This window comes from Macadamia integrifolia, chromosome 10 (assembly GCF_013358625.1).
Source record: "Macadamia integrifolia cultivar HAES 741 chromosome 10, SCU_Mint_v3, whole genome shotgun sequence".
NCBI classification, from domain to species: domain Eukaryota; kingdom Viridiplantae; phylum Streptophyta; class Magnoliopsida; order Proteales; family Proteaceae; genus Macadamia; species Macadamia integrifolia.
Window position 1 is genome coordinate 22877957 of NC_056566.1, and position 72089 is coordinate 22950045.

Here is a 72089-nt window from a genome sequence, read left to right on the forward strand (position 1 = left end):
CGGGTAACAATTTGGTTTGATGGTGCAGCAGAGGCAGCAGCAGCACCATAGCTGGATTTGGTTTTGACAATAGAATTTGAAGAAGTGGACTCCTTAGGGGGAGCCATCCTAATAAGGTTAATTTGGGGAGTCTGGCCCTGTAAGAATTCACGGGTAAGAAAGTCAGGGACAGAATTGGATTCTCCTTTAATATATTCTATTTGAAATTCAAAAATTGATAATAAAGCTTGCCATCTGGCGAAAATTTGTTTTGATGCAAGATTTGAAACATCATTTTGTAAAACATATTTAGCTGCGCTACAATCAACACGAACTAAAAATGGCTTATTTAATAATGTATTTTGAAATTTTTGTATGCAGAGGACAATCGATAAAATTTCTTTTTTGATAGTACTGTAATTCTTTTGAGCAGAATTCCAGATACCAGAAGTAAATTGGACTAATTGTTCTTTGTCATTATCAGAAAGTCTTTGTTTAAGAATTCCTCCGTATCCGATATCTGAGGCGTCGGTTTCGACAATTTTAAATGCCTCAGGATTAGGAATAAATAAGCAGGGGATTTCTTTAACAAGTCTTTTGATAGATTGAACAGCAGTTGTTTGGGTTTGAGACCAGGGAATTGGTTTCTTTTTAAGCCGAAGATAAAGAGGTTCGGCAATCTTACTGATTTGGGGAAGAAAATCACGAATGTAATTTAGACTTCCTAAAAATCTTTGTAATTGAGTTTTATCAAGGATTTGGTCAGGGAACTTTTCACCAAAGGTGATGGCACGATCGATAGGGGTAAGGGTACTTTTCTCGATCAAGTGGCCAAGGAACCTTACTTTGGTAAGGAAAAATTCCATTTTCCTTTTAGATAAAACAAGACCATTTGATTTAATGATTTGATAAAATGTTCTTAGGTGTTTGAAATGCTGTTCAACAGAATTTGAGAAAACCAGGACATCATCAATATAAACAATAGTAAATTGTCCATAGGGATTGAATATGTCGTTCATGATTTTCTGAAATTCACTGGGAGCATTTTTGAGGCCGAATGGCATGACGTTCCATTCATATAGGCCAAAGGGAGTTGTGAAGGCGGTTTTATAACGATCCTTATCTTGGATTTGGATCTGCCAGAAACCAGACTTCATATCAAATTTGGAAAAGATTTTTGCTTGATAAATTCTTTGTAAAAGGTCCTTTTGATTTGGGATTGGATATCTGATCCATTGAAGGGCATCGTTTAAGGGTTTGTAATTAACTACTAATCGAGGAGTACCTCTTTCTATTTCAGCAGCCTTATTGACATAGAAGGCTGTGCAACTCCAAGGGGAGGTACTAGGTCGGATGAGTTTTTTGGCTAAGAGATCATTAATCTCTTCTTTGCAAGTCTCAAGGAGAGTTTGATTCATTTGAGCTGAGCGTGCTTTAGTGGGGATTTGGAGGTCTGAGAACCCAGTAGCATAGGGTAAGGAAACCATATGCTGCTTACGGTGCCAAAAGGCATCAGGAACATCTGAACAAAGATTAGATTCAAATTTTGACTTAATTTGATTAATTTGTTGGATGGTCTTGGGATTTTTAAGATGATCAGAGATTCTTTCATGCAGAAGCTCTGATTTGAGAAAATTTAATTGTTTAATTTTCCTAACACTTTGGTCATTAGAGTTTTGGGCTTGTAAGAATGGGAAGACAATTTTTTGTCCTTGGAATTTTGTAGAAATCCCATCTTGGGTTATTTTGAATGGTTTGATTTTTTCTAAAAATGGTTGGCCAAGGATTATGGTTTGGTCAAGGTCTTTTGCTAGGATGAAAGTTTGAGGAAGGCAGAGGCCTTGGTTGCAGACATGGGTGTTTGAAAGTTTGTATTGGACATTCAACCCAGATCCATTAGCCGTGTTAAGGCGTTGGGTAGTTCTTTCATAGAACTGGGTTGGAATGGCACCTTCGTTGATGCAATTGGCATTTGCACCAGAATCAACTAAGGCAATAGCAGTAAATTTGAATGAGGCATTAATAACTAAGGTTATGCGTATGTACCAATTTTGACAGGTTATGGTAGCCACAAAACCAGGGGTTGTTGGATCAGGTTCAATAGGTTCTTGATTTGCAAAAGGATTTATTAATGGTTCATTGTTTGAAGTCGAGGCTTGTTGGTTTTGTTGTCTGTTTAAGAGGGATATTTGTTGTTTAATTTGTTTTATTTCATACTGCAAAGATGCAGTGGTGGTCTCAAGAGTTTTGATACGACCCGAATGGTCAGGGATAATTGGTTTTGATATTTTATCGAATTTTTGCATAATTTGATGAAGGTTATAAGGCTGAGGAGAATTTTAGGTAGAAACATTGTTTCTGAGGTGCTCAAGGCAGGCCTTCTTTTGTTCTGAGTCTGCTAAGCTGTCTATGTAATCAAAAATATTTGAATTTGGTGATGCACGAAGCATCCGGATGGATTTGGGAACACAGTCTTCACAACTAAGACCAATAATACAAGAATCACAGTTACATGCTTGAAAATTCTCATTATTGGAAGAACTGGAAGAATTATGTTCAGAGGCTTGAATTTGATTAAGTTTGTGATTTTCATCTTCAGATGAGGAGGAAGAAGTTTCTTGGAAAAGAGTAAGAATTTGAGTTTTATCTTGTTCAGAGATTTGCAAAGAATTAATTTTATTTGAAACTCTACAAAATTTTGCAATGTGTCCAGGCTTACCACATTTGAAACATCCTTGTGTGGTTTTATCTGGATTTTGATTCTTAAAATTTTTAGGTGCCTTGAAAGGCTTTCTATAATTATTAAATTTTTGCTTTGAAGGAGTTTTATGGTAAAACTCAGGGGTTGTGAATGGTCTGTGAGACACATATTTTTTGGATTTATGGAAATTCTTATAAAATTTGCGAGTAGATTTATGTTTATGTTTTGATGGAGGTCTGAGAGGTGGAAACCCGAATTGTTCGCAGAATCCTCCTAACTCACGTTTATAAAATTTGTTTTCTTTATGAATTTGTTTCTTAAGTCTAATATCAGTACAGAGAGCAAGGCCCTCTTCATGGATTAGACTAATGATTTGGCCATAGGACATCTGGTCATAGGGAATGATCCCATCATTTTCCTTCCTAAGGCGTTGTTTGATTTTTTCAGAGAACAAGGTTGGTAATCCTGTGAGGAATTTTTCTTTCCAACAGGGGAGGTTTGCATCAGGTCTGGTTAAGACTTTGGTTAAGAAAGTATCTTTGTACCATTTGAAATCATGTAATTTCTTACATCTAAGATTTGATAATTGTTCAGCTGTTCTATCTTTGAGACGAGAAGGGTTTCCTAAAAAGTAATTTGCAATACTGAAAATAAGGGTATTAACAGCATCCTCTATAGGAATACCTTCACCATCAAGAAGGGGAACACCATCAGGTGTAATTTGAACAGCCATTAGAATTTCTGTTTTTTGGACATCGGTCAGGACATAATCCCACCAACCTTTGAGTTGGCCTGTGAAGCCAGAAACAAGCAAGGTGGCAACAGCACTATCAGGTGTATTCTTGATACGATGTGCGTTGCTAACCATGGTCATTTCTTGGAGCTTGTTCATGAGATTATGTTCAGACAGACCATCTATGTTCCATTCATAGATGATTCCACTTTGGTAAGAAGCCTGAGGAGCAGTTCCTCTAGCTTCAATTTGTAGGTCTGGGAAGACCGGGTGTTGGTTTAAACTTTGACCAATTTGATTAATTTTTGGGAAGTCGTCTTCTTCAGAACTTGAAGAAGTTTCTGAAGAGCAACCTATGATATTGAGGATACCTCTATTGTTTGATTCAGCTGAAGGTTCATTTGAGGGCTGATTTTGGACAGGTGTTTGGGGGTCACTTAAATGTGCTTCAGCAGCATTAAGAATGGTTAAACGTTGATTTATTTGATCTAAAACAAAAGATTTGTTAAGAGCAAGTTGTTGTTTTTGAGGGATATTATATGGTTTGAATAAAGAAACAGAAGCTGGAACCGGAGCCGGTGTCAAAGATGAAGAGGCTACAGGTTTAGGTTGGACAAGGTTTTCAACTCTTGAAAGTTGATTACCTATGGTTTGAAGACTTAAATTTGTAAAGTTTAATTGTTCAATTTGTCTTCGGTTTGGGTCTTCTTTGTCAGCAATTTTGAACGGAGAAGCTATTATCTCATTATTTTTATAGTTGTGTTTGATGCTTTCTATCGGAGGATGAATAGCATTAGTGGTTTGTCCTTCATAAAGGGTCCAGGCTTTATGAGAGGTGGTTTGAGTACATACCTGATTATGCCAGGGATAGTAAACATTATTATCCTGGGCATAGATATCAAAATATGTAAAGAAGAAAACATTTGTTTTAAGATTTGTCATAAAATTATACCAATTTGTTCGGATTTGAGCTTGTTGTTCAAGATTAAAGGTTCTTAAGAACCATTCACGTTTTTCTTTATTTTTTAGAGACTCAAAATCTGTTCGAAGTAAAGGTTTGTCAATTTGATAATTTGTTTCTACTTGAATTATGTAAAGTCCACCATTTTTGGGATCTTTAGGAGGAGGAGGTGGTTCAACCTCAGATTGAGTAGGAGACCTTTGATCATGGGTTTCAGAAGGGGTTGTTTCAGGAACAAAAGAGGTGGCTTCGTATGTTCCATGGATAATATTTTGATTATTTTGAACTCCAACAAGGTTAGGGAAAGGTGGAGTTGTCCTAGTTTGAGAAACCCATTGGTTTAAGGAAGAAGTCGATGCCTCAGAGCATGATCTTCTGGAGCTTTGGTAAATCGGAGGGGTAGTTTGTCTGTTAAACCTAATGGCAACTAATCCGTCTGAATCTTGAGATATAGAACGGATACTAGTGTTTGAAACTTGAGGGGGAATAGCAGTCGTTTGCAGCTGCCATTCTTCAGGGAAAGAAATATCTTCCCAACGACAAAGTTTGGGGTAGACAATTTGACCCTGAATACAATCAGTTTCAAGGTAAAGGGTTTGGCCTTTTGAAGATGTTCTTTTGGCTCGAGGTTGGACAGATTTCATGGCTTTGTATTTTATGCGATGGATAATGGAAATTGGAATGGTTCCATGCATTAGTTTGTAACCATGAGTTTTAAGGTTAAGTTTGAGTGAATGTAAAATATTTGGGTCTTCAAGGGCTATGGACATGTTAGGATAAACATTGAAATGGATAGGTCCATAACAAAGACTGGTTTCAATGGCTCCCAGAAGGGAATCATTGAATTCAAGGAACCTTTGGTCACGAAGGGCTAACAACATGGAGGTGTTGAGTCCTTCTCGGTGAAGGGGTTTGATGGCCACTTGGACTAAGCCAATATGGACATAATTATATTTGCGGTCTTTGTATAAATCTTGTAGGGTAAGTGGATCAAAAAGTTGGATTTCTTGAGTTTGTGGGGTAAAATTTATAGTTTGTTCTACGGTCTTGACTGTTTCGAGTCCGAACCAGTCTCGATCATAGAGATCATTTCTTGAAATTTTTGGCATATCCCAACTTCGAAGTCGTCGGTTAATTCTTGAGGTTTGTTCATCATAATCAAGCACATTAGAACTTGTGCTTGCCTCACCTACCGATCTCATCGACATGGAGCGGGGTAAACGATTCATAATTTGAGAATCCTTAGTCTTGGGGTAATCACCTAGATCTAAGTTTTAAGATGGTATTTCCAACATGACTTGGGCACAAACGTGGTCTTACACTCTTCTGCCACTCCTCCCAAGAATCCAAAGGCATATACCGCGTCGAAAAACTTAAAAGAAAATAATTACACAAAAGAAAAGAAATCTGCAAAGAAATAAACCGAATCCACCACCACCGTGGCTTTGATACCAGAAATCTGCAAAGAAATAAACCGAATCCATATGCATATATAAATTTATGCATATGACATTAATTGTCAAGATGAAAATTTAATCAAAAATAAAAATGATCGGATTAGAATTTCTTGCATTCCCATCAGGCCATTCAACCGGTGAAAACTCAATTGCAAAGTCATGTAGATTTGGAAGGTTAGAAGTGCTTTTCAGCCACAATAATAACTGCGGACCTCAATCAAGAACTAAGGAAAGAAGATTGAGTATGTACGGACAAATCTCCGTTGTTATCACCAAGTTAACACTATTCATGCTTTTTTCCCCACTATGTGTCGATGCCTTAGTGGCTTCTTCCTACAGTGGGATCGCCTTTCAAATTGGAAAAAATCGACTGACGGAGACAGTCGAAGGTGAGTGCGGCCGTGCTGCCTGTTGGGATGTCGTATTACAATACCATTAAGAGAGAGAGAGAGAGAGAGAGATGGGGTGGTTTTCTCAAAATGGTGGGAAGAAAGGGAGATACAAATAGTGAAATAGCACAGGATTTATTTTGAAGAGTCAACAAAGAACGTACGGAAAGCCGATTCCAACATACAAAAAATCTTCTACAGTGTGAGGATTCAACTGTTGAAGTGTATATTAAGGCCTTAAGTCTTAAGCATCATTCGATAATGTTTTTGTTGTTTTTATGTCATATTTTCGAAAATAAAAATAGATTTTTTGGTATTTGATAAATTTTTTTTTTAAAATATTTTTTATAGACATAATATCATTAAAAAACCTAATAATATCATCGAATGCCCAAAAGGGAGAAAGGGTTTAATTGTCTCTTTTTAGGTTTAGATTTATCAGGTACAATAACCTTTTTTTTCTCTCAAAATTCGTTTCTAGAAACGACGAAATAAACCAGACTTGTTCCATCAAAGTCGTTTATGGAATTATAAATAGGCATAAATTTTGATTTATATTTCTAAAAACGGATGAAAAATCATGAAATGAAACAACTTTATCAAATGCTTTTAAGGTTGTTTCTCTGTTTCAGGGAACAAGAAAACGTAGAAACGGCATAAATGAAATGTTATCAAACAATGCCTTAGTTGTTCAATTTTCACTGTCACTCACCGCTCCTTTTCGAGGATTTGAACCCAATTATCATACGTTAGCATCTCTCTATGTTTACCTTTTTTCCTCTCACAATAGAAACAAATTTGTTATTTCATAGGAGAGGAGAGAGATAGACTGATGGACATAGGGAGATGCTAGAATACACTAAGAAGTCTATTGACTTTCTTTCTCTCATACATATTTTTTTTATAAAAACACATACACATTAAGGTTGGGAGGTCTTGAGAGTAAACCAGATCCTTTCAAGTGACTGAAGAGGTCCAAAGATAGGAGAGAGGAGAGCAGGGGAACTCGTAGTTCCTTAGATTTCTCACATTGGGGCTCTACAATCCTTTAAGAGGATAGATGCTCTCCTTTTGAGGAGGGCCTAAAGCATTTTTAAGCCTTTGTCTCGAAAATCCCATTTGTGATTCTGAAGTATTAGGTAAAAACTATATACAAACCCATGCATGATCCACACTAGCTAAGTGGTCATGCACAATTATAATTGATATGTTAAATGCTATTGTAATTAATAACATGACAGGGGAGATTCAGGATCTTCTTTTTTCTTGCTTTAAGTGCTCAAAAGGCTAAAGTGTTAGCAAGAGTGGATTTTGGAGCAAGGGCCTAAAGTGCCAAACTGAAAACTACCCTCAGTACTCAAAAGTAGCTCTAGATGTGTGTGTGTGTGTGTGTGAGAGAGAGAGAGAGAGAGATGTTCATAGATTTTATGCATGATTAAGCTGAAGATATAAGTTGGAGAACAGTTAGTGAAACATTTATTGTGATACCTTACTTTTAAAACCTGGTTTACTTACACGGTTGACCCGGTTTAACAATGCAGGACCCGAACCAGAGAGGGTTAAGGCGGATTCCCTATGGACCATGATGGCGAGGGTGACTTTGAACACAGGTTGGCTAGACAAGTCCGAGTCAGTGCCAGAAGAGACAGGTGTACCCAAGCCGTGTACATGCACGTATCATAAGGCCATGTACGGGTAATACTGAAATGTATCCGTATCCTAAAGTGTATACGTATTATATATCTCGTACTAAGAGAGATACATGCCGATAGTCGAATTTCATCAAAATCTCAATTGTTTGGCTAAGTTCGACCAACAGGTGGGCGGTCACAGGCAAGTGTGTGACCCACCCATGTGGCTACTAGATATTCTCTAGTATAAATAGTACTTATTGTGTCTTTTCTTTTTTCTCATTTAATGCATTAAAGAGTTGGTGAGAAGAGTAAAGAAGAGAGAGAAAAGAAATAAAGAAAAAGATAACGAAGAAGAAGAAAGGGAAAGAAATGGAGGAAGAAATGATTTTAAGCGACGCCGAGGTTTGATCTTTTCATTTTGGCACCAAAAAAATGATCCTCAACACGAGACCTACAATTTGAGGTGAGCGAAAGCTATACTTCTTAAACTTTCACCATACCCCAAGTGAAACCCTTGATTTGGGTAGAGTTCTTTGAGATCTTGTAAATCCCACTTGAGATAATGAATCTAAAGTTTGATAGATGGTTTATGTGTTGATTTTGAAGTTTAAAGAAGTGTTTACAAGATTTGAGAAGCATTGGTGATTTCTTGAGTTAAGAGGTGATTTTGGGGTTTTGAAAAAGTTATTGAGCAAAGAAAGTAAAATTGCTTTTCAATCATTAAATCTAACATAGATCTAGGTTAGAATCATCTTATAAGACCTTAGATCTGTGAAAAATGTGATTGGAACAGCCCCATTTGATTTTTCCGAGGTTGTGGAACGTTTCAAAGAAGGAAACAAATTTCTGCCCCCACAGGTGGGCGAAGACCGACGGGTGAAGCCACCCGCCTGAGGGCGCCCACCTGAGGGGGCAGCACCTCAGTTCCCACAGGCGGGTGAACCAGCTCACCTGAGGGGGTCCACTGATTGAATCGACGGGCTATCCGACCCGCCTGTGAAGACTGGTGGGCGAAAACAGGTGGGCTGTCTGGCCCACCTGTTGGCCCCCCAGTCAGATTTTTGAGCCCGAATGGGCCCAAAACGGACGGATAACCCTCTTTTATGATTTTAAACATGATTTAAATATCAAACCTCGTTAGTTTTGAACCCAAGGTGGTGAAATGCTAACCCCATTTGCTTATGATAGGCTCCACTAGAATTTACGTTTCTCACGCAGAATCTCACCCATACCGAGCGTGAACATTTGTACCCAACAAGTAAGTGGGGAGAGGACATTTGAATTTATTTTCAAGCTTGTTTTTGCATCATTAGATTGTATCTAGACTAGCCATGTCATCATGCAAATTATGTGCAGATTAGTCATCCTCGTATGCCATTCGCACACATTGCTTGTGCATTCTAAACAAATGATTTATGATATGTGTGTTGTGCTTTACATTGTCAAATGCTAAATGATTGATGTGCTTATGTGATGAATGGTTGGATAACTGTGCATGATGCATTATTAGATTATACGCCATAGTCGGTTTGGAAACGAGTGCATTGGTGGCCCGTGGTATGGGACGCAGTGGCACTATACAATCGTACTTTGTCATATAGAAGCATACGGTTTAGGATTATCATTCCCCGTGCTACGACCCTTCCCAACAGGGGTTGAGATGTTGGATTATCACTTAGGGGGAAGCAGTGATTGCGGTTGTCGGGTCACTGTGGCAGTTAGACATACACCGGGTTGGACCCCTTGGGTCCCTATCTGACACAATGCTCACTGGCACTCCATGCAAGCGCACTATGTTATCCCTATAAAGTTGTGCTAACTTGGCCATAGAGAATTTGGTCTTTATGGGAATGAAATAAGCAGTCTTAATAAGTTGATCCACTATCACCCAAATCGCATCCATCCCCTTAGGTGTGCGTGGTAGTCCGGTGATAAAGTCCATCGTAATCCTATCCCACTTCTAGTCTGGTATTGGGAGTGACTGAAGAGTATCATAAAGTCGATGCCTCTCAGCTTTTACTTTTTGGCATATAAGGTAAGTCGCCACATATAGGGCTATTGTGGTTTTCATGCTTGGCCACCAGTAGTTTTGTATGAGGTCCTTATACATCTTTGTACTTCCTGGGTGGAGTGAGTACTCAGAGCTATGTGCTTTCTGCACTTTGTCTTGTATCTTCAAATCATCGAGCACACACAACCTACCTCGAAACAATAATGCCCCGTAGCTGGCTAAAATGAAGTCAGGGTTATTCATTGTTTGCTCTTGAATCTTAATTCTGATCCGTTGCAACTCAGGATCCAAAGGTTGTTTCATTATCGCCTCTTGCCTAATAAACGGGTGCACCTGTAGAGCTGGCAGGGATACAGTTAACCATTTAATGTTTTTTAGTTGATGTTCAAGCTCTAAAGTTGCTCCTTCATATAAGAGGGTTTCATCCATTAGCATCGCTTCTTGTACGAGTGGTGGGCTGACTGCTAAGTATGAGAGTGACACAGTCTGTACGTTCTGACTCAATGCCTCTGCCACTACATTAGCCTTGCCAGGATGATACTGAATGTCACAGTCATAATCCTTCATGAGCTTGAGCCATCTCCTCTGCCTCATATTCAAATCTCTTTGGGTGAAAAAGTACTTAAGGCTTTTGTGATCACTGTATATCTCGCACTTCTCTCCATACAAATAATGTCTCCAAATCTTTAGAGCAAAAATGATTGCAGCTAGTTTCAAGTCATGAGTGGGGTAGTTCTTCTCATATTCCTTTAGTTGTCAGGATGCATATGTTATCACCTTACCGCATTACATGAGAACACAACCCAACCTGACCTTAGAAGCATCAGTGTAGGCTGTCATTCCACCTGTGTCTTCAGGGATGGTCAACATAGGGGCTGACACCAACCTTTTCTTCAATTCCTGAAACTCTTCTCACATTCCTCTGTCGATTCAAATTTTACCCTCTTTTTGGTTAACTTAGTCATTGGTGCTGAGATCAGAGTAAAATTCTCAATGAAGTGCAGGTAGTACCCAGCTAAACCCAAAAAACTTCTAATTTTTGTAACGTTCTTGGGGTTTTCACACTCTACTACTGCTTTCACCTTGTCGGGATCCACCTCGATTCCATCCTTAGACATTATGTGTCCAAGGAATCCAACTTGCTTAAGCCAAAATTCACACTTATTGTATTTGACAAACAATTGTTGTTCTCTCAGCCACTATAATACCATCTTCAGGTGTTGAGTATGCTCCTCTTCCATCTTAGAGTAGATCAAGATGTCATCAATAAAAATAATTACCCATTTATCCAGGACATCGTGAAATACTCAATTCATTAAATCCATGAATGTAGCCGGTGCATTGATTAATCAAAAAGATAACACTAGGAACTCATAGTGACCATACCGAGTCTTGAAAGCTATCTTGGGTATGTCACCGCTCTTTATCTTGAGCTGATAATAGCCTGATCTAAGGTTTATATTTGAAAATACATTTGCACCTTATAGTTGGTCAAACAAATCATCAATGTGTGGTAATGGATACCGGTTCTTAATGGTTAGCTTATTCAATTCCTGATAATCGATGCACATACGCAAGCTGCCATCCTTCTTCTTGACAAACAATACAGGGGCATCCCAAGGTGAAACACTTGGGCGAATAAACCCTATCTTCAATAATTCTTGCAACTGCATCTGTAACTCCCTCAATTCGGTTAGTGCCATCCTGTATGGAGCTTTTGACATTGGAGCTGCTCCAGGAATCAAGTCTATAGCAAATTCTAATTCTCTATCAAGCGGTAGATGCATCAGATCATCTGGAAAGACGTCAGAAAATTCTTTGACCACCTCTACCTCTTCTAGAGGTGTAACCTTTACATCAACATCAAGTACCAATGCTAAGTAACATAACCATCCACTTTCCAACAACTTTACTGCTTGAAGAGCAAGATGAGGACCTTTCTAGCCCATTTTATTTTATCTGCTTGGTATACCAGTTCTTTTCCTTCATCATTTGTCATCCTAATTAATTTTTCGACACACATCACATTTGCTCGATGGGCCGAGAACCAATCCATGCCCAGTATAACATCAAAATTCTGCATGTTGAATTTGATGAGTTGTGCATTCAATTTCTTTCCACTGATTTTCATTGGGCACGACCCATACACCTCTTTCAACTGTGTAATTTTGTCTGTAGGCATACTAAAAATCATCTTATGATCTAGTGTCTTGGGCGACATACCAAGTTTCTCAGCAAATCTTTTAGATATGAACGAATGTGTAGCTCCTGAATCAAACAAGACATAGGCTGGTATACCCGATATAGGTAGAACACATAGTGCAACAATGCATATAAGTATAGCAGGTCATCAAAATTCAGCATAAGAAAAATCTTAAATTAAAATGTACCTGCTACCACTTCCGTACTGGCTTCAGTTTCCTCAGTTGATAAGGCATATATTCTTCCTTGCGGTTGATTCTCCTGAGTTAAGGGAGGTATGTACACCGAGGGCTGACTGGATGGTAAGGCTGGTCTGACCCGACAGTCTTTGGCATAAAGCCCATAAGAGTGGCAATTAAAGCAACGGGTTTGTGACATCGAAACTGGGGCAGGGTCCCTTTGTACTTGACCTGATGTAGATGGGGGAATGGGTGGCCTTGTGACCGTAGGCACCGTACTAGTGTTTGGGCGAAAAGATGTAGAGCCCGGACCACCAGCTGGTCGAGGAAGGTAGCCAAATGGCCTATAGGGCTGTCTATATGTAGGTCCAGAACTATACGACCCACGATATACCTTGGATGAGTTGCCCATGTCCGGAAATGGATTTGTCCTCTTCCACAATCCAGGTGTGAGGGATTGTTCTCCCTTTTGCTTGTCTTCCATGGTTTTGGCTTTTTCCACAATCTGACCATAATCTATCAAATCTAAGACCTCGAGCACTGACCCAATAGATGCCTTTAATCCCTTCAGAAACCTTACAGCCTTTTCTTTAGCTGACCTCATATCCCTAGGGGTAAAATGGAACAAGCTTTCAAACTGCTGCTGATACTCAAGGATAGTCTTATTCCCTTGAGTTAAGGCCATGGATTTCGTCTCTTTACGATCTCTGAAGCTACGAGGGTAATGGTTTGCTAAAAACAGCTCCTTGAACTGCTCCTATGTGGGTTCCAGATGTGCGACAAACAATATGGGCTTAGAGGCTTGCCACCAAGAGTTGGCTTCATTCTTGAGTTGCAGCCCTGCACAAATAAGCTTATGTGCCTCAGTGCACTCAACTACCTCAAATATCTTTTTCAGCTCTTGGATCCACTGGTCCGGCTCTAGAGGGTCACTCCCCACCTTAGAGAATACAGGTGGCAAGTTCCTCTTGAAAGATTCCACTATCCTTGTATTATTTATCGACGGGTAATTGGGTGCGTATACCGGATAGTAAGGGTACGGAGGGGGCACCATATATGGAGGAGTGCTGAGTGGCAAGATTAGAGGTATACTTCCGGCTTGTGGTCCCAAACCAGACCCTACAGGTGGGTCTTGTGGAGTAATTATCCGAGGATGTTGACCGAGTTGAGGAAGGTCAAATTGTTGCTGTATAGTAGCCATAAATGCCTGCTGCTGCTGGAGCATTTGTTGCTGGAAGGCTTGTTGTGACTATTGAACTATGGTCACAACATCACTCAGAGTGATGACAGGTGGAGGATCCGGAAGTGTGGTCAAAGGTGGGTCCCTTTGAGCCACACCCTGGTCAAGGGTTTCTTGAGGTTGTGGAAGTGGGGTTTGCCCCACAGAGCGGGACCTTCGAGGATTTGGTGGTCGACCAATAGGAAGAGGACCACGTGAGGTTCTTCGAGCATTGCTACCAGATCTAGTGCGTACCATCGTGTCCTTGCACCTGGATCATACCGTACACAAAACATTGGTTAAGTACCTTAGAATTTACATAAGCACATAATCATATGCCAAAACATGGGGTATTGTACTGTATGATGTCTTACATCCAGCCACAGCTTAGTCCCGAGAGTATTGTGCTAGCTAGGGGTGTCAACCGATCAGGCTGGTCCGATTTCAATCGGACTTAATCGGGCTTGAAGACTTTCAAAGGCTATACCATGTTTGCCCATTTAACTAATCGGGCTTATTTATTGAGGGTATGGTGCACTTTATATTCGGTCGGTCGACCTTGGGCTATAATTGGGTTACCTTAATCGGACTTTAGTCGGGCCTTAACCGGGCTACGGACATGTTTAATGTTAAACGGACTTTAACCGATTTTTAAACGGGCCCTCTTTAAAATGTGCTCTTATATTCCGGCTCCACTCATGCAAGCCCAAAAAAATGACAATAAATCAATAAATGATACCAAATATAACCATTATTTAAAATGTGAACATGTCTTTACTTTTTACTTTTTATTCTTTAATTTGGGGGGTAAAATAGGTATTCTACAATCATTAAAGGGTCGGGCCAAGTCGGTGCACAATAGGCCGATCTCGGTCGGGCGTTATTCAGTCGATCTCGGTCGGGCACCCGACGGTCCAAGTAGCAAAATTGAGACCGACCATTTATAAATGGGCCGGGCTCAAGCCCGACACATTTAATAAATGGTCTGGGCAGGGCAGGTCTATAAACGATCGGTCCCGGTCGGTTTAGTCAGGTTGGGCCATGAATTGACACCCCTAGTGCTAGCGCTTCAACAAGTAGTATGGTGGTCCCACTCGATTTTTTTTTATTATTATCATTATTATATATTTTTTATTTCATTTTATTTTATTTTATTTTATTTTTTCTCCCAACCGGTGGGCGGCCACCGAAGGGCGACCACCGGCTGGCAGCTCAGGTCAGGCCCGCCGATCCAACCCAAGGCGGACAATAAAGGGGCCTTTAAGCCTCTTTCAAACCTCATTTCTCCCATCTTCTACCTTGGCTCAACTCAAGGTGATTTTGGAGGGTTACTTGGTGCATCCACTCGCTATTTCACTCAACGATTCCACGGATTTTGGAAGATCCAAGTGCCTTTCACTCTCAAGTAAGTCTCTTCTCCATTTCTTTTATTGGAACATATATTTTGAGTGTTGAATCCATTTATACTTCCCAAAACTTGATTTTTTTTCATGTTTCTTTCCATAGAATAATCATTCCATGAGAATATGATGCTTCCTTTGTGACTCATTCATAGTTTTGGGCTTTACTACCCAATCTATGAGAGAAAATCCCAAACCGTGTCCTAATTTCTCCAATTTGGGGTTTTCTTCTATCTCTACCCTTTTCTCCCCAACTAACAACTCAAATGGGATTTCTTATCCTTGATTTGCACTTACATTGTTGGAAAGATCATGGAAACTTGTATATGCTTGCAATTCCATCTATTTTTTATGAAAATCCATCTCTTTTCCATGAAAATCCATCTCTTTTGTGTTAGGTTTTTTGAAAAAAAAAATTTCTGGGGTTTCTATGATTCTCTTCACTTCATTCCATACTTGTAAACAACTTTGAATCACTTACCATTAATTGTTGGTGCGATGATATTTGACTTACACTTTGAATCCATACTTGTGAACAACTTTAAATCTCTCTCATTCCTTGCACCTCAATGTCACAATAGAAATTTTTTGCATATTCTTGGTTGTATAATGATTGGTATTACTATCATTGACATGTAAGCTTCAAGTTCTACACTTTTAAGGGATTTTCATTCTCTTGGATTGAACTTACACATTGAAATTTGGGCTTTCCATCATTTGACACCAATTACCCCACTTGAGGAAATTCTTATGAGGCTTTTCATCACTTCTCACTTGCCATGCTTTATACTCCTTTGTTACTTTTCTATGTTACAACATGCTAGTGGATGCCATGTTTGCGGATTTCCTCCTATTCATTTCTCCATGGCTTAACCACTCCTCTTTTTATAATGATCCACATTATGAATTTAGGTGCATTTACATGTGCTTGCTCACCCTCTTATTTACTTCATTTGTCATGTAAAAATTTTACTTATCACTATTTCTTCTCTTTTCTTACTAGGATGTCTTCTCACAAGGGCAAGGAACCAACATCCTCTTCCAATAGACGTAGGGCCACAACTTCAAAATGGAAGGGTGTAGGGACTAGTTCCCTAGCCCTTTGTACAAGGCAACAAGGACATACCCCCATCGATCCTTTAGACTATGATGAGGGACTCTTTCGGAGTTTGAAGGCAAAAATATTGGCAGACCTTTTTAAAGAAGTTCGTGATGATGGAGAAAACCGTGGTAACTTACGATTTCAATAAGATTCAACTGCAAGAGAGGTTTACTTCACTCGGTTGGCAGTCCATCCTTAACATTGACCGCCCATGATATGAACACCTGGTTCGAAGGTTTTATTGCAATTTGGAGGTCTCTTACCTGTATGGGGAGTACTCAATCACCAACATGGTGAAGGGAGTGAACATTCGTTTGACTGTGGACACTCTTACCAGTATTTTAGATATGTCATCAGTTGGGCATCAATTTTATAGTCCACCAAGGAGTAAGCCCGTGGGCCCATCCTTAAGTTCGGAGATGCAGGACCACATTTGCGAGACCAATAGTGGTAGCAAGGTGCATCAGGATTCCAAGATAACATTCAACCCGGAGGCTCGTATATTTTCTCGCTTGGTTCAATTTAATTTGCTCCCTAGAGGAGGTCATAGGAACTAAGTCGGCTTCATGGCAACCTACATAGCCTTCTACATCTACAAGGCCTTGGAGGGAAGTGCCAAGCATTTATGCCTGCCCTACATTATACTTAATACTATGGAGCATCATGCCACACATCCTAAGGACGAAGGTTTCCCTTATGGTAGGACCCTCACTAGGGTTTTTGAGTTCTTTTGGGTGGATTTGAGTGGTGAGAAGGGAAAGACCCCAGTGGACAAATTTAACAGGGAAAACCTACGCAGGATGAGTCTCCAAGATCTTATGGATGTACCTCAAAGGGCAGGAGCTCAAGGAAGCAGGAATAGGGGGAATGTCCACAGGGAGGATGTCCACATGGAGGAGGAGGAAAATAGTGAGGAGGATGAGGATTATGTTCATCAATTCGAGGAGGAGGACTTTCTGGACGAGGATGTCCTCGAGGAGGAGTTTCTTGATTCGAGAGATGTTGATCCTGACTTTGCTAGGGCTACTGACCCACAACATAGAGCCCCACCACCTGAGAGTGGTGCATTTGACTTTGAGAGCATGATGACCAGCATGAGGGCCTTAAAAGATGGGTAAGATCAGCTTTTGAGAAGACTAGATGAGAGTGCTTCTAGAGAGGAAAGTATCTTAGAAAGGCAGACTACATTAGAGAACTCGTTCCTAAGATTGAGCAAGGATTTGGACACAATGGCCAATGCCATTTCAGCGGACTTACCCTACTTCGGAGGGATGTGTAACTAGTGAATGCGAGGTTTGATCACTACGATCGACGGCTCAAAGTTAAATCGAGGCCTAGGAGGAATGGAGTAGTAGAGCTAGATGATGATGAGGGTCTCTAAGTACTTAGCCTGCCTATCCTAATCAATTTTTACTTGTCTCTGTTATTTATGTGTTTATGGTGGACTATATATATTTGTACTTTTCTCTGTAATTTGAACTTGCTAGTATGATGTTCTGATGTTGTTGGTGACTTTTAGTTAGTTTTGTATGTTTGATAAACTTATTGTAATTTGGTTGTAACAATGTTAGTTAGTCTGTGTTGATTATGCTTATTCATATATGTATATTGTCTATCAGGTGCGACTATTTAAAAATTTTAGAAAATCTTGTTTTAGCGTTGTTATGCTGCCGAAATTTTGTTAAATTTGTACTCGATGGGTTATGAAATCAACTAACTAATCTTTTATTTATTCCAAGCAAACTTTCTCTAATGCATGCCATGAAATGCAATAATTAAATGTAACCATCATTTTTTTCTTTTTTTGGTTTTTAATTCTTTAAAGTTTTTACATTTACCCAACCCCAATTTCCTATTATAGATTCTATGGGGTCTAAATGGTATGCTGTGAGTGGATAGAGCATCACGCTCTGATACCACCATTGTCACACCCCGTTTACACAGAACCGGACCAGTGACCGAGTTAACCCTAGTTAACCCAAACCTGCCAGGATCATCTGATACAGTACCCCACCATAGTATACCCACATCTGAGAAAGTGTTCAAAAGTTCAACGGAAGACTTAAATTACCTGTAAATATCCCCAATATACTTGATACCAAAATTATAGTATATAGCTAAGTACATGTGGGCCGTAGGCATGATATTTACACAAAAGAATAACAATTTACGTATCAAGTACACAAAAGGGGAGGTCATCAAAATAATCAAAAAGCAAAATCCGATATGGTGTCATTACTACGGTCTCGCAGCACAGCCTTCGCACATGCAATTAGCATCGTGCTCATACTCCTCGGGGACCCACCAATCCTCAACAGGAAACTCGACTGTGGGGCCCGACTCCTGATGTTTAGGCGGATGACCTGTAAAATCATCTAAAAGATGTATGCACGTGGGATGAGCTCACTAGCTCAGTAAGTGAAAAGAAAGAACACACAAACAACCACATCCCAGATTTTGGAAAAGTTTCCAGCATGCGTTGGGATCACAAGTGAAATTGAGTACTGCTTTCCACCCACAGATCGATGGTTAGTCAGAGCGAACCATACATATATTAGAAGACATGCTCAGGGCATATGCAATGGAAATGTGTGGTAGTTGGAAAGAATATATACCCCTTATGGAGTTTGCCTATAGCAACAGTTATCAAGCTACAATTGGGATGGCTCCATATGAGGCATTATATGGTAGGAAGTGTAGAACTCCTCTGTATTGGAATGAGGTCAGCGAACGCCGAATGTTAGGACCCGAAATGATACAGATGACATGTGACAAGGTCGATGTTATTCGAGAAATGATTAATGCAGCTCAGTCACGACAAAAGAGCTATGCAGACACCAACAGGAAAGACATTGAGTTTCAAGCAGGAGAAAAGGTGTTTCTCAAGATTTCTCCTACTAAAGGGTTGCATAGATTCCAAAGAAGGGATAAGTTGAGCCCGAGATACATTGGCCCATTTGAGATTTTGACTCGGGTTGGCTCAGTAGCCTACATGCTTGCTCTTTCACCTTCGCTCGAAAATGTTCATAATGTATTCCATGTATCCATGCTGAAGCAATATGTTCACGATCCATCGCATGTGTTACCCATGGAACCAAAATATCTAGAAGCTGATATGACCTATAGAGAATAGCCAGCTGAAATCTTGGACCGAAAAGTGAAAACCCTTCGCAACCGCTCCATTTCCTTTGTAAATGTGCGATGGGCTAACCATTCACTTGAAGAAGCATCTTAGGAGAAAGAAGATGAAAACCAAGCCAAGTACCCTCATCTTTTCGAACAACCAGGTACGCCAATTTCGAGGGAAAATTTTCAAAAAGGGGGGGTAAATGTGATACCCTACTTTTAAAACCTGGTTTACTTACACGGTTGACTGGTTTAACCATGCAGGACCCGAACCAGAGAGGATTAAGGCTGGTTCTCTATGGACCATGATGGCAAGGGTGACTTTGAACATAGGTTGGCCAGACAAGTCCGAGTCAGCGTTAGAGGAGGTGGGTGTACCCAAGCCATGTACGTACACATATCATAAGGCCATGTACGGATAATGCTGATATATAGCCGTATCCTAAATGGTACACGTATTATATATCTCGTACCGAGAGAGATATATGCCAAGAGTCAAATTCCATCGAAATCTCAATTGTTTGGCTAAGTTCGACTAACAGGTGGGCGAATCCGTCCACCTGTGTGACCTACCCATGTGGCTACTAGATATTCTCTAGTATAAATAGTACTTATTGTATCTTTTCCTTTTTCTCATTTAATGCATTAAAGAGTTGGCGAGAAGAGTAAAGAAGAGAGAGAAAAGAAAGGAAGAAAAAGAGAACAAAGAAGAAGAAAGGGAAAGAAATGGAGGAAGAAATGATTTTAAGCGACGCCGAGATTTGATCTTCTCATTCCGGCACTGAAAAAGTGATCCCCAACACGAGACTTACGATTTGAGGTGAGCGAAAGCTATACTTCTTAAACTTTCACCAAACCCCAAGTGAAACCCTTGATTTGGGTAGAGTTCCTTGAGATCTTGTAAATCCCACTTGAGATAATGAATCTAAGGTTTGATAGATGGTTTATGTGTTGATTTTGAAGGTTTAAAGAAGTGTTTACAATATTTGAGAAGCATTGGTGATTTCTTGAGTTAAGAGGTGATTTTGGGGTTTTGAAAGAGTTCTTGAGCAAAGAAGGTAAGATTGCTTTTCAATCCTTAAATCTAACTTAGATCTAGGTTAGAATCATCTTATAAGACCTTAGATGTATGGACAATGTGATTGGAACAACCCCATTTGGTTTTCCCAAGGTTGTGAAACGTTTAAAAGAAGGAAACAAATTTTCGCCCCCACAGGTGGGCAAAGACCGACGGGCGAAGCCGCCCGCCTAAAGGGGCAGCACCTCAGTTCCCACAGGTGGGCAAAGACTGACGGGCTAACCCACCTGCCTGAGGGGGCCCACCGATTGAACCGAAGGGCTATCCGGCCTGCCTATGAAGATCGGTGGGCAAAGATAGGTGGGCTATCTGGCCCACCTGTTGGCCCCCTAGTCGGATTTTTGAGCCCGAATGGGCCCAAAACGGACGGGCAACCCTCTTTTTTGATTTTAAACATGATTTAAACATCAAAACTAGTTAGTTTTGATCCCAAGGTGGTAAAATACTTACCTCATTCGCTTATAATAGGTTCCGAACGTGAGGTTTTGTACCCAATAAGTAAGTGGGGAGAGGACATTTGAATTTATTTTAAGGCTTGTTTTTGCATCATTAGATTGTATCTAGACTAACCATATCATCATACAAATTATGTGTAGATTAGTCATCCTCATATGCCATTCGCACACATTGTTTGTGCATTCTAAATAAATGATTTATGATATGTGTGTTGTGCTTTACATTCTCAAATGCTAAATGATTGATGTGCTTATGTGATGAATGGTTGGATTACTGTGCATGATGCATTATTAGACTAGACGCCATAGTCGATTTGAAAATGAGTGCATTGATGGCCCGTGGTATGGGACGCGGTGGCACTATGCAATCGTACTTTGTCATATAGGAGCATGCAATTTAGGATTATCATTTTCCGTGCTACGATCCTTCCCAACAGGGGTTGAGGTGTTGGGTTATCACTTGGAGGGAAGCAGTGGTCGAGGTTGTCGGGTCACTGTGGCGGTTAGACATACGCCCGGCTGGTCATTAGGACAGTCGGCAACCTTAGTGGTATATTCAAGAGAGCCAATCGTACTGCTTTTAAATTGCTAGGGTCAACACCTTTACTTTTTTGTCACCTTTACTTTTATGTTGAGAGTAGGTAGTCGGCATGCTTTGCTTTTATGAGTACTCACGGTGGGCCTTCTCCGACAACCCTATGGGCTTACCGCGGGATGGAGTTCATCGCTCGTACCCGGGGCATACGCGCACTGTGGTTGTAAGTAGCACATAACCTGAGACTTAGTAATGTTGTATAGGTGGATAAGATTTAAAATGAATTGCATAACATATAGTGCATATGGATGTGACTGTTTGTGTGGTCTTTCTTTTCACTTACTGAGCTAGTGAGCTCATCCTATGTGCACACCTCTTTTAGATGATTTTGTAGGTCACCCACCTGAAGGTCAGAAGTTGGGTCCCACAGTAGAGTTTCCTGTTAAGGATTGGTGGGTCCCCGAGGACTGTGCTGCGGGACAGCAGTAATGACACCGTACTGGATTTTGCTTTTTGATTTTTTTAATGACCTCCCATTTTGTGTACTTGATACGTAAATTGTTATTCTTTTTGTGTAAATATCATGCCTGCGGGCCCACATGTACTTAGCTATATACTATAATTTGGGTATCAAGTATATTGAGGATATTTATAGGTGATTTAAGTCTTCCGCTGAACTTTTGAACACTTATCTTAGATGTGGGTATGCTGTGGTGGGGTACTGTATCAGATGATCCTGATAGGTTTAGGTTAACCGGAGTTAACTCGGTCATCGGTTCGGTTCTGTGTGAATGGGGTGTGACATTTATACCTGATATTTGACCTTGTATTAGAATATGAAGGCTAGAGATATACAATTATTTCGATCATCTATTTACTTTACACTAATTAAGTTCTTAACTTATTGGACTGGTTTTTCTCAAAGTGCACTCTGAAGCATTTAAATTCAAGTGTCCCATGAAATTGAGGAATGAGAGGGAGAGTACCAACTTTAGTGAAAGGATTATTGCACTGCTAAGTACTTGTAATGCTAGAGAAAATTGCAACTTTCAAAATTTCGCGAAATTAATATGTTGATCAAGATGAGCCTAGATCTCATGTTATTCTAGCCGAAATCTATTATATACGATAGCGAGTACAGACATTTATATTAATCTATTAATAGTGTATGTTATCTTGCATTGTCTTTGGGACATCAGTTTCTCCTTCTTAAGTGGACATTTTTTTGGCCCTATAGTATTAGTTCCTTTTTCGAAAATCAATAGAATAGTAATGGTATATCCGAAGATGCAAAACTTAATTTTTCAATAGGATTTATGAAATTAAATTATGTCCACAAATAACTAATGAAAAGGCCAAAGTAATCAAGCAACAATAGCAGTTGCTCAAGGTCTTGGGTACCATTAGGTTAATGACATGGCTCAATATCAATGGAGATAAGAAAATAATACAAATTTAAAAGAACTCTTAGCCTTTAAAAAATAAAATAAAAAAATAAATACCTAGGAAAATATTAAAATGAGTTATAAATGGGCTGAGCTAATCAATTGGAGATAAGAAAATGATAAAATTTTAAAAGAACTCTTATCCCTTAAAAAAAAAAAAAACAAAAAAAAATTAAAATGAGATATAAAAGGGCCAAGGTAATCAATTATCGATGCTTTTTTTTTTGGGAGGGGTCAATGTAACTTGACTGCATTGCCAAGTGGGGAAACCCAAGAGGGGGCCATTTTCGTTCATCGCTAAAAATAAATAAAAAAAATCGTCTTATACAAACATTAAATGAATTTATTTCTATTATACTTTTCATTAACAAACCAATGTGGTTATATAGATGCTCTCCTATTTTGAATGGTATAAGATTTCAATCAAATGACTTAGTTCCTACTAAACGAACTATCCATCTTATGTTACTTTAATGCAATCAATTTTTCAAAACAGATTTTGGTGGGACCTGTGTAATGCCTGTCATGGACATAGTTTTTTTAGAACATTTTTTTTTTTTATTCTACCTTCTTCTGGCTGTTTTTGGTTCTCTAGAAAGTGTGAGAAATAAAATAAGATAAAATTAAATAAAGAATTTCTTTCCCTTGTTTGGCTGTTGAAGAAATGAAGTGAGAAAAAAAAGGTGGGGATGCTTAGGTGGAATTCTATTCATAGATACCTTTACACATAAAATAGACCATTAAACTAAGCAAAGAAGTAATATTTAAAAATATTATTATATCATCATCATCATCCTTATCATCATTAAATGTTGAAAATGGAAAGCACGCTTTGACGTAGGTTTTATATCAAGTTGACAGCAGAGTGAGGTCATACCAGGCATAGGACAAACCAGTATCTAAACCTAACCTGGCCTACCGTGTTAACAGATTAATTTGTATATTAATATATATCCATTCATCTCATCAGAGACAAGAGATGTCTCTGATAAATCCTTAAGTCAGCTCAAGATGAGAATTTGAATAGAGTTTTAATGTCTATGATGGAAGGATGAGCTTACCTATTTATTGGCCAAAATCATTTTTAAAATCAAATTCAAAAGGAAGTGGAACTTGAATGACTTTTAGAGAGAGAGAGAGAGAGAGAGAGAGGAGAACTTCCCACATTCCACAATCGATAAAGCTCTTACCCATTTCTTTCTAAATGGTCTTCCATTAATTGTAAGCATCAGTATACTATATATATCTTATCATTGGGAGATAGGTCCACTCAAACGGCTCAACCCATTTCACATCAGCCAAAAAGTATTAATCTTTTTTTATATTTGGCTAATTCGTCTTTTAGTTGCTTCTATTGTTGGAGGAATCATTGCTTATTAGTACCCCAAAAACTAATTAATCATGGGCAAGTCCACAATGGTCTCTTATGCTTTAGAACCCATTTCAATAATGGTCTTAGAAAGGACCCAAGCAACAAAGACTTTATATATAAAGGAAAAGAAAAATGAGACAATAAGCTAGTTTTAATGTTATCTTATACCATTTGGGTTCATCTTGTTTTGATTCCATACTACCCCACATAAAATCAAATACCAAATTAATGGGTTGGAGTTATTCACCTTTACTTGAATTAAAGGAATCCATTACTCAATTGGTTCATTGGTTGACACTCCGGGTCACAGGCCACATCCAAGAGGTTGGTGAAGAATCCAACTTACCCACGCCTAGAGTACCCCTCCCACCCTCTTTCTATTTTTAATACTTGATATGATAATTGATCATAAAAATTCTATTCTATATTTCTATATATTGAAAAGGTTGAATTTATGTGGTAAAAGAGATAGGGAGTGTAAATATATATTATTGAACTTTGTAGAAATGATTCTAGTTAGTAAAAATATTCAAATTCCTTGTGGAAAAAATCTTGCTTGTGGGTTGAAGATTTTTTTTTTTTTTTGGTGGAAGAATCCCAACCCCATAGGAGGGGAATGGAATTTATTCATAGATTCCGTATAGTACTCATGGATGGAGCTTGACACATCTCCAATATCTATGGTTAGATCGTCGTACACGTTACCATTAGGACCCTCATAGCCAGGGAGTCTGCATTGCTGTTATTCTCCCTTAGAACAAACATTAAATTACAAGCAACATAGTATGAGAAAATATACATCATATCTTTCAAAATATATAAGACTGATCCAAAGGGGACTAATGACCATTCGTTGGAGATAAGTGATAACGTCCTTGTTATTTGACTCTACAACCAACTTGTCAAATTAAATCTTATGGATTACTTCAAGAATGAGTTTTAAAGCACTTTCTTTTTATTCATCTAGTTTTCAATTTCTACACATATGAACAAAACACATTTTTTTCATGGATAATATTAAGAGAGGAAAAAAAAAAAAGAAAAACCTACATAGTGATATAAGTACTTAAAGTGACATTTGACAGCTAACTGATAATCAATCTAATAACATGCTAGTCTGGTAGATGTTTTGATCTCTCCCTCTTTCTTCTACTTGCTTCACACACTACCAGATTGAAGGAAAAAAATATGAAAACAAACAAGGACATACAAACAAGATTTTATATAGTCAAACCAATTGCATGCCTAACTCCTTTAAAAAGCGGCCAGTTGTGAGTTCTCTCCGTGTAAGAATAATTTTCTCTTTTCTTTCGCCGAAAAAAGAATCATTAGCATACTTTTTAACAAAATATTAGTACTCAATTGCCTTCCATTCTGAAAAATTCTGCCCCTCTCCTTTCGTACGACTCACCCTTTAGGTGATCAATCACCAAAAGGATACGAAAGACATTTTTTTTTTCAAAACAAGAGACTTATCACAAACAGTACTCATGTAGTTTGAAGTGATAGAAAGCAAAAATACCATGGATTTCACTTCTCTAAATATATTTAATTCCTCATAATCTAATTTTTTATTTTATTTTATCATTTTCTTAGAGCTTCTCTTATTTTCTTCATCATTAGTGGAGGATGTTGACTAACTATCAAGTCTAATCGTAAAAGAGAATCAATGAATTTTCATTATTGTACTCTTCAAGATCTGAATTAAGAGTGGTGATTCCCAATCTCAACATTAATTATGGCTACAAACCTGAAAAAAAGGGCAAAAACCCAAAATACAACATTGAAAACTAAAAAGAGAATAGATGCAAAAGCCCAAAGTACACAAGGATTGATTCAAAAGACCCTCTTAAGGGTAAAACGATATGCATGGATAGATTCTTTGAAATTTGTTACACATGAACCATTTTGGGTTTTTTAAATACAACCCCACCACCCCCCCCAAAAAAAAAAAAAAAAAATCCACTTGAGAATGTAATTAGTTGTTTAGTTGTCATTGGAATAGGTGGTGTGGGCCATCAATTAGGTCATTTAGATCCAACCCTAATTAGAGATAATCTCATGCAGTCTCTTTTCAAATCATTTTACTTCAGTTATGAATGATTTTCTCATCTCACTCTTGTTGGTCCCAGTATCATGCAAGTTTGCATTTTGTACAGTACAGCTAAATGTGGGTCAGTTTGTTTAGGGCCTCCATTTGTTTATTTATTCATTCTTTCATTAGCAAATTTTACCTAAGAGACAAAAGATATGACATCTCTGAGTGAGAGAGAGAGAGACCTTAAGAATCAAGCATTGTCAACAAAGAAGACTGCATATAGCATTGCAGGCTTTGTGCTTTATTTGCTGGACAAATGAAACAAAATGAGAGCTATGAAAGCTGTCCACTCCACTATTGACTTCTAGTTAGCCTTTGGACTACAAAGGCCTTTGGAATTGGAATATCATGATAAGGAGACCTATTGCAAGTAAAATGATCACTTTCTTCACATCAGAAGAAGAATGATTCTTTCTCTTTTTGTCCATAGTTCAACTTGATTTCTCTTTATATCATAGCCATTAGATGAATCTCTTATTAGCACAGTTCAGGTCTGATTGCTCCACATTGATGCATTACTCTTGCAAATGTCTAAAATAATCTGTGTCTCTTATCCTTTAGTACACCCTTTGCATCTGTCCACAACAGGCCAGGTCAGAGGAAACGGCCATGGGTTTTGTGAAGATTAGAAAATTTCACAAGTTGGCCTTATCAACTCTGAAGATGCATGATGAACCCACCTCATTTGGACTGTCATCTCATTGTTTGTAGATTCTTGTTCAGGCCACTATAGCCTTAGCAATTCTCATTGGTGTCCACTGAATTGAACCAAGAAAGAGAGATGATATTTATTAAATGGCGAGGGGGAGGGGGAGGGGGAGGGGAGGGGGAGAGGAAGGGCATGCTGCCCGCTTGTTGTAAGCTAGTGGAGTGCACCAATGGGAGTACGCATACAAGGGGGGGACCACATCATTGAAAAAAAATTTGGCTGCTACCTGGGTTGCAGCCCTGCTGGCAGTCAATGAAATGGGGTTGAAGGAAACCCTCCTCCTTTTGAAAATCCTCTTTTACTCTTGACTTAAAAAACTTTTGGAATATGACAAGAGATAATCAAACGACAAAGATTACATGTTCTATACACTTGTAGAAATATTGTTCAGGTACCCCCTTGTTAGTATAGAGGAAGTGGATATACAAAACCTAAAACAATGCAAAAGGGAATGGAAATCGCAAACAAATGATCACAAATGCATAAATTTACGTGATTCAACAAGGGCGCTTACATCTATAGTGAGATGAGTTTGCTTTTCACTATTAATGGAGAATAAGAGTGACAATCGCTTGTCTTCACGCCCCTCTTAGATTATAGAGAATGAAACATCAGTATAAAGTTATAATGAAGCCAAAGTAAGCACACATTATTGAAATACAAACAACAGAATACAAGACATCGTATCACAACACACCTCGCAATTAAGAAATCATGAGTTCAACTCTCTTTTCAAACCTAACTATCAAAAAAAGGTCATCGTTAGAGTTGGACTGAACCAGCACTCTATCGTATTTTTGTATAACAATTTGAAGACCCCATCTGATCCCTTCCATTTCCAAACCAGACCAATTCAGACATAGGAGCCCCAGCTACAGCTGGAGAGGGGGTCATAAGCAATAATTCCATAATTAACCAGCCCCATCACTTTGCTTCGATCCATCAGGTCAGCCTAATCTAAGCCTCTTTGTGTAAATTAAAGTTTTCAAGTAGGCCTAGGTCACAGTTTAGCCAAATCCTCTGAGCCCAGTATTATTAGCGCAGCTATTCAAGGCTGGGCCTGGCTTGGGCCAGCTTGTACTTCAATCCATGGGTTTAATATGTGACTAGTAGTCAACAGTCAACTTTCCAAATGATACGAATACGTCAAGACTCCAGAAACTTAAGAGTCAGGAGGACTCCCATAGATTGGGCCAGCCCAGGGCTTTTGTAAAAATTTTGGGCTCCAATATGATTGGGCCCATTCAGCCCATGGCCACGAGGCCCACGACCATTTCAGACTGAGTCACTGAGCGTGGTCAGAGACGGACGGGACGGGTTATATCCCTTCCCTCGCTTCCAAATCAAATCAAACGATCATTTTTCTCAGTTGGATTGTTTGAACATAGGCGGTGAACTGTGAGGAAGGATGAATGATGGGTGGTGATTCGGAGCCTCCGTCATGAATCCATCCTCCTCGATCTCGTCTTCAACTACTTCGTGGTTCTCGAGCATAGTTCGCGGTCGGTCTGAAAAGCTTGAAAACCCCAATATGGCGGACAACGCTAACGCGAGTGATGGTAGTAGTTCCCTCACTCGTAAGAACAATTTACGAGGTGTTCTCTTCAAGTATGGCCCCAAGTCTTCTCAGGTCTGAAGTTCTCACTCCTCCTTTTCTTCTTGTATTGATTAATTGAGTTTCTTTATAGTTTCTCTTTGATCGTCTTTTCCTCATCTGGGGTTTTTGATTGAACTCTGCATTAGATGCGTTCCCCACCCCCCCCCCCCCCCCCCAAAAAAAAAAAAAAAAAAAAAAGAAAAAGGAAAAAAAATTATGTCCTGAAGCCTTGCTAGGTGCAATTTTCGGATTCAAATGACACTCGTTTGTGCAATCCACTGCAAAGAATGCTATTTACTGTAAAGGATAATCACGATTTCACTGTAAAATGCGGTTATTTCACTTATTTTTTTCTGGACCGAACTCTAGTTCGCTCTTCCTGGCTCTAAGTATATAGATTATCTTCTACCGACAGTGGTGGAGCTAATTGATCTGCTGTTCGTGGTGGCAAAGTGTACTTGATCGCGCTGATCTGGAGGGTTGGAAGTGTCGTTAAGAAGTTTTGTAAATTTAACAATGATAATATGAGAGAGATTATCTTTGACCAAATGGCTGTCAACCGAAATACTACAATTTAGTAATGTTTCGCGAACAGTCACGAACTTGTCTGTTGCAACAATAACTTGTACTTATTAGCAGAAAATGGTGGATCTGAGTCATGCCACCCGTCATTCTACTTAAGACTGCAGACGCCCCCTACATTGCAATCTGGATAATGCAATTCAGCCTTCAAGATGAAATAGGTCCTTCCAGTAGTTTTTGCACTCACTTGTTGGGCCACATCTGGGCACACATGAATTGTCCTCAATCAACAAAGAGAGGTGTACCAAAACACTTCTCAAAACAGCAATACCAGGAGGCAAAACCAGGGAAAGAGTTTGAGAGTGCGAGAGAGAGATGTAAAGAACACTTAAGAGTATCATATCTAAAGTGTTCTAGACATCCACTAAAGAACACTTAAGAGTATCATATCTGAAGTGTTATGAACGTCCGTTATTTATAGTAGAGAGGTACCCCTTGGAAACACTTGTATAGTAGGGTGTAAAAGATGTGCCTTTCAGAGAATGAGGACACAAAAAACTAGCTGTTGCTGACGTCCAATGCATTATAGACGACGGGCAACACAAGATTGCCGATGTCGGCAATATGTGGGATGATGGTTATCTAATTTTGGTAAAACCTCGTCAACCTCAGATATGCCGACAAACCACTACTCATATTAGGCTTTGGCCGACATCAATAAGCACAAAAAGATGTTGGAAAAAGGTAACCGACTTATAGAAAAAACTTATTTCGATGTTGGTGAAGGATTTCCCAAAAGCATGTCCAACCGTCAACCAAAAGGAAATCACATATGCACAAAGGCCTTGCTCGGCCACACCTAGCTCGGCTCAACACATGCGTGTGTAAAAATAACCTCCCCCTCCCCCTCCCCCTCCCCCTCCCCAAAGACTAGAGTTTAGTGAGCCTTTCTTTTATGGAACCCTACCCTTGTCATTCCCATTATATACTATAGTAGTCTCACTCTACTCTCTTCTATAACCAATGTGGGACTAAAGATTCCCTGCTACTTTTTTGTATTAGAAGTGGTTGGAATATATGTAATAGGGGTACTTTAGGAACTGTCTTTATGTTAAGTTATCCTAATTTGTATTTCCTCTCCTTTCTCTTTCATCTCCCTTAGGGAGGAACATGTAATTCCCTAAAGATATTAGTTGAAACTAATATAGGTGATATGAGCTAAGAGCCCACTCACGATTTGCCTTCATCTCTCTTTCTCCTCTCATCTTCTCTCCTTCTCCTCTCTTTCTCTCTCTCCTTCTCCTCTCTTTCTCTCTCTCCTAGTTCTCTAATCTTTTGCTCAACTTCCAACTTGGTATCAGAGCTACAAGGAGTTTGAGAGTTGACTAAGGCTTCTTCCTCTTATTCTTTGAGTCTCTTTTGGAACCCTAGAAAACAAAGGGGTCCAATAGAGGCTATACTATGTAAAGAAATTCAACAAGCTGACCTAATGGAGCTTTAGAAGCATCTTGAAGACTCTTGGAGGGAGATTGAAGCATTACAAGGGCCTATTGGAGCTCAAACCAGGTTTTTGGGCCCTGTCCAGCATTACCGCTAGCCTCTATTTCGAGCTTCTCTCTCTCTCTCTCTCTCTCTCTCTCTCTCTCTCTCTCTATCCCCTCAAGTGAGTGTTGGGTATGGGGCTAGGCCTGTAAGTGTCGCCCAAGGCCCCTTGTTTGGCCATCCTAAGCACTGTTCAAGAGTTGTGGAGTTGTTGGAGCACAACTCAAATCCTTGCTTGCTGCCAGGTATCGACAACACCCTGTTTTCTGCATTTATGGTCTGAAATGACTTATATTGTGCTCTTGGATTGTTTTTTGATGAATGTCTCCTATCCTATGATACATATATGTGATATTGGAATGAAGTACTGCAATTACTAGTGGATTTGATTGGTTCTATCCCAAGTTTCAAGGGATTTTAGCTTAATGGATTTTTTTTTTTTTTTTTTTTTTTTTTTTTTTTCTGGTTCTAAGAAGATAGTATTTGGGTATTGTGTTGCTTCTTGCTTTGGATCTTCAACTGTGGTTGCTTAGGAGTATCCACCCACCATGATGTCTGACCTCACTGAACCTTTGGAAGCTACATCGGGTGTGTCGAGTAGTACTAATTCCAACCAGATTGTCTTTGACAACCCCAAAACTCAGATTTCCTTTGTCAAGTTGGATAGCACTAACTATTTAGATTGGTCATACTTTGTGAAGTTATCCTTGAGGAGTCGAGAGAAACTCGGATATATTAAGGGGACTATGAAGGCTCCCGTTGTCTCTAACCCAGAATATCATAAATGGGAAACTGCGAATTCCACTGTTATGACTTGGCTCCTTTTTTCCATGAAACCTGAGACTTGCAGAAGATTTATCCAGAAGGAAACTTTAAGGATAGAGGTGAAGCCAGGTTGGGCCGAGTCTTTTAAAACCCCAACCTAACCCTAGGTCCCCAAAACTCAACTTGGGCCCAACCCAACCCAACCCAACCCTGTCAGGTTCATGCTTGGGCCCCACCCTACAAGGCTCAGGGTTGGGCCGGGTTGACCCTGGCTAGTCCTATATTTTTTTTCCTAGAAAGGGTCGCAAATGTTAATTCTATACTTACCAAAGGGGGGGTGGGGAGATGTTAAGACTATGGTCAGTCCTTCTCCACCCCTAATCCATGAATTTGCAACAAGCGAGGTTGTCAATTTGGTTATAAGATAGACATTTTAATCGTTTGGTATCACATCTCCTAGAACCTGGACAAGCCAAATTTTGGCCCAATTCTTCATTATTGCTACTGTATCTAAAGTTGATACCAATACATGATAGGAGACAAACATAGTTGTCATGGCATTGCCAAGGCGCCGATTAGGCGTCCCGGCGGTTTAGGTGACCAAATCGATTGACCGATTAGGTTCACACACATTAATCGACTGCCAAGGATCGATTGGCATTGCCAAATCATCCCTGGCGACAATTAATTTGGTTAAACTGAAAAATATTTTGTTTTTTTTTTTAGTTTTAATTTTTAATTAATAAATTGATTCTATTTATAATAATGTTATTGGCAGGTGTATATTGATTCTTTTTCTACTAGTTCTATTGGCAGTTGGTAGGGATAAAATTGTCAGTAACTTGTACCAAGGAAAAAAAAATATTTCACTTAAAGATAAAAGAAGGTCACGACAGTCGACACTTCAGTCTTTCAACCCTTCTTCAACCTAGTTTGAACTTCGAACCCTAAGTGAACTAAGTGAAGACGGAAGGGACTCTCCTCAGGACCTCATCTGCTCCGGCGTGCTATTCCCTTGCTCCGGCGTCGCTAGGTATGTTCTTCTCTTCTTCTCTTCTCTTTTTTTTTCTTTTTTCCTGGTTTATACTTTATCGCCTCTTTCTCATCTTTTGTTTTCTGGTTTTTCGTCTTTGCCCAAGTGCCCTCTGGTTTATCGCCTCTCTTCTTCTTTTTTTCTGGTTTATTGCCTCTGTTCTTCTATTCTTCTCTTCTTCTCTTCTTCCTTTTTCATGGTTGCTCCTGCCCTGCGGCTGAGAGTCGCTGCTGTCTTTAGATTATTTATTTATTTATTTATTTTTTCTATCTTGCAGCAAGACTCTTCTTCTCTTCTTCTCCTCTTTTAATCTTCTTTTTCTTTACCTGTTGCCTTTGGTAGTCTGGTTTGTTCGACTCTTCACCTCTTTCTTCCCCCCCTTTTTCTACTACTAATCAGTCTCTCCTCTTCTTCTAATCTTCTTCTTCCTCTTCCTTAGTTCAGTCACACACACACTAGCACACTGCAATTAATGGGATATTGAACAAGGTTTCTCCTGCCATGCAAGTAGCTGTTGTCCTTGGAATTTTTTATTTTTATTTTTTGTAATGTTGTATTGCCTTTTTCACTGATGCAAAATTTCTAGCAGTTATGATTGTGGTCTTCAATTACCAGATTTTCCATCATTAAGAACCATGTTCTGTATTGTGGATTGTATTAATATTAAGCAAGGTAAGTCTATGTGCTGCTGGTTCCCAATATACTTGTGTTAAATTGTTAATTCGATGGATATTTTCTAGTTCTCTTCTATTGCAACATATTTTAATAATGTTTACTGTGATATATCATATATGTTGTTTCATATATATTTTTTTACAACTTTATGATAATGTCTTGTTGGCTATGTTGATTTTTTGACGATTTGATGTTGTTTGATGTTAGTTTTATATGTTATAGGGTATATATTGTAGGCTTGGAGCATGCTAAATAACTTTAGAAAATAGGGGAAATAAAGAAGTAGCATACTAAATAACTTTAGAAAATAGGCAAAATAAAAAATGACACATGGGCAATTTTGACCACCATGGCAACGCCATAACGGACGATTCATCGCCAAATCGATTAGCCACCCCTCTACCACCTTGGATCGATTTGATGCCGTGACAACTATGGACACAAAGACAACCTATGTAATAGAAAAGGGGGGAAATAGTTTGCCCATTTGGTCGTCTCAGCTCAATAGGTAAGAGTATGTGACTTGTGTAACACTTAATGTAGGTTGAAGTCATATAGACAGCTCGTGTAATGCTTCTGTAGTACATGATGTGGGCCTAGCGGAAGGGGAACACTATTACTAAACACAATAATAGATTAGGGTTAAAATCGGGCCGCGTTGGGCCGGGCCGGCTCTAGGTCTCAATCCAAGCCTAACAGGGTTAGGCCGCGTTGGGCCAGGTTGACCCTCATAACCAGGTTCGACAAGGTTTGGGCCAAACTTACACCCCTAGCTAAGGATATCCGGGATAGTGTCTCTAAGACCAATGACAGGATGGGTGACTCTGTTAAGGTCTACCAACTCCTTCAGCAAACTCTCTTCATGAAGCAGGGAAACATGACTATCTTTGACTATTACAATACTGTTGTAGGACTTTGGGAGGAGTATGGTCATTATCGGGACCTTCAGTCATCTAATATTGAAAACGAAGCCAAGGTTTACAAATCCCTCGAAAAGGAGCGAGTTTTGATATTACTAGGAGGGTTGAACGGATTATGAGCAAACCTGGATACAGATTTTGGGATGGTCACCCCTTCCATCCCTTGATGAGGTGTGTAGCTACTTATTGAGCAAGGAGACCAGAAGAGGTGCTATGGAGTTTGCTCCTCCACTTGAGTGATTTGCTTTTTCTTCCACTGCTCACAAAGAATGGCGTGGAAGTGGCCAAGGCCAAGAATCATCCTATGGGGATGACCGAGATAGACCCCGATAGCGTGATCATTGTGGGAAACTTGGGCACACTCAAGAGAGGTGTTGGGTGATTCATGGCCGTCCTAGTACACGTGATGGATCTACTAATACGTGTGGTGGTTGCTGAGGTGGGGCTACAACCCTTGCTACTATGATAGAAACTGATCCTCGAGGACCCTCACAGGCAGATATTAGCTCATTCTGTAGTGATGATATTGTAATGCTCTGCCGGTTCATGTCTTAGCTCGATAGTCCATCTACCTCACAGGATGCCTCAACTTCCGCTATGCATGTCACCACATCTGCACCTTCCACAGCTTCATCATGGGTTATTGACTCCGGTGCGATTGACCATATGACTAATACGGCTCACTATTATGATTTTTACTCTATTTGTTCTAGTAAGGATAAAGTTCGGGTGATTGATGGTACCCCCTCTGTTTTCGGTAAAGGCAATATTCCCATTACTTCTTCTATTTCACTTAAATCAGTTCTTCATGTCCCTAACCTTACTTTGAACCTTTTGTCTGTGAGCAATAGTGGTATGTAATAGGGGCACTTTAGGAATTTTCTTTATGCTAAGCTGTCCTAATTTGTATTTCCTTTTATTTCTCTTTCACCTCTCTTAGGGAGGAATATGTAATTCCCTAAAGATATTGGTTGAAACTAATATAGGTGAGATGAGCTAAGAGCCCATGCATGATTTGCCCTCATCTCTCTCTTTATCCTCTGTTCCTCTCTTCTCTTTTTGTCCTAGTTCTCTAATCTTTATCTTCTCAACTTCCAACTGAAACGACATCAGGGAGGTGTTAGTTCAAAATTTGTGGTGGACAAAACTAACAAAACTTGGAGCCACAATAGAAGGGGTGGAAAGCTCACACCTTCATTTAGAGGGCAATTCTTTGTGCAGCAGAAAAATTTCTTCATTCATTCATCATCGTAAACTGAAAGTATGTGGGGTATATATATGCTGACTACTGGACCCTGAATAACTATGATTTTAAAAATATGAAACCAAAAAAAAGAAAAGAAATTTTGATCTACTGGCCATAATTTTCTCAAGTCAACACTGATTTTTGAGATTTGAATTAGAAAAGGTGCAACTATATTAGATTCTTAATAAGTAAAGGATAAATAAAGACGGTTCAAAGTTTATGACAAAAGCTGACAACTCAAAATAATGTTACATTTTATTAGACTCAAACCTAACCCATTTAATGTTGTTTTATGGTTGTCCTTGTTGGTAAAATTTTTTGAAGAAACTTTCTCCATGTAACGATATGAAAAAAATCCAATCTTTTCAACGCTTTTGATTTCGTCGCGTTTCGATTCCGTATAAGGAAGTTGTGACATCAGAAAGGTCTAGGTTGGTCTTTTTACATGGCTGAGTCAGACGATCGGGTCTTCTGGAAAGTTGTAGGGCATCGAGTTGTGGTTCCAACGTATTTCGTTTCGGCTCAATCGGAGTTTGTATGAGAAAGTTATGAAGGATTCCGCGGGATCGGTCTGAAAAAATCCGATCCAATATCCCTAGTTGCTTTTGGTGTTGGGAGGATTTTTCAGATATTATTTTCGAAAAATGGGGGTCTTTTTGCAATTTTCATAAGGTTAGCTTTTTGGGTGTTAGTAGAAAAAGGTGAGCTTGCTCATATGTAGTGCATGTGCAACTTAAGGGCTTCTAGATTCAAATCTCGAAGATCTTATGAGATTGATTTTGAATTTAATCCAAGAGAAGTTAATCCGATGGCTGGTATTAATTTCAACTTTTTGTGAGTGAGAGACAAGCGCCCTTAAAATCCGAAAAAAGGAGCTAATGAAAAGCGGCGACAAAAAGAAACCGGACCGCTTATGTCAGCGTGACATCATCTATTGACTTTACTGAAGCTGATCCAATGGCTAAGATTCAATATCTGTTGCATAGATCCAAGGGCCTATTTTAAATGCGTTTTTTTTTATTAAATGAACGGCCCAGATCACGCCGTTTCTTCCCACGCTGCCAGCGTACGCCAAGCCATCCTTTGAAGATTCCATTTCTGACTTTCTAGTTAGCCCAACTCCAAAGGGCCATATCTCCCTCATCCCAACTCTGATTTGGGTGATTCAAGTTGGAGATTCTTCAGAATTGGAAGAGAGCAGGCAGAGGGGTTGCAGAGGTGGCCGGCAAAATGAGTTGAAGCTCATGGAAGGCTTAGGGTTTGATGGCAAGACTTCCATCATCTTGCACTTGAGTTTATAGCCTCCATTAGAGGCTTAGGAAGCTGCTGGAAATCAAGGCAGCAAGCTCCATTGGTAGTTGCCAAGAGAAAGAAAAAGAAAAGGGAAGGGAAGGGAAGAAGAGGGAAATAGAGAAGTTTTCCCCTCCCTTTGTGTGTGTCTTGAATGCCTTTCAAGAAAGATTTTCTCAAGCCCATTAATAGAGATTGAAGGTTCTTGTTGAGAATATTATTTCCCCATTAAAGCTTTTTTTTTTTTTTTCTAGATGAATAAATAAATTTATGCCCAAAGAGAAAAGAAAAAACAAGGGGAAAAAGGGGCGGGGGGAGAGGAGGCTTAAGCTGACAAGGAGAAGCCAACCCCGGGGGGAACAATGCAAAAAGCAACTAGAAGGACAAACAACAACAACCAACAACCAACAGCCAAGGCCTGAACAGGGGGCCGTGGGGGTTAAGAAAGAGGGGGAGGGGCAGGCAAAAGGTTCCAGGAAGAGATTATGTGGTCATTTCTGATAGAAAAGGGGATCGGCCGAGATCGAAAAGAGTTCAGAGATTGGATTTTAGAGGCAACATCAAAGAATATGGCTTTCCAAATCCTATAAGGGGAGCAGGAGTTGGAAGACCATCTACGAATGTTACGCTCCATCCAAAGATGAGTAATTGTAGCGGAAAAGGCAAGTTTACCAATGATATCACAGATGGAGGAGCCAGCAAAAGACATATCAACCCAAATACATTCCCTATCAAAGGGAAGAATTAACCTAGGGGAAGGCCAGCAACAAGCATGGACAGTTTTCCAGACCAAAGAAGAAAGAGGACAAGAGAAGAAGAGGTGGGGGATATCCTCTTGGCCATCAGGGCAGAGACAACAGGTAGGATAGACTTGGATGTGCCGCTGAAGAAGGAAGGACTGCGTAGGAAGGCAGTTGGAGAGATCTCTAGGTAGTGATACTGTGACGGGGAATATGGCCTTTGAACCAGGCGAGGTTACGTCATGGGACAACAAGGCCCGAGGATCTAACAAAGGACCAAGCAGAGGCAGAGGAGAACAACCCATTGGAAGAGGGAAGCTAGACATATTTATCCTCCCTACCACAATGACTAGGGGGAATGGGGGAAGGGAGGCCCACAGATCCGCGACGAGGGGGGGGGAGAAGGAGAAGGGGTCCAGCCCAGAGGGGAGAGAATGGAGGAGACAGAAGAGGATTTGGGAAGACCAGAGGAATAAATGATCCTAGGGGTAACTAGAGAAGAGAGGATACCCGAGGGGAGCCAAGGGTCCATCCAAAGGGAGGTCGAATGGCCATTGCCAATGATGTTGGATCAAGCAGTAAGGGCAATGGGTCTGAGGCTAAGGATTTTCTGCCAAATCCACGAGGCATCAAAGGGGGAGGGGCAAGTCCAAAGGGAGTTGTGAGTAAATAGAGAAGAGTATACCCAGTCCACCCAGATGCTCCGATGCTTGGAGGCAATCTTCCAGATAAGCTTGAGAATGCCCATAGAGTTTACCTCCTTGATCCTTTGGTTACCGAGACCTCTTTCAGACTTGGGCAGGAAGACCTTTTCCCAAGACATAGGATGGAGAAACTTGGAGGAGTCGGAACCTTTCTAGAGGAAGGAGCATAAGAGGATTTCAATGGATTTGACAGTGGAAGCAGGAAGGACAAAGATCCCAGACCAGTAGAGATGAAGTGATTAGAGGACAGATTTGATAAGAACAAGCCGATCAGCATAGGAGAGAAGCTTGCCTTTCCAAAGCTGAAGCCTTTTCCGGATCAGATTAAGCATAGGGGAGCAATGGTGGGCAGAGAGCATAGAGGAGATTAGAGGGAGGCCCAGTTATTTGACTGGCAAGGAACCCAAGGAGAAGCCCGTAATACGAAGGAGAAGGGATTGGCTTTTAGAAGAGACACCAGAGAGGAAGAGATTAGATTTGAAGAGGATGATGGAGAGGCCAGAAAGGGACTCAAAGGAATGAAGGGCAAACATAATGGAAGAGATGGAGAGGGAGTCAGCTTTAGAGAAGATCATGATGTCATCTGTAGAAGCAAGGTGAGTAAGAGAGAGTTGCGTACACTTGGAAATAGGGGAGATGAGATGGAGATCAAAGGCTGGCTGCATGGAGCGGGAGAGAATCTCGAGAGAGAGAAAAGAAAGGGGGAGAGAGGGCAGCCTTGGCGGATACGCCGCCCAGAGGGAAGGACCCAGTAGGGCTACCATCGACTAAAACTGAGAAACGGGGAGTGGATATGCAGCAGAAGATCCAGTGGACGAAGGTGGGGGGAAAGGACATTCGGAGCAAGGCTTTAGAGATGTAGTCCCAACTGATAGAGTCAAAAGCCTTATGAATGTCAATTTTGAGAAGAGCAGAGGAGGAGTGGTTTTTCCGATCAAACCCTCTGACAATCTCATGGCAGAGGATGATATTGTCAGCAATGCTCCTCCTAGCTATGAAGGCTGATTAGTTGGGGCTCACAAGAGAATCAATGACTTTCCCAATCTTGTTAGCCAGAATTTTGGCTATAAACTTATAAAGCAGATTACAGAGAGAAATAGGCCTAAAGTCATTCATCGATTCGGCTCCTTCCTTTTTAAGGATGAGGCAGAGGAATGTGTGATTGATCCCTTTGATCTGAGAGGGGTTGAGGAAGAAGCTCCTCATAGCAAGGATGAGATCATTCCGAATAATGTTCTACCAAGAGGAAAAGAACCCCATACTGAAGTCATCAGGGCTAGGGGCTTTGATGGCCTTGTGAGAGAGGATGGCAGAAAAGATTTCCTCATCAATGGGAATGGAAAGAAGAGAAGGAAGAAGATCATTTGGGACGAATTTATTGAGGAGATGGGGGGGATAGGAGGAGGGGAAGGAAGAAGAGGCTGGGAGAAGATTCCCATGAAATGAGAAACAGTTTCAGACTTGATTTCCTCAAGGAGGAGGAGCTCAGTACCAGTGGAAGAAAGGAGTTTGGGGATGGTATTCGCATTGTTTCTAGCTTTGAGAGAGCGATGGAAGAAGGCGGAGTTGGAATCTCCTAGATTAAGCCACTTGATACGAGGTGAAAGAAGCTCTCCTCTTGGGCAAGAAGCAAGGCAAGCTCAGAAGCAGCAGCCTTCTCATCAAAGGCAAGGGCAGGGTTGAGCAAATCAAGCTGGATTTTGGATTGAATGAGAAGAAGCTTGTCTCGACAAGAGGAGACACGGGAAGAAATGTTGCCAAAGATGGAGGAATTCCAAAGCTTAAGGGCAGCTTTGACAGATTTGAGCTTCTTGGCAAAAGCAATAAGGGGAGGGAAGGAGCGGGGAATGGTAATGGACCAGGAATTTTGGATAATGGGAAGAAAGTCCTGATGGGAGGTCCACATGTCAAAGAATTTGAAAGGCTTGGGACCGAAGGAGTGGAAGGGAAGAACATAAAGATCCATGGGACAGTGATCCGAGATATCAGGGAGATCAAAACAGGCGTGGGAGGAGGGAAAGGACTCCAGCCAAGGCTCATTAAGACATTGACAAGGGTTCGGTCAAGCTTATAGGCAACCCGAGAATAACCGGCTCTATGGTTATGCCACGTAATCTTGGTGCCAGACCACCTTAGATCACTGAAACCAAGATCATCAATGCAATCATTGAAGGAATTGACTGCTAGGGGGTCAACTTGGTTACCTCCATACTTCTAATGGCTGAAACGGATGACATTGAAGTCTCCCCTGATCCCCCAGGTATAAGAGTCAAAGGAGGGAGCACAGGAGAGAAGATCGGCCCAAAGGGGGAGCCTACAAGAGGCAAGGTTATGGGCATAGATGATCAAGAAGAAGCATATGAAGGAACCAGAAGCATGGGAGATGGAGAGGTGAATGACTTGGTCCGAAGAGGAGAGGGGAGAGATGGAGAGGTAAGAAGGATTCCAGAGAATTCAGATTCTGCCAATGGGACTATGGAGGTAGTTATTGGCGAAGGACCAGGAGGGAGCAATAGTTGCGGCGATGCGAGCTGCATTAGACTCTAAGACTTGAGTCTCAAGAAGCCAGCAGAGATTGGACTTGGAGGAGCGAATCCAGGATTGGATCTCCACTTGGTTAGCTAATGAATTGAGACCACGGGCGTTCTAGATGGTCCAAGGAGTCATGTAGAACTGCATTGGTGAGGCAACGGATGCTCAGAAGAGCCAACGAGAGGTCTAGAAGATTTGAGCTTGAAAGGAGGTTTGGATGGAGGATTAGATCTAAGATTAAATGTGGCGGATTTAGAACGCAATGAGGTTCTGGAAGTAGAGGTGGAAGATTTTTTCTTCTTGGAGCCCCAAGAGATAGGGGGGAGGGTAGGGAGAGAAGGGGAGGAGGAAGAGATGCTGGTGGAATGAATAGAGGATGGTGGGTTAAGGCTAGTGGAGGTTATGGGGGAGCCTCGGAATGGGGGGAGTAGGCAATAATGAGGTAGAGTCATGGCTGCAGGTTGCAACAGAACAGGTGAGGTCATAATTCGCAATGGCACAAGAGGGGCTGGAATGGGAACCAGTGTGCGAGTAGTCCGGCAGACTCAGGGGAGTCATGGTGGTTGCAACGGCAACAAAGCTGGGGAGAGACCCAGGGGGTCAGTTTGCAGGGCAATTCCAGTCGTAGGCAAGGTAATGGCGAACTCGGTAGCGCCTTCCAAGGCTAAGGCATGCACCTCTGAGGATTGAACAGAGGCGATGCATACGTAGTTGACTGAAGCAAGAACAGCAACATCGGGGTTGATCGTGGGATCAGTAGTTGTGGAGATCTATGGCAGGATGCCAGCTTGATCAGTCGGATTAGTGGTAAGGGAATAGCAAGCCATGGGAAGAGAGACCAGCGATTCCCCTATGTCAAGATGGCCAACAGTGGCAGTAGTGGCATTGGCGATAGTGAGGACTCCAGCAGCAGATGTGCGGCTCGAGGGAGCGACGACATCGGCGACGGAGAGGATAACGACCGCAGACAGGTTGCTCGTGGGAGCGGCAATGAGCTGAGGCAGAGAGTAGGCGGCAACAGTTATGAGTAGAGGCAGCGGAGGTGCGAGTTGTAGGACGGTTGGAGACTGGGAAAGGGATATCCCAGGGTCGTCGGAGACCACAGTTTTCGGTGTGGAGCTCAGGGGAGTGTCAGAAACCAAGGGCGAGGTCACAGAGGGTGATACAGGTGAGCATGAAGGGTGAAAGGGGTCCTGGAGGCTGGGTTAGGTAAAAAAGGAGGGGTTGGGATTAGGGGTGTCAATTGGTCGGGCCTAACTGGGCCTGACGGTGTGAAATCCTTGCATCATGAACACCCAATTACTTAAACAGGCCTGGGTTTGGAGGGCATGGTATGGTTTGTGATTAGGCCGGTCAGTGTCGAGCTTTAATTGGGCTACCTTAAACGGGCCTTAAACGGGTTCTAAACAGGCCTACCCTAAAATCATTTTTTAAGCGGATTAAACTATTGGCTTTAAAACTAATGGAGGATAACATTCACAATTCTGGAACCATATCCAAGGGAATCATGTTTTTAAAATGTAATCTAAGTTACAAGAATTACACTATTCTTAACAATTGAATGATCCAAGAACATTACAAACCTGAAATTGAATTTTTTATTCACTGGTATACATAATACAATGAAAGAAAAAGCCTATTTTGGGCAGCTGTCTTTTCCATCAATTATTACATTACTTTGGGAGTTGCTTGACTATGTTAGTTTTTTATAGATATTCTGCATATTGTTTGTGCTCAATCTTATTATTTTAATGAAAACCAAGCTGCCTGTCTGTGCCAAATGTTTATCTTTTCTCTATGTTGTCTTTCTTCACAGTGAAATCACAAAGGTCACCATATTTCTCATTGAAATCCCATATGTCCACTGTGTTGTAATCAACTATTAGTTTAGTCCTACCTATTCCTTACTCATATTTTGTAGTATCAGTGGTAGAATAGGTATTTACAATTTAAGCATTTTTCTAAAGGGGTTGGGTCGGTCGGGCTAATTGAGTTGGTTCTAACGGGCTACTTAAGTGAGTCGGGCCAGTCGGGCGCATGACGGGCTACTACTCTACACCATAAACACCCATTTAATAAACAGGCTGGGCTTAAGCCCGACACGTTTATTAAACGGGCCGGTTCAAGTCGGGCCTTAAGCGAGTCAGGCTGGGTCCGGCCTACCAGTGAGGGCTCAGGATTGACACCCCTAGTTGGGATGGTTAATGGTTGTGGATCGGGTAGCTGGATTATGGATTGGGTTATAAAGGTTTCCCGGGTATAGGGGGTGATCCGATGGAAATTTGGAAAAGGTGTTGAGTAGTTGAGCCAAAATGAAATTGTTAAGAGGGTAGAAAATTGGTTCAGGGGGTTTAGGCGGTTCAACCGGCTTAGAACTAGGTAGGGGTTCAGTGGTGATAAAAGGCATCGGATGAGAAGGGAGGGCGGATGTGAGAGCCGCAGAAGTTGCCAGTGGGAGAGTGCCAGAGAGTCATTCGCAATGATCGAAGACACAAAGGGAGGAGAGCTTGAAATGGGAATGTTAGGACCGACAGTAGAGGAGGACAGGGGTTCAGAGGTGGGAAAGGGACTTATCTCATCAATTCCATCAAAGGAGTCAACTGGCGTCAAGACCAAGAACGGATTGGGACCAGAGGGCAAAGGATCGTTGAGGAGACCAGCGGTCCGAGGATGATGCATAGCAGCGGCAAGATTTATCGGTGTCAGGTTGTGGCCAAGCTCCGAGATATTATTGTTATTTTTTTCCTATGTTTCCTTCTGTAAGTTTGCACCATGAAGCGAGAATCATCAGGGGCATCATTTGAAGGCCTGATGGGTTCTTTTGCGGGCTTGGATTTGTTGCTTGCATAGAGTTGTAGTATGGCCAAAGCATTTACATAGAGTGCAGGTAGGTGGCAACTAGTCGTATTTCACTTCTTGTTCAAAGGAGAAGCCTTCTCCGTCAATGACAGTGATCCTTGAGGGGAGAATTTGTTCAGCTTGAACTTTGATGCAGACGCGAGCGTAAGACAGACGATGCATAGTCTTCGTTCTTTTATCGGAATACAGGGGTTTTCCCATGATGGAACTGATGAGGCTAAGCCCTTTGACACACCAGAAATGGAGTGGGAGGTTAGGGAAGATAATCCACTGGGGAATGGACTTAGGTTCAGATTTGGAAAAAGATAAGTGCTCATCCCATTGACGGAGGAAGATGGGCTTTTTCCCAACATACCAGGACCTCCGTCGATGGCGGCACAGCGATCAATGGTGCCAGAGAAGTAGAAACGAAAATGCCATTCTCCAACATGTAGATTGAGAGAGTGCCAGAGGGCTTTCATTTGTTTAGAAGGGAGGCTTTAACCACAGAGAAGGGGGGGCAGCTACCAAGGAACGAATCAACAACACAATTACTCCACTTAGAGATTTCAGAGGCAAGGAGACCCGGCAGACAAAGTCCAACAGGGATAGAGTTATGGATGGACGGTGGGTAAAAGTAAAGGGAATGTCCAACTGAGGAAGGGAGAGGAGAGGAGAGGAGGAGGAGGAAAAGACAGAAGTCCAGGGGTGGGAATCAGTGGGTTTGATAGGAGGAGGAGAAGGAGGAGGAAGGGAAGAGGGGATGGAGGTAGGCAGAGTCAAGGGAGAAGAGGCGGGAGCAAGGCAGTTTCCGGCGGTAGGGGCCGCCGGAGAAGGGGTGGGCGGCATACGGACAAGTCTGGGGAGGGGACATCAGAGTTTTTTCTGGTGGGTTAAGGCTAGTGGAGGTTATGGGGGAGCTTGAGAACAGATGTGTTGTTCGGCTTGGGGAACTAAGGGGAGGGGAAGAGTCCATTAAAGCTTTATTTACAAGGAAGACTAGAAAAGGAGAAGTAGAGAGAGGGGAGCGTGTGTGTGTGTGTGTGTGTTTGTGAATACCATTGCTCCTCCATTGAAAGTAAAGACAAGGAGAAAATAAAGGGAAAGAAAAGAAAGAAAGAAAAACCTAGAATTTGGTTCTTGTGAGTTGCTTTAAGAAACCCAAGTGCCAACTGGGTTGAAGCATTGGTGGCACCAAGACAACGTGGTCGGCATCAAGTGGAGATTGACGTCACTGCATCTCCAGAGGTTACTCCTTGCCAAGATAACCTCACTTTTGTCAAATTTCCTTTATTATAAATCACTGTAGGAAAGATGTTTGATGAAATGCCTAAGTAATAGTTGTGGTCTATTTTGGGAGAAATTTGCATGTATGAATGCTTCACTATAGCCCAACCTTATTTTTGTAATTGGTGTTCAGTGGGTGCTGGACACAGGGGTTGTGTGTTCCTTGGTAGTTACCACTACCTAAACCTATTTGCCGTGAGTGCAACCTCTCAGACCATTCTGGGAAAACTGGGGTGAAGACTTAGCCATTGTATGTCATTGGTGGAAACTGAGAATGTGTTCCTTTGGTTGTGGGTGTAGTCATAATTAGTATTGAGAAAATGCTGAGCTCGACAGTGGGCATTACTTTGTGCATGTAGGCAACTGGCCGAAGCACGTATTTCTTGTGTTGTGGATGTGTATGCTCGTATTTGTATTGTGGATTGGAGTGCTTGGCTGCAGGATGAGTGTGTACATCTGGTAGACTTGGCCACTTGGTGGTGCAGTGTGGATGTGCATACGACTGTGTATGTATGAGATAGTGATTACCGTCTAAGGTTTTTGAGACAGCTTTGGGCAGCAATACAAGTTATGTGAGTAAGTTTCGTTCAGCAGTAAGAATTGTCAGTAGTACTCATAGCAGCTTTGGGCAACATCAGTAGACTGTGCATGTATCTATTGAAGTGCAAATAGTGATTGCCACATCAGGGGTACAACTGAAAAATGAAAAGGATTTGGCACACTAATTCACCCCCCCTCTCAGTGTCAACTGGGTCCCAACATTTAGTTCATTAAACTTGAAATATAAAAAAATATCCCTATTGCCCCAAAACCAAGATGAAAATAATAAAAACTTGAAACTATTTTAGCCAACCAATCCCACTATTTCCTAGAAACTTTGAACCCATTTGGTGCTACTTGGGTCCATGGCCTGGAGATGCTCCCATGTGGGCTGCACAAGAAAGGAATTCTGTCCTTACACTTTCTTTACACGTCACATATCCTGTTTCTTAAAGGAATGCTTTGTTTCCATTTTTAAGTGGCTTCAAATATTGAATCATGATTCCTTCTCAACCTGCATTGTTCAAGTGCTTACATTTTTAGGTGCATTGTGATACTTTGTTTCTGCAGGTGGCGTTTAAAACAGGCGAGTTCAAACAACAAGTCATATTTATTGGTGGATTGACTGATGGTTTTCTGGCAACTGAGTATGTTCCATTACTGGCACTGCATGCCATCATATGTCCTCACCTTCCTCCTCAGCCTTCTATTTATTATCATGTTGTCTGCAGTGCTCTTTTTCCCATTCTTTAATGATAGTTTATAGGCCACTTAAGTATTAAAAAGAAAATGGTGTCTTGTCCACACAGAAATTGTCATCTCTGGACCTCTGTCATCTATGTTGTGCTCACATTTTTCTCCGTTAAATTAATTTTGAAGGACATTGTTCCTAAAAGAATATGCATGTCTTGGAGGGTGAATAAGAAATGAGAAATGGTCTTTAAGATGGTCCACCATCCTCAATAATGTAAAATATGTAATAGTGTGTCAGTGCTGCCAGGGCATGCTTTTATAACGACTGTAGTTCAGCTAGAGAACCAACCACATATGGAGAACTTTCTTCTTCTGAAGTTCTGAACTACTGCTCTAGATTGGGTTCTCTCAACCAGTTTAGTCATTATGGTCTAAACTTTGGGAATGTCAGTGAGGAATATGCTTTTGAACTTCCTTTACTGTCTATGCTCAAGTGGTCTGGAACTCTGTTGGAATTTATGATGTTAAACACGCAAGAGAGGAAAGCTGAAAGCTATGTGGTCTCAATGGTTAATTAAGGTGTGTGGCAATAAATGGAAAAGGATTTCTCAGCTAACCATGTGGCTTGGAACCAAATGGGTGTGTTATAACAAAATAGAACCAGCTTACAGAATCTCTTAACAGGGTCAAATATATTACTATTTTCTGGGTATTTCTTTGCAAAGAATTTAAAAATGAAATTGCACGGTATGTAGGCTGCAACTGGACTGGACGAGTCAGCTTCTAAACTTGTTTGAGTGTACTACTGTACATATTTCGGGTTTGGTGGGATCTTTGTTTCCTTCAATAACTTGTTTCAAATTAAAACCCCCCCCCCCCCAACAAAAAATAAAATGAGGGAGCAAAGTCTGATGAGCTTTTGAGCAACTGCCCCAGTTCAAGAGTCTGGCATTTGTCCAGACCCACATGTCAGCAAAACTGTCAGCTCTCCTAGCCGAGCGGCTTTTATGTCTCAGATAATGTCAAGAAATCCAATGCTCACAATATGTCTTGTTGGAGGTCCTTGGGGTTCCCGTCTCAGTGTTTGCATTGTGGAGTGAATAGTAGCTTTTGCTCTTGCTTATTCAAGTCATCAGTTTTACTAATTTTATGCACTAACTTAATTCATTGTTGAAGATTTGATTGAAGGTTGCTCATTTAAATTTTTATTGGTGGTAATATTAGTTTCTACCTTGTTGCAGGTATTTGAACCCTCTATCAATTGCATTGGAAAATGAAAAATGGTCCTTGGTGCAACCACTGCTTTCATCTTCTTATATCGGATATGGCACCTCCAGCTTGAAAGAAGTAACCATCTTTGTCATTATTTAATATCATTTTGGCAAAAGTTTCTCTAGGTTCTAGATGGCATCTGTTGATGTGCAGCGTGGTTCTGCCATATGAGGGCTAATGTGGCCAATCTGACCTTTGCATAGACAAAGTTCACATTTAGTTGTTTAATTGTCAATTTTTGTGGCCATCTCAATCGTATGGTCCAGAATCTGGTGGATTCTTCTCTCTTATTTTTAGCTATCAGTTGGGGGGGGGGTGGATGGTGTAGCAATTCTAATTGTTGGACAGATAGGATACCATTTCAATTGGCCATGTATCAAATTCAAATATTTTCCTTCTCATCATCAACCATCCTTATCTTGACCAAAATTGGTCTATTGACTGTGCCATTGGCCTGAACCTTACCACATGAGTCAGGGGTGCTTACCTGGAGAAACTATGCCCCCTAATTTGTTTTTTTTAGTTAGGCTTCATATTTTTTGCACTTTAGTTATCTAGTTGGATTGGAAGTGTTTACTGATTCTATATTTCTCTTTTTCTGCTGTTATTAGTTATTTATTCTTGATTAATTTTATTTTTGCTTAAATGGAATCAGCATTTTGAATGACTGTGGCTACCTTATTCTAGACCATACGAACCCCACCCCCCTCTCCCCGTGTAAATAAAATCTTCCAAGTGGTTGGAAAACGAAGTTGTGTTGAATTATTTTGAAACTGCAAGATGAAAATGGTTGTCATGTTTCCAGGTATCTAATAAATTTATGCATTAACATTATTTGTGAAAACCTCAAGGAAAATGTAAAATGGTAGAAAATTTTCCTTATAATATCCTATTTAATTTGTGTGCATATTACATAAATATGTATATTGCAGAAGATAGAAATTTATTTTATAGTCAAAAAGAGGTAGTAATTTACCATTTACTATATGATGTGTTTGAACAAAGGTCATTTTGGTGGCCTGCATATATCACTTGTAGTTTGCCTATATGCTCAACTTTATAAAGCCTCTCAATAGGCAGCTTCTGTTTGAGGCTTGCACGCTTAGGTGCTTTGAATAATTGAATCTGCCTCTGGCCTTCATTTTTTGTGGTCAACTTTGTGAAGCTTATATCTTTAGCAGCATCCTGAGGTGTTCTTTCACTAAAGCTTCATATCAAGGCATCCAACAAAAGAAACAAAAATAATGCCTATTAATGACCCAGCTCTCCTTTGCGCGCATTAGCACAACAGTGCTCATAGATCAGCTTTACTCCACACAAATAGAAGTAGGCCTTCAGTGTCACCTCTGGGTTAGCCCACCAAAGCTGGCTCCCAGATGAGTCGAACCGATTGAAAACTGACCTTCCCTGATGTTAGCTAGGCTGAGACTTAGCAAGCTACCTTGGCCTCTTGGCAGGAGGTTCGCTGTACCCCTCCTTCCCGGTCCAGCCGCGACACAGCACCTGAACCCAAAGCTACGATCGGGTCGGTAGCTTAACAAGCAAGTCTTTTCACCCCTAGGCGAGTCAGACATGCTTAAAGTGGATGAAGTCTAATATTGGGAGGCTGGACACTTTTTTAAATTGTCATTTGGGCTTCAAAATGGGATATAAACAGCTTCCCCTCTATTTCCTATTTCCCAATAGGTTTGAGAAGTGTCTGCAATATGGAAGTTTGGTAATGTAGGACAACCCAGACCAACCGATATCAGTTCAGGTTAGGACAGATCACTAGAAGACAAAATTCTGGTGATTTTAAATATCTCACTATTGGCTGAACAGAATCAGCTAGAAAGTGGATCAATCCTTAGTTAAACAGAGGGGAACAATCGACCAGAAGATTGGAGCAAACCACTGGCTGGACTGATCCCAACAGTAGGGGCCGAATGCTCTGTTTGCAGAAATTCTGGGCAGAAAACAGAGAAAACACTTACCTGGTTGCAGCAGCCTTAATCCTTGAAAATATGACTGAAATTAATTGAGAAGAACAGTAAAAGAGAAGGGCCTCTTGGACTTCACGCCGCAAAGAGTCGTCGGATCACACACCAACCCTATCCTTGATCAAACACAAGGAACAACCATGGAATTCACCCAGCGGCAGCACATGAAGTTTTTTTCTCTATTGTCAAAATCGTGGCTCATAAAAGAGCCCTCTTCTTTATTTATAATGATGGGGAGGGTTTACAAATAATAGTAACTCAGAGTTACTAAATCTGAGTTACTAAAAACTGATTGCTAGAAGTTACTAAAAACTGGAAATTGGAATCTAATAAAAATAGAAACTAATTTTGACAGAAATTAGAAACTAACAATGACTTGAAATTAGAAACTAATTTAGGACTTCAAAATAGAAACTAAATAACTAATTAGTAACCCCATCAGTAGCCCAAATCATGGGCTGACTTGGACCAAATCTGGGTCGACCCAGTCAGCCACTTGGGTCGACCTTGGTCTTGGTTCTCCTTGTGTAAACCCTTGTTGGTACTGCATCATTTGGGTACCTATTCAATGTTTAAAAGTTAGACACTTAGGCACCGTTTGATAATGTTTTCAGAAATGCGTTTTTCCGTTTGCCTGTGCTCAGAAACGGAAAACCACCTTAAAAACTGTTTGATAAACCTGTCTCGTTTCACCTGTTTTTTGAAACAAAAATTGAAATTTATGCTTATTTTTGTGTCTAGAAACGGGTTTGACGAAACAAGTCAGGTTTTTTTTTCCATCTTGGAACAACTTGTGGGCCAAATAATCGATGGACCCCAGATGAAAAGTTGCATCTCCTAACCCAGCATTAACTTTACCTGGTGGCTTTCCAAAGTTTGAAGGTTCTCCAGGGAGACGAGAAGGAATACACCAAATTTTTGTTTTCCTGGTGGAAGCCTTAAATCCACATCCATCGATTCCTTTGTGGATTTCTTTTAATTCTCTCTGGACCCTCATGAATCGATTATACTAAATCGTTGCCAGGGATTGAATTTCGAATTCCCTAGAAAACGCACACCAACCTAAGGTCTCTACCTAACCCTACTTAATTCGAGAAACGTGTTTATCAAACACCAAAAAATCCATTTCTGTTCACAGAAACATAGTTTTTAAGGCGGTAAGACGACGGAGGCGTTTGAGGGTCTTTCGGAGCGCCTTAGCGATAAAGCGGGCATAAAGCGTCGCCTTATTGACTAAAGCGTTCCTGTGTAATTTTTTTATAAAACCAATCTATTTGGCTCAAATCCTAATTAAATCCTATTACTCATATGTTAAATAAATATTAAAAGTTCATATTCATACCAATGTAAGGTATTCATCAAGAAAACAATCGATAAAGTGAATAAACTAAGTTCATCTTCATCAATCATCATAACATATTAACATATGATATAAATACATAATTATGAAACAAAATTATAAATATAAAGAAAAGAAGACATAAAAAATACAAGTATTTATTATACTTACCTCTATGATGCCAAAATGAGTGCCTAAGCCCTAAGGTCATCCACTATATTTCTACTTCTGTCAAAGAAGAATGAAGCTCACCGCTACCGGAGCAAACTCACTGCTGCCGGAGCAAAATGGTCGCATAGATCAGTGGTTCTTCCTTGTTCCTTGATTCCTTCTCAAAGCCCTTTCTTAAAATCCTTGACTAAATCCAAACCCTGTTTGTGAATTGTGTTTTTGTATTGTTTGTTTTGGTTATTTTTGGTGGAGTAAAGTTGATCCCATACATCTCAAGTGTTAACAAAATCATACACCTACCAATAAAAAATCTATATTTGGAATCTTCATCAAGTAATTTTATAATGTGTTTAAAAAAAAAAAAAAACCATAAGGCACCACTTCATGTAAGGTGGAGCACTGCCTTACCATCTCTAGGCCGCATCGGTGCCAAGGCGCTGGTAAGGCGACGCCTTAAAAACTATGCACAGAAACGTGAAAAATCGTTTCTGTTGTTTTTAGACATAGAAATAACAGAAACGTTATAAAACGATGCCTGAGGCCACTCTTGCTAGCCTCGTTACATATTTTCCAAGGTTCAGCATATCAGGTTTCAACAAGGTTTTGAAAATTTTGAGGAAACAAGGGAAATTTTCTTGCAAGGGTGGAAAACCCCAAACTAGATTTTCATGGTCTGATTTTTTGTGTACATCCTATTTTTGACATTTTTGACATTTTTGACATTTTTGACCTATTCAAAGATTTAGTTCCATGAAAAAAACATCTAAAGTGATACTTGTGGTGTTGACCCAAGTTTGCTAGTGTACGTTGACTGAAATTGTACTACTACTACATGTATAATGTAGAAGATGCATACTAAATGATAAAAATTGAAATCATTCTACTATATTTATAAGTACATTATACATAAAAAAAAAATGATATTTGTAGAAAATGGGGTTTAACTTTTTTTCTCTAAGAACCTTTCCTTGAGTAGATGTACTTTGGTTTGTGTAAGATTGAAGTATAAAATAAAAGATTGATGGAGAAATTTCAATTTCTTGGTTGATTTCTTACGTTTTTCCACCTCTTACAGTCAAAATAGGGGTGAGAGAAGTCATTTTTTGTAAAATGGGGTTTTTCCCACGAAACAAGCCTTTTTTATTATAAGGGCCTAGTTAGACCAAAATGGTTGAACCCATCGAAATGGTTGAAATTTCGGTCAAAATGGTCGAAATGTGTCAAAATTGGGGACTTTTATAAGTACTAGTGCATTTCGTCTCGGTCTCCCTTGATATAGTCGACCATTTCGGTCGAAATGTTGAACCATGATATTTTCACTCTTTGTGTTTTCCCATTGTATTGTAGGGAGGATTGAAAAGTCTTGATGTATTATATTTGGAGGGGAGGGGTGAAGGAAGCATTAAACAAACATGGTATGTAAGTCCAACCAATGAAATGCGGTGAAATAGGGATTAGAGTTTAGGCCTATTATTTTGTCAACAAATCTCAGATTCATAAATAATTTGATATCTAAAGGTCTTTGAGGAAAGTGTAAGCATGCGGAGGTTGGCTCATAATGACAGAGTATGGCTTGGGCATTCTATCTCAGTTGTACGTTATCTTGTTGAATGTTTATCTGCTTTGTTTGTTTTTACCTAGTTATCTGGGCTGGTTTATGTCTGAATGGTATGCATGTCTTTGAAGGTTCTTTTTATTTGTGTCTTGGAATGAATTTGAGGCAAGTTGTATCTCTCATGTTGTATAATTATGGAATCTTGTATGAAGATAACATGAGCCCAAGTGCGTAAGCTCTTGTTTGTACAACAGTAGGCCGTTATTTGCTGTTTGTGCAGTTGTGCCATTGACAAGAAAACTACTAAAGCAAAAGGCAAGAAAAAGGGATGCGCTTTTAGATTAATATTGTATTTTGAAGCTGTGTTTATTTATGTATTATTTTCTGCTCAACTAACAACTCAACAAGCCTTGCCGCAACTACTGGGGGTTTTTCCTGCTCTAATTCAAAACTTTATTGCACTATTTCTCCTGCAGGATGCCCTGGAGCTTGATCAACTGATTGGTTATTTCATAAATAAGGAAGATTCTGAGGGAGTGGTGTTACTTGGGCACAGCACTGGCTGTCAGGTGACTATTTTGAAGTTATAGCTAAATTAAACTTAGTTTAGCACTTAGTACTTAAATCTTGTATATGTGAACTTAAGTTTTGCTTGGCAAAAAATTTAGGATATTGTGCATTACATGCGTACAAATGCTGCATGCTCCAGAGCAGTCCGTGCAGCCATTCTACAGGTATATACGCCTTACAGTAGTTTGTTTTCTTGTTATATAATGTCCCTGATATTTCTATGCCTAGTGTCATCGAATTGGATGGTAACCAGTTGACTAACACTTGTAATACAACAACCACAACATACAACTCAGCACTATCTCAACTTAACGGATCTGGAAAAGTCATCAGTGAAAGTAATAAAATAGAGAAAGCCTCCTCTTGCACTGATTCATAGGTTCACATACATCAATATGCACCTTTTCTAAAGCATGGGAGAGTCTTTCACCTTTTGTGTAAGACTTTTTAGTCATTTGTCCTGAAATACAACTTTCACATGTTGGGAACTTTTCTAGATTTACTTCAGTTAATATGCCAGACTTCATCAATTTGGTAATTTTATCTATATTGATGTGCCCTAGTCTCAAATGCCAAAGATATGTAACATTATCTTTCATACTAACATCCACATCACATATAACATTACCACACACTTGCATCTGATACATATTGTTGTTACAAAAACCATGCAACACAACTTCACCATCTTCATTCATTAAAATTCTCCCATTACCAAAATAAAATTCATATCCAAGTTTTTACAACATTGAAGCAGATAACAAATTTCTTCTATGACTAGGAGCTTACAAACAATCAACTATAAAAAATTATTCCATTATTCAACTTTAATTCAAAAACTCCAACTCCTTCAATCTGCGCCTTATAATCATTTCCCATGTAGATGAAGCTGGTATTATCACTTATTCTCCTTAGTTGCTTAAACCCCTGTAAGGTATTAGAAACATTCACAATTTCTCTAGAGCCAGCCCACCAAGATCTAGACTTAACAATTGTTGTGTTAATCTCATCTAGAATCAATGTGGCAAACATACCTTGGGGTTTTCCAACAGACTTTCAGAAAGAGTAACATTGAGACGTCTTATGTCCAGGCTTCTTACAAAAATAACAAACAATTTACCTTGATTTAAATTCAACATCCTGTTTCACACTAGTTCTCTTTTGCTTCTGCCAATCTTGCTTCCTATTGTTGAGCTATTTTTTTCTTCTGACATTTCTTTCCATTTGTGGGTTTTTCTGATTTCTGTTCTATAGCATTAACAGTAAAATCCTTCTTCCTAAGTTTAGCATCTTCATGACCAATGACCTTGGACAGGACGTCATCTACAATCCAATTCAGCCCAGAGACAAAATATATTTGCCTTGCAGTTTCATAAGAATCAGGCAAAGAGGATAAAATAGTAGATATTTTTGTTTTCTTGTCAACTGGTATTCCTTGAAGAACTAACTCATCAGAAATGGCAATCATATTGTTCACATGCTCTTTAGCATCTCCTCCTTCTAGCAATTTAGTTCTGATGAACTTTTCCCACAAGCCTCCAATATTTTGGCTTGATTTCTTACCATATTTCAATTCAATACTATTTAAAATAGCCTTTGCAAATCCAATGATATCTCAAACCCCTTCCGTATCCAATGGGCGTAGGAAAGAATTTAATTTATGCAAGATCAACTGTCTCATCCGATTAGCATCGACACACGGGGTCCATATGCCTATCCACAATCCTATCTCATCCATGTGATTAACCGATGGGTGTCATCATGTCCAAGTATCGGAATAATGAATTAGGCATCCCCAACATTATCAACTACAAATGCCCAAACCTATACTGTCACTGAAATCAATCAGATTGGGTATATGCAGCATATTTTAGAATCAATTTTCAATAAAATTGATGTTAAATAAATATCATACATTAATTCAATTTAATTTAAATTGATGTAACACAAAATTTACCCAAATGCAAAGCAAAGACCAATAATAAATATAAAAAAAATTTCATGTACAATCAATGAAATTTAGCTCGGTTAAATATTTCTTCATAATAAATGGCTAGGTTTATCATAACTTATAAGCTAAAAAATGAGGTGGCTTAGTAATGAGCCAAAAATAAATATTTGGCTTGTCATTAAGTCACATAAAATATAATAAATAGACATGGTAATCAAAAGACCATTAATTTTTCAAGAATAACTTTTCAAATTCTAATGAACTTTTATTTAATAAAACTTCTTAAGTTTCAACTTCTAACAAGTCTTTTCAAGTTTCAACTTCCAAAAATATTTTTAAGTCCTTTATTGACATTATTCCATGTGGTAATGTCATTTAATCCGTAGAAACTTGACAACTTCCAATATCTTAATTTTACAACTTTGAATGTCATAATTTAAAATTAAATTTATTTATTTTGTGAAGCAATAATGACATTAACTTGTCAAATTACTCCTACAGGATTTATCTTTTCATCTACTCAATTTATACGGTGGATCTTTCAGTTTTCTTGTAAAATTAATTACAAACAAAAAACTAAAAGAAAAATTGCTTTCTTTGAATCAAAATCAGATTTTTTCAAGAGATGATATATTTGGTAGAATGCAAGTCGGGAAAATCTTAGCTAAATGGGGTTGCTACATGGATCCTTGCCCTTCAAACGGCTCTATTTGAGGTCATACTTGTACAAGACCAAGACTATGCACGTCATTCCTCACTACTATGGTCATTTTAGGCCTACCCTTTAGCTATTTTAGCTCCTTCAATCTGAATCAGATTACTCCTCCTTCCTGGAGCATCCTTAGGCCTCCGTTGAACATGGCCATACTACCTTAGACGACTTTCTTGGAGCTTATCATTATCGGGGTAACTACCGAATCAGCTCTAACATGTTCATTCCTTACTTTATCCTTTCTAGTTTTCCTACAGATTCATCTTAACATCTTGATCTCTGCTACACATAGCTTATTTATATGACATTTCTTAACAACCCAAAAATTTACCTTATACATTACAGCTAGTTGTACAACAGTCCTATAGAATTTTTCTTTAAGTTTTAAAGGAATACGTTGGTCGTACCTCTCCACTTCATCCATCCCACTTTAACTCTCTATGAAACACCATCCTCTATGCCACCTTTATTTACGGTTGCCCCTATATATTTGCGGTCTTTCTCTCTCTCTCTCTCTCTCTCCAATTTTCACCATATCGTTATCCATCATATTGTGACTAAAGTTACATATCATGTACTCCGTCTTTGATGTTATAATTATGCTTATATCTAGCATAAAAGCCATAAAATATGATATAATTATGCGAGTAATGACCTAATATGGGAAAACAAACATGTAATAAACAAAGCATAGGATATAATGTAAGCATATTTATCAAAAAACAAAACAGTAAACATAAATCAACATAAACTCATGAAGTGTCAACAAGGCACCTTAGACCCTTGACAACTATGGTCCAGTTTCCTTGTAAGTTAGCATGGAGTATGATGCTGGAGTACCACTTGATTTGTTTAAAATTTCAGGTCTTTTATGCGGTTGGGGAGAAGAGGGTTCCCATGCTTCATGCTTGATGATTTAGTTACGCGATTTCTTATGTGTGCTTATGGCATCAGTTTGCTTCCTATTAGTGCATAAATCTCTATATGATTCATCGCAACTTGGGTAGTTAAAAGTATATGATGATGTTCAGGCCCCAGTTAGTGACCGGGAATATAGAGCAACTCTTCCTGAAACAGCGGAAATGATTGACTTGGCTTCATCCATGATACGAGATGGCCGAGGGATGGATTTAATGCCAAGGGAAGCAAATCCAGATGCCCCAATAACTGCCTATAGGTGGGTAGGCCACCTCCCCCCCCCCCCCCCCCCCCCCCCTTTGTTTCTTTCAGAACTAAGTTTTCACAAAGCACTGGTTGTCATTATCATATTTGTTCACATAGATACTCTTTCTGCAATAATGGTTTTTAATCTACATTTTTTCATTTTAAGTAAGATGTTGGGAAATGAAAAATAAATTGCGTCAAGCTCACGAGTGGATCAGTGAATGTAATAAAAAAGTGGCTTTTGGTGTCAACTCAATAAAACGAGGGCGAGTGGGAAGGGAGGAATGAAATAAATTGTGAGAGGAAGAAGGTGATCTGCTTTTGGGGCGATAGTCCACCTAAATTGTTCTCTTGTGGGGGATCGTCCACCTAAAGTTTGATTTATTCGTTTCATTTCTCCTTGAATATGACCTCACATAACCAATCGTAGAAGTTTGTAATCATATCAGAGCAGTGTTAATAAGATTAGTAGTAGTGGTAACGGTATTAGTTTAGAATATTTAGGTGCACTACAAAATCACCAAAATGTGAAGTGGCCCAAGATATTGTGATTCTACTTATTTTTTCACCTTGTCATGATTTCCTGCTCTTTGATTTGTCAATTCTTGAGCTCCCAAAAAGATTAAGCTTAAAGCTTCTGCCTTAGTTTTGGCTTTCTACTAGCTTTTTTGCTTCTCCCTTCCGTCAACATTTTGTTGATTTCCCATTGTTCTGAACCCTTTCTGAAAGCCTCTCTCTCAGATGGTAGGATGTGTATTTTTTTTAGCTATTATAACCGACCATGGAAATTGCTGCTTTTTTTGTTCTCTTAATTTCCATTCTGTGTCATTAATTCTGAATGTTGAGTTCCTTGTAGGTATCATTCTCTTTGTGCATACATGGGTGATGATGATATGTTCAGTTCAGATCTTAGTGATGACCAACTGAAAATGAGACTTGGTCACATGGCAAGTACACCTTGTCAGGTAGGCATTTGTTTGCCATATTTCTTGGTTGTCATGACTTCTAAACTTGCTTTGTCCTCTCCAGTATTTTGGTCAAATTTACAATTAAAAGGAAGTGAAGTCGCAAAACAGAGATTTAGGAGCACATTTCATGTCCCTCTCAACATTCACTTTGTTTCCAATGGCTACGATGCTTGCAATTCTTGCTATAATTTTTTCTGAAATTAGATTAGAAAGGTTGAAATGTCTTTGTGGCTGTTAATGGTTAGTAAATGGGTATGCTAAACCCTATCTTTTCTTTGCTACAGGTAATCTTTTCCATGGCTGATGAGTATGTACCTGAGTATGTTGATAAGAAAGCATTGGTGGAAAAGTAAGTTTAACTCTTCTGCCCCCTCCCCTCAACCAAGTGCGAAATATGATTTTGGTGGGAAAAAGCATTTTAAGATATTGATGAAGGCCCCAATATGTTTGTGTAAATTTGAAAACCTTTTCCTTATTGATGGTTATAACTTTCACTTGACCAAAAATTATGGAGTGATTTGATAATTAGTACTTGGCCAATCTGGTGGTCAGATTCTACCAGGCTGAACAAATTCACTATCCTAGGCTGAACGACCCCTTGCTTTTTCAGATCGTCTGCCATCTCATTAGCAGTCCTTGGGCTCCATCGAAAGTGAACTTGTATTTGAGAGGCTAAGAAACGAACGCACCTAATAAAGATGAGAATACCACGATGGCTCTTCATCCCTGCACAGTCACTGTATAAGATTAGCCAGGTCACCCTCAATAATAGCCTAATGGATCTCATTCCGTAACAACAGCTGAATTATGTTTTTTGGTGCTTACTAATTCTGCTCTGGTGGAGTCAGACTCCTATGGGTCTTTGGAAGACCCAAATGACTGAACTATCGCACCTTTAACTGATATTAAATGTAGTAAAGTACTTAAAAGGTTCGTGGAGCAATTCCAAGTAGTTGGGCTGGAGGCTTTGTTGAGTTACATGCGAACAGGTGGAATTTGTTTGCACCACCAACATGATTTGTCTTGTGATTTCAATGTTTTTGATTTTCTCCTGTGCAGATTATGCAGAGCTATGGGTGGAGCAGAGAAAGTTGAAATTGAATGGGGAAACCATTCCCTCTCAAACAGGGTCGCAGAAACAGTAGAGGCCATTGTAGACTTTGTCAAAGGAGAGGGACCCAAAGGTTGGGATGACCCATGGAGCTAATATAAGCTTGCCCCTTTTCTTTTGTTGTGTGCTACATTTTCTTTTTCGACACATTAATCTTGTATTCTCAATTATTTTTGTGTTTCTACTATTTGTTCCTCCCCCCCCCCCCCCCCTTCTCCTTCCCTCTCTCTCCAGTTCTTGAGAGTCTAACCTGATTAAAGATGCACCTCAACTGTGCTTTCAACAGTTTCTTTGTTTATTACTTGGGATGAGGCTATGTTGTTGTATAAATTTTTCTAATACAGTTTGTTTCACATGCCTTTTTTTTTTTTTTAATAACTATTATTATTACTCAGTGTAATAATCTGGAGCTATTCTTCCCTCCTCACCAGGGTTTTAAAACAAGGAATTGGTGTAAGAATCAGGTCCAGCCGATTCTATTGTGATTCCATTCCGGATCAGCCTGAATCGGTCAGGAATCAACCAGATTCCACCTGAAACCTAACGTGGATCGGCCACTCGAGAATGGCAGGAATTGGAATTGGGTTCGGCCGATTTATCCGATCCAAGTCGGTTTTAAACAGTATTTCTTTTTATCTTTTTCTCTCTTGTTGCAACTTTTTTGGAATGTGACATAGGTGAGTTTGGGTGCTGTGGGGATGCTGCACAATTAGGTCACGGGGCTGCAAGATCGCTTGTACGGAAGGCTATGGTATTCAAATTTCAACTGTATGCGGTTGATTTATTTTTCCATAATTCATCTTCACAGGATGACAATAGCTGTCTGATTGATCAAAAATATATTCAATACTCAATTGGAGCAGGTCTCGCAAGCCTGGAAGGGTGGCTGGGTCCCAGGGTCGGTGGAGATGCGTATGTGAATGTGACAGAAAGAAAAGGTGTTGGGAGGGGAGGTAGCCTGGTGGGGGTGGGTGGGGCCAAGAATGAAGATAATAGAGATTTCAATTTCCAGTAATGGTCTTCAATGAAGACTGTTGCCGGAAAAGGAACTTAAAAACACGGCAAGTAACCTTACCCAACACTAACTCATCAAGAACAGCCACACGCGTAATGAAAGATTAGGGTACCATTTGATAATGTTTCGTTTCTGCATTTCCTTGTTCTCAGAAACGAAGAAAACAACCTAAAAAGCGTTTGATAAAGTTGTTTTTTTTCATCCGATTTTAGAAACATAAATCAAAATTTATGTCTATTTATAATTCTAGAAACGATTTTGATGAAACAAGTCCGTTGTTTCTAGAAACGAATTTGAGAGAAAGAAAAAAAAAAAAGGTTATTGTGCGCAATAAATCTCTCAACTATTTAAACCTAAAAAGAAGTAACTGAGACCTCTTTCCCTTTTTGGGCATTCCACGATACTATTGGGTTTTTTAATGGTATTATATCTACAAAAAAACTTTTCGAGAAATAGATTTATCATACATAAAATGATCCGTTTTTGTTTTCGAAAACTTGAAAAGCCATTTCTGTAGTTTCTAGGCACTGAAATAGCAGAAACGTTATCAAATGGTGCCTAAAACGTCTAAAGAAAACCTAATTAATTAATAGAATTGAATTAAAAACGTTTGTCTTGCCTTCTGAGTTATATGTTGATTAGGTTTACCTATCAAAAGTTAAGGATTGATTGATGGATTATGACGATACTAAATCATGCCGTAACACTTGAGAATAGATTTTAGATCTTTAATACATTTTGAAATTCGTTTCTATTTTATTTTCTCGATTTGAATGTATTCTAAACTTAAGAATCTATTATGAGAATGTAATCAAACATATCTTCTCTCTTCTCTAACACTGTCTCCCTCTTCTTACACATGGATTTAGGGGATGGTATTGGTATGGATCAAATCGGATTGATGAGTATCGATTCATTCTACCTATGTTTTTTTTTTTTTTTTTAAATAAATTTTTTTTTACTGTTTTACCCTTGAAATGATACAGGTAACCTATCCAAATCAATCGAATCAATATCAATCAATGCCGATATGATACGATATAATACAATACCGATACTTGAAACTCTGCTTGGACTCTCCTTACATAGTAATTGTGTGACACCCCTTCCCATGTTCCCATTGGTTTGACATGAGATTATCCATCCCGCCAATTTGCTTGTTACCACAATCATTCTCAAACCATCCAATGACATAGAACTAGGGTTTTAAAACTCAAAATCTGATTTGAATCGACAGGATCAATCCGTACCAATTCTGATATGAACTGGCTAATTCAATCAATTCTGTTCGGATTTTGAAACCATGCATAGAACCCAGGAAGATAATACCGCATGGCAACATCTGGTGTTTTCTCGACGCTAAATTCACTCTCTAGTCCCTCTTTGGTGAGCTTGGTTCTACTGTATAGTTAATAAATATGTGTATTTTTATCGTATTTGAATATTTAATTGTTGAATCTTTTTTTTTAATATATATATAAAACATTTGATACTGAAAAATATGAGTTAATTAGGGATGTTGATTATATATATATACACTAGTAAAAGGACACATGCAAATGCACGTGGCTGAGAGAGAGAAAGATGTATTTCTATCATATATGATAAAGTAATTAATAATTTAAGATGACTATTAAATTTCAAATAATGATAAGACAATTACAACATATTTTTAGACAATCAATGGTAAGAGAGAGGCCTCTCTTTAGTAAAATGTCTCTCTGTCTCTCTAAGAGATTTAGTTACAAGCTATCAAGGATGGGTTCTTTAGTTTAGGAACCTTGAATGTGGATGAAAACAATCTTGGAGTCTCTGAAGAGAGAACGACATTGACGTACTTTCTATTTAAGCTTTTTCTATAGCCTTAGTTACAACCAAGAAATCCGGAGTTCATAAGCTTGTTAACGATAATGCAATCACAATCACCAATTTCATCATTGTGTAATCAAAAATAATTTTCTTATAAGGTTCATAAAAACAACAATGTAATGCTTTCATGTAAGAGAGCATATCACAAAAATAGAAAATTAATTGAACATGATTGAAAGACTTGTAGAACATATTATATTCTTGGTATTAATGGTTTGCTTGATAGTCTCAACTCTTTCTTTCATAGGTTCTTTTACTTGGCAATTTAAGATCACTTTGTTACAGATATCCAATGTTGAAGGAATCCCTTTTTAGCCATTTCTTTTTTCAGACAGATCTGGAGGGAATCACATGCATCAAGTATAAAAAGTTTGTCCATTAGAAATTATTAGAGCATCTAATGTAAGTCCTACATGCTCAATTGAATCTCCAATTAAGCGGTGGTTGTTGGGAACTTAGGACTTAAAGAGAAGTAAGAGTTGATCGGATTGCATGAAAATAAAATAAGGGATAGAATTGGAGATATCTCTGAATTTGAGATCCAACCAACTCTAAAGTGAAACCTTAGTAATTGCAACCCTCAAATACTCAAAATATATAATTTAACAACATCCATAAACCAAATTAATACCGTAGTCACTATTACTTTTTTAAAACCAAAACCCCGCCAATCCCATCTAAGAAACATAACTCACGAGGATCACATTATTGAAAGAATTTCTCAATATCTGCAAAAGAAAAACAACAACATAAACATCAAAACCTACGAAGCAAAAAATTCTCAAAATAAAATGAGAGAAGCAACGAAACAAAACCCAACCAATGGTGAGAGCCATGATTGTCCCAGCGTGCCTTCATCTGAAATCCTTATAAACTTTTTCAACCGATCGAGGATTATGAAGCCCTGAGGTCCTTTTATACCTGAGACAAGTTAGAGGGTTAACCCAACATTAGATTGATAAACCCATAAATGAATGAAGAAAATCGAACATTTAAAAAGTATGGATTAAAAAAAAAATTTGACATTTAAAAAAAAAAATAATAATAAAATTAGAAGATAAGAAGTGCATTATAGGATCAAAGAGCGAAGATGAATACCTTAAATTAAATCATTGGATAGGAAAAGAAAAAGCTAAAGAACTGTATAAGAAACCTTACAATAGCTTACTTGGAGCCAAAGAAATAACAGAGAAAGGGAGCTCTCTTAGACAGATTGTGAGCTTTAGGAGAGAAGACCAAAGAGGAGACACAACTCTCTGATTTTGTTACCTAATAAAGGGGAGAGAAAATGGAAGATTTTATTTACTAATAAATAAGATAAGAGACGTAATAAATATTGGGGGGGGGGAGATTCTATTTCCTAATGAAGGAGAGAGAAGAGGGAAGAGTTTCTTTACTAATAAATAGGATAAGAGAAAGATTGGAAACGTGTATGACAGAGAGAGAGAAAAAAAAAATAACGGATGTTGGGTAGAGATAGGAACGTGTGTGAGAGAGAAGAAAAAATATTTCTGATTTTGCTTTCTAATAAAGGGGAGAGAAGAGGGAAGATTTTATTTACTAATAAATAAAATAAGAAACGTATCAAAAAATTAATAAATACAGGGAGGAGAGAGATTATATTTCCTAATGAAGGAGAGGGAAGCGTTTTTTTTACTAATAAATATGATAAGAGAAAGATTGAGTGCAAATATTCTGAGCTATTGTTGTAAGAGACAAAAAATTAAAAAATCCTGAGATATTGTAGTTGATTTTTTTGTCTTCTCTGTGAATATATAAGGAAGAATTCCATGTAGTAAAAAAACCTTTAAAGTCGATGAAAGATCATTGAAAGATACCGTTTTTGTGCAATAAATCTCTCCATAATTTTGCGTCTATTTTTTTATCCCTTTAATATGTAATAATTATATTTAATGACACCCATTTCTCCTCCATGTTTAGAGAGAGTGAGTGAGAGAAAGAGAATTATAGAGAGAAAATACCCCTTTTATCCACGTTTAGATTTTGTAAGGGATGGAATGGGAGATTTTAGGAATGATTTTTTTTTTATGGCATATTTCTCTCTATATTTACCTTTTTAATATTTCCATAATTATTTATAATTCTCTCTATGGAGAATCTCCCTCCATTTGCTCCATGTTTTTTTTTTCAAAGAGGATGAGAGAGAGAGAGAGAGAGAGAGAGAGAGAGAGAGAGAGAGAGAGAGAGAGAGAGATTTAAGAAGGAATATTATATGCCTTTTTTTTAATCCTTTTTAGTATTTAATTAATTAATAATTATGATTAATTATTACTCTCTCCTTTCTCCTACAAGTTTAGAGAGAGAGAGAGAGAGAAGATAAAGAATTATGGAGAATTTATTATTATTATTTTTTTTTTTGTATATCTCTCTCCATAATTGTTCATTCCATCCTCGTTCTCCATAATTTTCTCTATTTCTCTCTTCACTCTCTCCCTTTCTCCTCCACGTTTAGAGAGAGAGAGAGAGAGAGAGAGTAAGAATTATATAGTTTATTATTATTATTATTTGTTTTATCTTCCATTTTGAGGGGTGAGAGGATGAGTGGATTTAGGGTTTATAATTATATGCATTTTTAATACTTAATAATAATTATAATTATATACCTTTTTAATACTCCACTCTCCCCCTTTCTCCTCCACGTTTAGAGAGGGAGAGAGTGAGAATTATAGAGTTTATTATTATTATTTGATTTATCTTCCATTTTTAGGGGTGAGAGGATGAGTGGGTTTAGGGTTTATAATTATATGTCTTTTTAATACTTAATAATTATAATTATATGCTTTTTTAATACTCCACTCTCCCCCTTTCTCCTCTACTTTTAGAGAGAGAGAGAGAGAGAGAAAGAATTAAAGAGAATTTATTATGATATTTGTTTCATATTCCATTTTGAGGGGTTTTTGGTCATTTGGAGATTTTTTCCGGTGTTTTTTGGTCATTTGGGAATTTTTTTTTTGTAGATGTAAATGGTTTTTTTGTCATTTTGAAAAAACTATACCAAAGACGGGGAGTATGTACTTTTATATAGTAGTATGATATACACAGGGAAAAGTACAGGCATGCTAGCAGGATACCGAGGTATCAGGCATGCTAGCAAGCCTTGATCGTTGGATTAGAAGGACCAAATCTACACCGTTGGATACTTATTGTCGTACCTAACCTTCTTAGCCCGACATTGTACCGTCACTCTTCTTCTCCCTCACTATCTCCGTCACTGTCTCAGTCTCCATCATCGGTGTTTCCTCCAAAGACATCGTCATCTCACCTGAAACCGGCGTCCCTCTACGTCTCTGGCTCCCACTCCCTCCCTTCTTCGTCTTCTTTGCAGGAACTGAAATCGTCCCCAAACCATTGGCAACGGCGACGATCGCCGATGGAAAATGATTATGGTTAGGGTCGAGGATAAAGAGAAGGGGGGAGGTGAAAACCAGAGAAAAAGAGATTTGGCTTTGGAAGTACCGAAGTAGATTAAATTAACCTTCGAAAAAAAAAATTAGATTAACACAATTTAGAGTAAAGAATGGAGTAGCTTTTGCTTGTCGGAGGAAATGCATGCTTGAGATGTGTGTTCGCCTGTGGGCTTTACTTGGGGCTTCTTTCATCAATGGGTAGTATTTCGTCTTTGAAAGTCTCTGTGGTTGCTTTCTTCCTTTTTGTTCGGATTCCTTTGATGGGGATGCAATGGAATAAAACAGATTGAATGTCACCTGGAATTGATTTTATGAAATTTGTGTTTAGTGGGGGTGAATGATTTTATATTTTTTTTCTTTTCTGTGTTCTATCTCCCATGGTTTTGAGGATGGTTTCGATGAGCAGAGCGAATGGTTTGGGAGCTATTGTTTGAGTGCCGACATCAATGAATCGAAGAGTTCGAGTAATTTTTCTTGTTGGCGCTATGATGGTGAGGGAGCTTCAAGTTCTCTCGTGTCTTCTCCCCTTGCCGGACATCCACCAACTGGTAATTCAGGTTTTCCAATGCCGCTGCCTTTGATGTTGCCTGTCATCGGTGGGAGAGATGTGGTGGTTTGGGATGAGAAGTCGGAAAAGCCAGAACAGAATTTTCTGGTTAGTTTTTCTTTCTATTTTATGTTTCCCTTTAATCTTAAACTACTGCTTCTTCTAGCGCATTTGATCTTTATCAGTTTCCTTTTGCAGAAGTAGAGATGATGGAGTGGCTCTCTAAACCCTAAAACGCTCTCTGTTCTTAGATTTTGTCATCGCTTTTTCCGGCTGGATCTAGTAAAAGATCCCACTGCCAGCTGGATCTGGTAAAAGACCCCACCGGAGTTTGCTCTCTGTTCTTAGATTTTTGTCATCACTTTTTCCAACGAGAAGAGAGAGAAAGAGAGAGAGGAAAGGTGTAGCAATATTGTATTGAAAATTTGTATAACTTCTTTCCATCCAACGGTTTAATTTATGTTGAACAAATCTTACGATCAAAATCCCGCTAGCATTCCTAATTCCTAGGTACTACGCTAGCATACCTATCCCACTCCCATATATATATATATATATATATTTGAATTTTTTTCATATTAGTATTTTAAATTTAAAAATAAATAAATAAATAAGTCAAAACCCAAAATGCTTTCTCTATGGAAAATCCAAATTTATAGAGGGATACAGGAATACTTCCTATATGCTTCTTTACTCTAATATTTATTTCAATCAATCATAAAGAGGGTTTTTTAAGTTAAAAAAATATTTATTTATTTTTACTTAAAATCATAAATGCATATATGTTTAATGGTAAATATTTATTTTAATATAAATAATGGTGTCAATCTTAGGCCCAGCTTGATAAGCCTGCCTGAGCCCACTCAATTAAAGCCAACTAGATTGGCCCGTTTATAATCGTGGGTTCCAATGCATAGTGTCTACCCAATGGGCACTTGATCAGTCACAAACCCAACTTAGTCAGACATTTAGTTTGACCATTTATGTACAATTTGATTTTTTTTTTTAATAGAATAAGGTATATATTGATATTTTTATCAACAATTGAATGTAATTAAGGATAATGTCTTTTTTAATTGTTGATGATTTAATAAATATATTAAAATTTTTAAAATTTATTCTAATTAAAACTCTTTTAAAGCTTTAGTGGTCGTATAAAGCTCTATTACAGTCCAATCAAAAACCCAGAATTTGATCAAGATCAACTCATTCCTTTTTTAAGATAAATCAGGGTACAAAGATACAGGCCCGACTAGTCTCACTCTCGACCAAGAACCACCCGACCGATTGACAACCTCAGAACCCGCCCCGGCCACCTCAGCGTGTCGGTGATTTACGTGTGCGCAACACTGTTAGCTATTCCTGTCATTATAGCAATTGGTACTTTTAAGGGTATTTTGAGGTTAAAAGAAAAAAATGAAGATATGGGGATACGCTTTTGGATGCGGGAAACGGCTCCGCTCTTTTGGCCTCTCTCTGTTTTTCTTCGTTGCTTTTCCACCTCTGGGGCCTTCGTATCGCTATCTTCTTTCTCTTTCAAGCAAAAGTTAAGGTTTCAGACCACTGTACACCTTCCACTGTGAGAAATTTTCCGGAGGAAACGCCAGAAAAATTTCGATTTTCTGTCGAAATCCGAGCTGCTAGGAGCTGAGGTTCCAAATGCTGAATCTGAGAAAGTCATTTCTCCTTCTCTAGCTTCTCTGGTTTTCAGGATTAAGGAATGAAGAACACAACACGTCTTCTTCATATCCGACTCCAAAAGCTCTTTCCACGGAAAAAAAGAAAGCAAGGGAGTCGAAACTCGAAAGGAGGATACATACTTCCTCTTCTCCGCTTTTGATCAAACAAACTAGTGAGTTTTTCGTTTTCTTTTTCTTCACCGGTCCCCCAAACCCAACCCAACCCAACTGTTTCTGAAGTTTTAATTGACGGAATTCCGACTTTCTCGTGTTTTTATTAGTTGGTCCGATAAACAAATATGGATAAAAGGTAATATGTATCTATAATTAGAACGAAATTAGTTTATTACCGAGAAAAAATGAAGTTTAGAACAGTAGAACGAAGGAACGAGAGGTTTCAGTACAGTAATTCGCTAGAATTTCTGTTTTTCATTTTGGTTTTTTGTTTTTTCTTTATGGGTTCTCACTACTCACCGCCGCTGCAACGCAGATGCCGGGAAAGGGTACAACTTCGGTCTCGAGCTTGGTTTTCCGGCCAATCTCTTGGTTTCCGATGCGTTTCCCGCTACTAACAGCTACTGTTTTTATGGGAATGCTGTTCTTTTGGAGCATCGATGGACCAGCTATCAGAAACAGCATCAGGGCGTGGCGTAACCGGCGAGAGTATTCGGCCCTCAAGCTTCAAAGCCTAGATAATCTGCCTCAATACGCCCTTTACAGCCCTGTCAATGTGATAGAGAACCATCAGAATCTTACTCAGAGGAGCTTCCATGGCGATGTTAATCCGACCCACCTTAATAGCAGCTTCCATGGCGATGTTAATCCGACCCACCTTAATAGCTCCCATGGCGATGTTAATCTGAGCCACCTTAATAGCTCCCATGGCGATGTTAATCTGAGCCACCTTAATAGCTCCCATGGCGATGTTAATCTGAGCCACCATAATAGCTCCCAGTTGAGCCCTCTCTCGTCAGAAAACGTTCTCCGATCAGACCCTGATTCCTCTCGGAATGCCACTCTGTCCGCCCGTAAGGATAACGGGAATAAGAAACGAGCTCCGAGAATGGTTCATCATGATTGGATTTCTGCGACATTGGAGCCAGACTTCACATCGAATCTCCTATCTAGATGGTTAGCTCCGGGTGGTGAAGATTGTCGATATTCGGTGACTGAGGAGATTAGAATCCCAGGTCTAGATGAGAGGAACCCAGTTGAATTGTCTGCCGGAGAAATTTACAGGTTCGTTATCCACGCCGTGGATGGGAAAGGGAATCCACGCTGCTTGGGCGGAGACTATTTTGAAACCGACCTTTCCGGTGAGCTATGGAAGTCTCGACCGCCAATAGGAGACCTCGGCAACGGCTCTTATTCCTTCTCATTTCAAGTTCATCCCGACTTCTCCGGCGAATACAACCTAACCATTATCCTCCTTTTCCGTCACTTCGAGGGCCTTAGGTTCTCGCCGGAGCGGTTCGTCTACCAGAGGGAGCTGCGTCGATTCCCAATCAGGTTCTTGAAGAGCAATGCTCAACTGCCATCGTTACGAATCTGTGAGAAACCTGACTTCACCAAGGACGTCTGGTCCGGGCGGTGGACTAGATTGGCCAAAAAGGACGATTGCAATATTAGCAATGATGGTCGGTATCGGTGCCTGGAACCTGAGTTCTCCTGCCAGAAGCCATGGTGCGAGGGCTCGTTGGGTTCGCTGGAGAGCAACGGTTGGGTTTATTCGAGCCACTGCGCGTTTCGGATATTCTCCACAGAGCTAGCTTGGGAATGCTTGCAGAACCGATGGATTTTCTTCTGGGGCGATTCGAACCATGTGGACACGATACGGAACCTGCTAAATTTCGTTCTGGATTTGCCCGAAATCAAGTCGGTGCCGAGACGATTTGATACGAACTTCAGTAATCCAAGGAACAATACCCAGACGATTCGAATCACGAGCATCTTCAACGGGCACTGGATTGAGACAAAGAATTACCAGGGACTGGATTCCCTACAGAACGAAGGGTTCCGAGATGTACTGAAGAACTTCTTCTCCTCCGAAGAAACCGTGCCGGACACAGTGATTTTGAACTCGGGACTACACGACGGCGTCCACTTCAAGAACATAAGGCAGTTCGCAGAGGCGGCGGAGCGTGCGGCTACGTTCTGGAAAGGAGTGTTGGAATTGGTTAGTAAGAGGGGGAAGCGAGTGCCGGAGTTGCTTTTCCGGTCAACCATCGCCACCGGTGGGTACGCGAGGAGGTTGATGTTCAATCCCAATAAGATGGATGCCTTCAATGGAGTGTTGTTGGATAACCTGCGGCGCGTGGGGATCGTGTCCGGAGTGATTGACGATTTCGATATGACGTACCCGTGGCACTACGACAACCGTTGTAATGATGGGGTCCACTACGGTAGGTCCCCCGCGAAGGCTAAATGGACGGACGGTGAGATCGGGCATCAGTATTTTGTTGATCTCATGCTGGGCCATGTCATACTCAACGCCCTCTGCGCAAGATAGACATCAGTAGTATACTGTATACTCTATTGTATACATACGATATGGCAAAGGTAGGTCAGGTAGAACCTGTCATACGAGGAGGCGAGTCAACTCGGAAGTGGATTCGGAGCCGGGCCGAGTGGACTCCGATGGCTGGACAGAACTATAGAAGGGAGAGTGGAGAATGGAGCTATGGCCGAATGAAGAGGTGGGGCCGGGGGCACATGGGAGAGGGAAGCAAGCAGTGGGGTTGGAGCCCCTTAAGTCTCAATTATTCCATGAGGGATCTGTCGGTAACCATGACCATATGTGACCACTGGATTTTGCATTCAGATATTTTCAGACATTCTTTTTTTTCACTATTTTTGTTCTTTTATTAGTATATTTTTATGTATAATGTTTTTATATTGGGATAGAGTTTTCTGCCCGAGAGCTTCCCTCGGCTATAAGACATAGAGGCATGAAGTGATCATCAGAAGGGCAAGCATTGGGGAGCTCTCGAACGAAATGCATCTATCTTTTTTTTTATTTTACTAGCATAATTGAAAAATCAGGTTTTGATGAAGACAATTTTTTTTTTCTTAATATTAAAGTACCCTCTATATTCATATTGCTGTTATGTTTCATAGAGATGGAGAGTAACCAAATAATCAACTAATGGATTCATGTAAACTCCTTTATTGAGTCTGATGAGATGTTAGTGAACTTTGTCTAAGATTTCTATCAAATCTTTTGTCTCGTTTATTCATATCATTAAATTTGATTGGTTTCTTATGTGAGACTAAGGCGTGGCTATTGAGTCTTAATGGTAATCAAACATACGTATTTTTTTTTTCATCATTTTATTTATTTTCTGTTTTTAGATTCTTTTTCCTTTTCTTTTCTTGGTTACCAAACACAGCCCTAATGAAAAATAACTTTCTACGTGTATAATTTTTTCCTATCACTTTTATATATCTCGGCTCAATAATGAGTTGTACTATTAATGCCTAGGATAGCACAAAAAATACTAACAATAAAATCGCATATGTCCAATTAATTGCAAAATTTACAAAAAAAAAAAAAAAAAAATTGCAAACACTTATGCATTCATTGAATACCTTTCTTCCTAATGAATTTTTTTCTTCTCCGTAAAAAAGAAAAAAGGAGAAAAAAAAAAAAAGGCTTCGAGCTTTATCTCAAGTTTTTGGGTGAGATGACGTAGTTCATATAGTTGACAATCCTACATGGGCTTCAAGTTTTGAAAATATATTAATGATGCCATAGGCAGCTGGCATGCTTGTCCATTTGGCAAGAGTTTTTCTCTTCACCATATGTGAAGTGACTTCAAAATTAGATTCTTAGATCATCATTACACTCTTCCCTATTAAGGAAGTCAAAACTATTCTCCCATGTAGTCATCTTAAGTATCAAAGTCAATGGTCAAAGAATTGGCAAGAGTTTCTTATCGGACTGGCAAGAGTTTTCTCTTCACCATATGTAAAGTGTCCTCAAGATTAGATTCTTGGATCATCATTACACTCTCTCCTACTAAGGAAGTCAAAACCATTCTCCCATCTAGTCATCTGAAGTGTGAAGTGACCTCAATATTAGATTCTTGGATTATCATTACACTCTCCCCTACTAAGGAAGTCAAAACTATTATCCCATGTCGTCATCTTAAGTATGAAGTTAATCGTCAAAGAATTGGCAAGAGTTTCTTATTCAACTGGCAAGAGTTTTGCTCTTCACCATATGTGTAGTGACCTAAAGATTAGATTCTTAGATCATCATAACACTCTCCCCTACTAAGGAAGTCAAAACCATTCTCCCATCTAGTCATCTGAAGTATCGAAGTCGATGGTCAAAAAATTCTTTATTCATCATAGGTGAATGGGAACTTGATCCCATCCATCCCATTGAACAAGAAGATTAATGGGTTTTTATGGAGAAATACATGAGGTTGAGGTATTACAAGGGGGGAAAAAAAATTTGGTCCAAAATAGTAACACCTTAATTGTGATTGTTTTGCTATATTTTCTTTGGGTTAAAACTCTTTGACGAGCTGATCACAGATGGTACATCTCTCTCTCTCTCTCTTCTCTCTCTCTCTCTCTCTCTCTCTCACACACACACACACACAACATGATGGCCACTCTATCAAACATTAATCTTTATGTATGAATCCATTTCATTGCTCTGCATTGGTGTGCTCCCTATGCCATTTGTTCAAAGAACCCTCTCGTTATTGTTTTAAGGAAAAAGTTATAGAGCAATTGACGAAAGATACACTAATAGCATATGAATCACACTACTCTAGCACCCTCTCTCTTTTTTCTCTCTCCTCCTCGTATGAAATGACCTTTTTAATTGTTCCATCGATCCCTCATTGGTGCATTCTCCTGTACCGCTTGCTCAAATAACCTTATCTGTTCTTTTGATTACAAGTAATGAAGTAAACAAAAAAAAAATGTATCATAGGTAGCATGCCCATGATGGAATCTCTTGAAAGGCCATGCTTAGATATTCAACTCAGTTTGATGGCTTTACACTTCCCATTGCAACTCTTGACAATTTTATCTT

The 72089-nt window shown here is 39.5% G+C and overlaps 2 protein-coding genes across 2 annotated transcripts; both read left to right on the forward strand.

The window, feature by feature from the left end:
- The first annotated feature begins 28131 nt into the window (after window positions 1-28131).
- LOC122090656 (UPF0613 protein PB24D3.06c-like) lies at window positions 28132-58856 on the forward strand. Its single transcript, XM_042660300.1, has 9 exons — window positions 28132-28415; window positions 45587-45663; window positions 46951-47056; window positions 52502-52594; window positions 52694-52759; window positions 56290-56435; window positions 57279-57387; window positions 57675-57739; window positions 58450-58856. Exons 1-9 carry the CDS (start codon window positions 28227-28229, stop codon window positions 58595-58597), a joined length of 999 nt encoding a protein of 332 aa, XP_042516234.1. The 5' UTR covers window positions 28132-28226; the 3' UTR covers window positions 58598-58856.
- Window positions 58857-66778: 7922 nt separating this feature from the next.
- Window positions 66779-70092, forward strand: LOC122091075. Its single transcript, XM_042660896.1, has 2 exons — window positions 66779-67212; window positions 67530-70092. Exon 2 carries the CDS (start codon window positions 67530-67532, stop codon window positions 69546-69548), a length of 2019 nt encoding a protein of 672 aa, XP_042516830.1. The 5' UTR covers window positions 66779-67212; the 3' UTR covers window positions 69549-70092.
- Window positions 70093-72089: the final 1997 nt, after the last annotated feature.

Excerpts from the sequence above, each read along its gene's own strand:
- LOC122091075 (XM_042660896.1), top strand. The coding sequence starts at position 67,530 with ATGCCGGGAAAGGGTACAACTTCGGTCTCGAGCTTGGTTTTCCGGCCA.
- LOC122090656 (XM_042660300.1), top strand. The coding sequence starts at position 28,227 with ATGAATCCATCCTCCTCGATCTCGTCTTCAACTACTTCGTGGTTCTCG. Across the intron at positions 45,664-46,950 it reads GATGGTTTTCTGGCAACTGA|GTATTTGAACCCTCTATCAA; the intron begins GTATGTTCCATT and ends ACCTTGTTGCAG. Across the intron at positions 52,595-52,693 it reads GGCACAGCACTGGCTGTCAG|GATATTGTGCATTACATGCG; the intron begins GTGACTATTTTG and ends CAAAAAATTTAG.